This window comes from Medicago truncatula, chromosome 5 (assembly GCF_003473485.1).
Source record: "Medicago truncatula cultivar Jemalong A17 chromosome 5, MtrunA17r5.0-ANR, whole genome shotgun sequence".
Classification (NCBI taxonomy): Eukaryota; Viridiplantae; Streptophyta; class Magnoliopsida; order Fabales; family Fabaceae; genus Medicago; species Medicago truncatula.
Genome location: NC_053046.1, coordinates 18709743 through 18774982, shown reverse-complemented (window position 1 = coordinate 18774982; position 65240 = coordinate 18709743). Strand labels below are relative to the sequence as shown.

At 32.2% G+C, this 65240-nt stretch overlaps 2 protein-coding genes and 1 long non-coding RNA gene across 3 annotated transcripts; 1 reads left to right on the top strand and 2 right to left on the bottom strand.

Moving 5' to 3' along the window:
- The first annotated feature begins 9141 nt into the window (after nt 1-9141).
- LOC11416090 (probable protein S-acyltransferase 22) lies at nt 9142-15433 on the top strand. The gene is made up of 9 exons (XM_024784403.2): nt 9142-9538; nt 9640-9753; nt 11338-11742; nt 11912-11980; nt 12061-12132; nt 13065-13193; nt 13332-13412; nt 13918-14100; nt 14334-15433. Exons 1-9 carry the CDS (start codon nt 9497-9499, stop codon nt 15090-15092), a joined length of 1854 nt encoding a protein of 617 aa, XP_024640171.1. The 5' UTR covers nt 9142-9496; the 3' UTR covers nt 15093-15433.
- A 28876-nt stretch (nt 15434-44309) lies between these two features.
- Nucleotides 44310-51128, bottom strand: LOC120580485 (uncharacterized). Its single transcript, XR_005646186.1, has 4 exons — nt 50955-51128; nt 45644-45753; nt 45268-45362; nt 44310-44528 (listed from the first exon to the last, which is right to left on the bottom strand). It is a non-coding gene; the product is annotated as an uncharacterized lncRNA (long non-coding RNA).
- A 98-nt stretch (nt 51129-51226) lies between these two features.
- LOC120580633 (uncharacterized) lies at nt 51227-60976 on the bottom strand. The gene is made up of 11 exons (XM_039834662.1): nt 60937-60976; nt 59266-59321; nt 57153-57299; nt 56761-56849; nt 56373-56457; nt 54293-54356; nt 53119-53186; nt 52852-53007; nt 52378-52493; nt 52148-52242; nt 51227-51381 (listed from the first exon to the last, which is right to left on the bottom strand). The coding sequence occupies exons 1-11, from the start codon at nt 60974-60976 to the stop codon at nt 51227-51229; spliced, it is 1071 nt and encodes a 356-aa protein (XP_039690596.1).
- Between the last annotated feature and the right edge of the window lie 4264 nt (nt 60977-65240).

Genomic DNA, 65240 nt, shown 5'->3' with positions numbered 1-65240 from the left:
CTTTTTTTTTATAAAGATGTCTTTTAAGGATCATTTTACCATTAGCTGAACACTTTGAGTTAAAATAAAAATCACCATGCCAGAGTGTACTTTTTTACAAAAGAAAAAAACATATTATATCTCCTCCTTCAAAAGAAAACATATTATATCTTTAAACATTTTTTTAGGGAATATTGTATCTTTAAACATATTTTGTCATTCCTCTCAAAAAAACATATTTTGTTATTTATTATTATACATATTTTTTTAGGCAGCCGTCGGCATCCATACAATAAGAATTAAATTATTTTCTAAATAAACTAATTTGCATTATAATACCAAAATATACTAAGGATATAACAATTTTTTTATTATAAAATAAGATGGAGGATGTTTTTGAGGAAATTCTAAACTAAAGATATAAGTTTTTTTTTTAGGGGTAAACGAAAGATATAAGTTATTAACGTATTGAATTTTTTACCATAAGTAAAGGAAATGACTAATTATTCACTTTTATCAACAACAAAAAAGTCAATCATTCTTCACTATTAAATATAAAAGTTTATTTCTTAAAAAAAAAAAAATTATTCTAATTTAATTATTTATAATTCTAAGATATACAATGTAAATTGATATTTCATAACCAACACATTTATACTATATCTTATGTTCTTCTTGCAAAATCATATTCATAGAATTTTTGAACTCATAAATCTATGGTAGATAATGGACTTGTGTATGGATACACAAATTTAACCATTTGTGTACCCTAAAAGCCACCGACTTCAATAACATATCACAAGCAACTACCTTAAAATGCTTGAGATTTTTTAACTTAACCAATAAATTTGAAAAAAAATAGTAAAAAATTTATCACTCTTAATAATAAGTAAATCAGCCTAAGAAAATCTATCACTTATTTATTTTTCTAACAACTTTCACAAAGGATCCTCCAAAAGATGCTTCCACAAGTTACACATTAGAGGAAAAATATTACTATGAATCTTGCTACCATATATATGCTAAGATATGTAACCACCCCCACTATATTTTTTATCTTATACTTGGCCTCAATTGGTCCATTTTCACAGTTCAATGTCAATGATTTATATTATAGTGGACCCTCACTCTCTCTCCCTCCCTCCCCAATCAGAAACTTTATATCCCTTATTTTCATTTAATTCGAATCAGTGATGATAGCACAAATGGTGGCCAGCACATTTTGTTTCTTTTCTTTCATGAGTCCACATCTTTGCCCTCAAATGAAGCAAGTCTTTTGGGTTGTGAACTTTCGGTTTCTTGACACTTTTTGAAGGAATATACATTATATATAAATGTCAAAACTATATACTTGTGACAAAATTAACAAGTAATTTTTTATCAGAAATTTATTACATAAAGTTTTGAAAAAAATAAATTATAGTTCATATTTTGATAACTTATAATATATTTTTATTTTTTAGATATAAAATGATAAATTACACATATTTTTTAGATCAATTATTAAAATTTACATTAATTTAAACTAATATTTAAAATTTTGTAATTTTTTATATTTTTACATTTATTATATTTCAATTTTTAATGTTTTAAAATGTATATTTTTTAAAATATATTTTATAACGTAACTAAATAAGATCTTTTTAATCATATCATGTTGGATTCTAACTCAGTTTTTAAAGTATGTTTAGAATTTGACTAGAGCAATAGGATATGATAATATATTAATATGAGATGATTAATTGAGAAAGATACTTATCCCGTCAAAAACATATTATCATAAATTGTTCTATAAAAAAAAATTAAGCTTGTAATATGATATGATAAATTAAACAATTTAGGATAGGATAAGAATTTGTAACAAGTCCCGATCAAAAAGAATTTAAGCTTGTATTGAAGTTGGTTCATAACCTGCTCCAATGGCGGAGCCACTCATGGGCCAGGGAGGGCCACGGCTCACCCCAACCCTAATTTTTTTTTTTTTTAATATGTGTTTACAAAAATTATAATATGATTTTATATTATATATATTGTATCTTGCGGTAAAATACATATTTTTGTAGAATTTTCCAGCGGTTAGGCCAAGTTCTCTAATGTTTCATGATACCAGTTCAACTATAAGTCCATTAAGGGAATTTGAACTGGTGCATGCTTGTACACTAAATAAAATCGAAAATTATTGTTGACACATATGATAGGGCTGAAAAACACATGTAAAAGACGAAAATGCCCCTGCAGTAATTAACTACCGAAGTTTAAAACCGACTGCAGTTAACTACCGAAGTTCCTTCGACAGTTAACTGCCGACGAAAAAAGGAAAAAAAAAAACTCCTTCGGCACTTTACCGCCAATGAGCTCAAAACTACAATTTTTTTTTTTACTTTGATATGCATGAAGGGTGGTATTATATGTTATTACTTGATAAATAAAGTTTTACAAACAAAAATGATGAAACAAGAGTTAAACTACACACATATCATGGTCGGTTATAGAAACTTATTTAAAATAGAGCGCACTATAGTTTGACATAATATATTTATACCTCGTACTATCTCTTTTTTGTTATTGCTATTAATTAACCTATAGTATTTGGTAAAAAATAATAATTTATTATTTTGGTCATTAAAAGTTAAAAGTCTTACTGATTTTATTTTATTTTTTACATTTTCCTACATAATAAGTTGATTTAAATGTGCTACATAGACTTGGGGTTGGGTGTAGTAGATAATCTACATCTACATCCTTGTTTATTTATCTAAGTGCAAAATTGATTTGCACACCACGAATGAAGATTTTGTATGTTTGCTAAGTGTGTTAGTTTCATATAATACCACCCTTCATGCATATCAAGTAAAAAAAAATTGTAGTTTTTAGCTCTCGGCAGTAAAGTGCCGAATGAGTTTTTTTTTTTTTTTCCTTTTTTCTTAGGCAGGTAACTACTGGCCGGTTCTAAACTTCGGTAGTTAACTACCGAAGAGTATTTTCATCTTTTTACATGTATTTTCAACCCTATTATATTTGTCAACAACAATTTTCAATAAAATCCTTATCACCATGGTAACAACTTTTTATCTTTTAATTTTGCTTTTAGTTATATATCTAATGCTTTAGCTCTCATTAACAATTTGTGTGAATAAAGCACAATTCTTTTACGATTAAAAAGCATATGTGTGATATAATAAATATTATACAATATTTATGTTTTTTTAAGAAAAAATTATATAATATTTATGTTAAAATATCCTTAAAACATATAAATAACGTTTCATAAACAATAATAATTATCACTCGAATTAACCAATAAAAAATATAAATTTACACATTACAAAAATTGGTCCACCCCAAAAATTATTTCTAGCTCTGCCACTTAGCTGCTCAATTATATACATACAGTAAATTATTTTAAAAAATAATATTCATATAATCTTTAACATTGTATGCTTGTAAAACTGTTATTTTTTGAAAAACAAAAACTATCTTTTAAAAATATTTAAAAGTCCAAATATCTAAAAATAAAAATAAAAACGACAAAAAGAATTAATTTTTAAATTAAGAGATTTGAACCAACAAAATTAATCGAATTGTTTGTAAATTTGTATTGAATCGAGTTAAAGCTAAAAGAAAAACTCATATTAACTAGAGCCAAATTTTGTTCAGCTCAAATTTATCTAGTTTTTCTTTTTACTTTTTTTTTTGTCAAAAAAAAACTAGAACCAACTCAATATTTCCAACTCTGCGTGAAATCCACATGAGAAATATCAGCAGGGACGGGTCTCTTTGGGGACCTATGAAGGCTATGGTATCCCCAAGTTTGCTATATATTTCATTGCAGGGGCTACCAGTCTTAATTTTAATATTTCTTCTCTGTTTTAAATATTTTTTTCAAAAAAATGTTCCTATGAAGATTTTAATCAGCTCCCCCACATTGTGATCAAAAGAACCCAACCATTGGAACAGTTGATTACTCCCAAGTATATCTTGGAATGGTTTAATATATACTATATATATTTTTGGCACCCCCAACAAAATAATTGAAGATCCGCCATTGTGCATATGTCCAAGGGCGGACCTCAACAGGTCATGGTGTGTCAAGTGCCACACCTTGCCACACCACCCCCAAGTTGATTTTTTTTCCTCCCATAAACCCAAAAGTCTAAAACAATAGGGTGTTTAAAATCGAACCAATCTAATAGAAAAATCGTAAACTGAATCAATCGAAACTGCAAAAAGCTGTATTTAGTTTGGGTATGTATTCGTATCACTTTTTTACTCAACCATATGGTTTGGTTTAATTTACGGTTTTTATTTTACCAACCAAACAAAACCAAATCAAACCGCAACATAAGAAAAAACACTAATTAAATATGTCATCTACGCCAATACTTGTAAAAACCCAATGAAAACTTTCATAAATGACATATATTTTCTTTTGTTAAATTTCTTCTTTGCCTTTTATTTTAAAAATGTATTTATATGCAATTTGAACTTTTAAAGAATTATGAAATCTTAGTCTTTTACATTTCTTACAAAATAGAATTACTTTATGTCCACATTTTTAATTTGATCTATGTTGTTTAGTGAAAATGAAATTTTAATGTTGGATGAAATTAAAAACATTGTCGGAAACATTGCTAGAATTATGTTGTGTTTTGGCTTTTTAACTTGATTTTAATGTTGGAAACAAAAAATTGTATCGTCTGGTAAAAAAAATGCACCAACCGATCCAACCCAAACCGCAGTGGTTTGGTTTGGTTCAGATTTTATTTTAAAACTCAACTAATCATAACCAAACAACATGCTTTTTTTTTATCTTATGGTTCATATGACTTTTAGCTTTAAAACCAAGTCAAAATGCACCGCAAACACTCCAAAACACAAGTACACCGTAAACACTTTTCCCTCACTTCTCACTTCAGCAAGTTTTTTTAATTGTTCTTTCTCTTAGCAAGCACACATCACAAACAGAAGCAAGCACTTTTCATTCTTATTAAATTTAATTTAATTTATCTATTTGACAAAAAAATTGTGCCTTACCAATATTTTAAGTCCATATCCGCCCCTATATGCCCTTGGACATTCATTAACCAAACCAGTGATGAGGATGAATCACCCAACCATAGGGTAATAATTCGTGGAAACATGTATTTATAAGAGTCACGGGGATCCAATATCCATCACATGATTTAGAAATGCTTACAAATCAGTAGTAGTCAATGCAATGGAAAGAATAAGTCACGAATCAAATGTGCTTTTCTTGTCTTATACACTTTGTATTGGTAGCTTATAGTATTATTTTATCACATTAAACTATTACTAAGTTTTGGAATGCACGCACTTAATAATAGAATGAAACCAAATGGATAAGACAATCTATAACTGGTTGAGATCTTGCGTTAATCAAGGATTATTATTATTCATTGTGATGACTAAAACATTGATAATTTCACTTATATATGTCGGTCAACCTATGCTTTTTTGCTTGCTTCCAAGTTCAATATTTAACTTTCTATGTCTCATCTTTTCGTTCTCTTGCAGGTATGATATTCCTTTCCTTCTAAATTCTAACCATATACTCTAGTTACCAAAAAAAGAAATAACATAAAGTTACACTCTTAAATTCATTAGGGCTAACATAATTATATAGAATGCATATCTTTTTTTTGGCAAAATGAAAATCATATTAAATAAAAATAAAGAGACACAAAGCCTAAAGCCGGAAGATTAAACATGACTCAGATACAACTTAAACAGAAATACATCGTGATAAATCAAACCTAAGTGGATCGATCTTAATCTATCTAAACAAGAATTCGTTAATTATAGGTGCAACCCAACGAACTCATGTACATTACCATTAGAGGCACCATCAATATTACATTTAACCTAATTGAAAATAGGGGGTTGTCAAATAACTCCTTTAATTCTAGGAGCATTCCTATAAGTGATTTGAACTGAGAAAGCTTTTAAGATAACAAACTTTGTAATGGAAGAATTTCCAACAAGCTTAGAATGATTACCACATAGAGTAGTATTTGTGATGATAAGGTTGTTTGTTGATCTGTGATTGATCTTCTTATCAACAAACCTGACTTGATTTCTACAAAACTAAATAATGTTGAAACAGTTGATGACATCAGCCAAAATTACCAGCTTACACTTAGGAGACCAATTTTTCTTACATAAATCTAGTGCTTCAGAGATTGAAGAAAAATTACAAGGAGTACTTGGTAGGGAGCCTAACCATATTGTTACTAGGTTGTCAAAATCGGAACTTTACTTCAGGTCGAAAGGGAATAGCAAAATCGGGACTCGTAAAATCGCAATCAAAATCGGAGTATTTTACTCAAGGACTTTTGTAGAATCCATATAGGAAATTGTAAAATCGCAATCAAAATCGATGGATTTTACCCAAAAAAATTAATACTAAATATATGTTATAAATGGTATATAATCATAAATGACTTAGTTTATAAGAAATCGTATAATTGCAATCAAAATCGATGAATTTTGTCTATTTTGGGATTCTACAATGGATTTGAGTCGTTGAAGGTGAAGAAAGTCGCAAAATCCTGAATTATAGGATTTAAGTCGGAATTTTAACAACAACTTAACATAGCTGCAGTGGAGGAACAAATGGTTTGTTGTTTATGCAAATGAGTTACATAAGTTGCACATTAAGGGAATTTGACAACCTCTAAAAGATAAGTTACCATTAGTTGGTGACTTATTGTACAAGCTTCTCCATATTAATTTGACCCTTAGGCGCTCTTATATTTCGACACATTTTCGATTGGTAATGTGTTTTTCTTTTCCTTTTGAACCGATACTTGTTTGTAACTTTTTTAGAAACATCTTGATTTAGGAAAACAAATTTCCTATTGTCACAATAGAATGTTGTAAGGTATATGAGCCATCTGATCAAATACGAGCGGCTAAGATCAAACATGTGAAAACTAGCTAGTCAAATAAAGTTGAACGATTAAATCACTTTATTACGATTGAAATCGACCACTGCATAAAACTGTGTGAAACGATTACAACAAATGATCCAAATCCTCAAGCTCCACAACAAATTTACAATTTTGAGTAACACCTATTTACCAACCAGTGAGAAATTGAGGACAGTTGTTGCATGTAGGTTGTAGCCATCACCAGGTTCATTGATTGAAACTTACCCCACCCTCTTTTTGAAATTTCTTTCAGGTTTTACTCTCTACTAGTATTATAGTAGACTATTATAGATCATACTAGCATAGATATACCAGTATACATTTTTCTTTTTTTGATAGAAACTCTATATTATAGATATTCACTCTATTTTCTTTCATAAAGTAAAAATACAATACAGTATGCTATACAAAAAAAATCATTAAAAAGATTCTGTTTTGTACAACTTCACTAGTAAAAAAAAAAGTACTACTTATGATGCATATAGTAATTTAAGATTGATCTTGTTTAAACTAGACAAAGTTACCTCATTTTATATGAGCAAAACTCCAAGACAGTAACTTTCAAGTATTTATTCCACAATTGAAACAAAAAGAATCATATACAAAATAAAGTTAAGACAATGAGAGTCAATATCAGTAAAAAAATACTGAGTGGGTTGGTCCTTTCATTTGGTGCTTTGATTTGATTATGTTCCCTCCCACATAATTCATTCATGGTCACATACTCACATTCAAGGAAGAGAGAGAAAGAGTTTTTTTTCTTCTGAGCAAGCTTTTAAAGGGTTGTTGGCAATTAACAAAAAGCAGAACCAAACAACTGTCCTATGCAGTGGCTTGTGACACATGATTTTCCCTATGGAAAAAGGTAACGCTTGTAGCACCACACCACAAATGAGAGAACTTTGATATTTTTATACAAGATATCCACAGAATTTTTTTTCCTCAAATATAGATAATTAGATTTCCATAGATTTTTGTCGAGAAATGATATTTGAACATCCATTTAGTGATAACTTTTGCAACAACTTTCTCTCTCATACTCACATTATTTTTTACTTTATCTCTCTATTGCTATGGTTTTCGTGCCAATACCACTTTTTTCTTTGTAAAATATGGTTGTCACCAAATTGATTATTCAAATAACACTCCTCATTTTTGTCAATGACCAATCTTTTCTTTTAAAAAAATCTATGACTAATCTCTATCGAAAGTATGATGAACCATCTTTATTAGTAGCACATTTTCAACCACTTTTCTAATCCAGGAAGTCACAAATAAATATTTCCCCCGTCTTTTGATACAAGTAAAATTGATTTTTCAGATTCATTCATTTATTGATGTATGTGGTTCACATACATCATTAAATGAATGAATCTGAAAAGTCAATTTTGCTTATACCAAAAGACGGAGGGAGTATCAGACTATATAAAAAATTTGAATTCTATCTTTCCTTTTAAAAAATCTATGACTAATCTCTATAAAAAATGGGTTTGTCTAACATGTGCAACATTGCACATGTTAAAACAACTAATAGTAGTAACTTTTTTTTGGAAAACAACAATTATTTATTCAAAAGTTTTATATTTAATATTAAATGTACAAATTTCAATACAAAATTTCTATTTTAAACTTTTTAACATATGCAAATTTGCACACGATAAAAAAACCATAAAAAATATGATCACCAACCTTTATTTGTACCACACTTGCAACCACTTTTCTAATCCACAAATACGAGACTAATTAAAATAATAGTTATTTAATATCCGTGCAAAATTTTTAAAAAAATGATTAATTATATTGATTTAAATGGTAAAATTAATATCATTTAATAAAATACCGTTATTAATTGTAGTTAGTGAAATAATTAAATTGGGTGAAATTCAATAAATAAAAATATAAAGTGAAAAAATAATAATAAATATTACATTGATATTCTAAGGTGATAATTAATTGAATACGATAAGAAAAGTTAAAAAAACAATTATTTGAAATAGTTAATTTTGAACAAAAAATAAAGTTCACCATGTTAACCTTCATTTTATGCTAAAATCTTTTACAAACTCAAAAAAGAAAGGGAATTTTTTTTCTAGACATGCTCATAATAACCCCACAACATCATCATTCATCACCACAACATAGATCTAAATTCATTGCTAAAAAGTAAAATGCTTTGCAATTAACAAAAACAAAAACAAAAACAAGAAAAATAAAATAAAGTTCATCATTTATCTTTACATCTTCCATTACCTTAGCAATGTTTGTCTTTGAGTGAACCAGACAAATATTTCTTCACTCTCACTCTCTCTCTCTCTCTCCATCTCTTTCTGCCAACATGTCATTGCAAGTCAAGTTCTTTTCTTGGTCCCTAAAGTAAACATCAGTGATTTTTCACATTTTTCTTTCAAGGGTAAATTCTTCAAAGGAAGTAAACAAACAACTTTTGTTGTTTTCCATCAGCTACAGTTGTCTACATTTGTTTCTGTTTTTAGTATTTTTATTTATTTTTTGTATTTTTTTGTGCCATTTTTTGCTACCCTTTGGTTTTTGCATTTTCATTCTGAAAGATGAGGAAGAATGGATGGCAGTTACCTTACCACCCTCTTCAGGTGAGAGTGTAAAGTTTTCATTTTTATCATGAATTTCAATTGTTTGATTTGTTAGGTTGTTTTGTAACTATGAAAATTGTTGTTTTTTTGTTTGTTTGAAGGTGGTGGCTATTGCTGTTTTTTTAGCTCTTGGTTTTGCTTTCTATGTGTTCTTTGCTCCTTTTGTTGGGAAGAAGATTTATCAGTATATTGTTACTGGACTCTACACACCTTTGGTAAATCAATTTCTTACCTTTATCTTGTTTTTGATAATGAGATCTGTGATTGTTGCTTTTTGATTCATGATTTTGTTTTTTGTTTCTAAGCTGGATTAGTTTGTTGAATTGTTCAATCAATTGTGTTTTGGAACTTTCTCTATGTATCTGATGAAAGCATTGAAGTGACATGTTTTTTTTGCCTGTTATGCCCTTTTTTCAACCTTTTTTTTGAGTTGTAGCTATGTGAAACTGAAACTTGATACCAAGAATTTAAACTGTCCTGGTGTTAGAAATTCTGAAAATTAAGAGTCCGGATTTGCTTAATTTATCTAGCCTTCGTTCGCTGTTTATTTACGAGAGAGAGAGAGATAGACACATGTAACGGATTAATGGAACCCATTTTAATATGCGGACTCCACTAATGGGTCATACTAATTTTGAGTCTATTTCTCTCATAAATGAACAATAAATGGAAATTACTCAAATTAGATAAATGTAGCAAGTTCTGATTCCGAATTCAAACTAGTTTGAGTTTTTAACATCCAAGGGCATGTTTACTTCTGATGTTTATTTTTTCCATTTCCACTAATTAAATTTTAATGTTAGAGACAACATTATGGGAGTTTTTGATAATGCATTTTAAAAATAGTTTGAACATTTTTGAAAATTTTGAAAATTTCAAAACATTGTTTTCCGAGAATACATTCTTTCTAGTGAGCTTCCATCCAGTTTCGAGGGATATTGAATCATCAATACATGTAGAGTGAGCCTAATGTTTGAACCAGGGTACCTTGCCTTGAATGTGGCTACTTTGAGATGGTAGCATCAAATTTTGCAATGGCTTCATGATTATGCTCAAATGCAGTACCATTTAGTTTTCGAGTATCGGTGACAATTCAATACTAGGTTCACTTCCTTGCATCTTCGATGGTAGAGCTAGTTATGTTTGACTTCTAATCGTGCATCCTTGTCGGCAAAAAAAGTGCCATATGCTGGCTGTTACTCCAACTGTCACTAAATCATTAGCTTTGTGTTGACCTTTTCTGTTTCAAGATTTTACGAAAAGTACAGAATTAGAACTACGCAATAGTATATTATAATATATTTGATCATGTAGATCTTAGTTTGGTGATGTTTTGTTCATTTCATTGTGGCTTTAGAACTATGCAGAAATAGAAGCATCTTTTAAACCTGCTTCAGTTCCGAATGCTTCCTTATCCATAGAACTATATATTTCTTCCTGCTGCTTGTTTTTTTTTGGTTACACCTGCTTTATGTAGACTCATTATGGCTGCTATCACCAGTGTTGTCAAATAGCCTCATTTCATTGAGGATATAGCAGCACTATAGCGTAGTGATATTTGAACAAATAGCTATTGTTCCGTGATACAGTATTTACTATATATTGTTATCAAATACTAGCTATAACAGTGCTATAGGATAGCTGAATTTGAACAAATCTCTCTTTTTGGCGATCAATGATTGACAGCGCTGGTCTATGCAGATAATTATTTTTTTGTCTGGTTTTAAATGTGCTTGTTATATACATGTGTGAAGGCCATTATTGTGATTCATGTTTAGTGATGTGTCACCTCTTTCCAGATTACTTGTGTCTTTGGACTGTACATATGGTGTGCAGCAGCTGATCCAGCAGATCCAGGGGTTTTTAAGTCCAAAAAGTATCTTAAAATTCCAGACAGCAAAAAGCTTAGTGGATTTAAAGATTCTAAACTAGGAGGGGGATCAAATTCATCAGTGAATGATGGAAATGCTTCAACTATTGGACCAAAATCTATGGATAAGGAAGCATTCGGAACTGAAGCAAGTTTAAAAGATGCTTCTATTTCAATAGAGAAGAAGAGTGCATCACCACCTTCACCATCCTGTTTTCTATGGCTTTTCTCTCCTTGTGCTTATATATGTAGCTGCGCTAGTTCGCATGAGCACTCTTCTGATCTACAAGCAAGTGAAGATGGCATGTTCTACTGTAGTTTGTGTGAAGTTGAGGTTTGTGCATTCCATGATCTAATACTTCATGATATTACCAACTGTGTTATAAAATTGGGATTATCTTGAAATGATTTTATTCTTGTATTAGATGAATGCTTGAACATTTATTTCTTGCAATATTGATGATATAAGAAGGAAGTATCATATGAGAATGACGTTGATGCAGGTCTTCAAGTACAGCAAACACTGTAGAGTTTGTGACAAGTGTGTTGATCGCTTTGATCATCATTGCAGAGTATGTCAATTTGATATGTCTTTTCTTTACTTATCGGTTGATATATCATATATCCTGAACGATTTACTTGGATTTTGCAGTGGCTTAATAACTGTATTGGGAAAAAGAACTATCGGAATTTTTTCACCCTTATGGTTGCTGCTCTTCTCTTGGTAAGAAATTTTTTACACCTATGCATTCCTTATCATTTACACATTCAACCCTAGCAATATCATTTTATAAGCTCAACCGTATACAAATCAAATCCTACTATCTCTAGATCACCAGCACTGTGGGTACCTAATTTCTCAAAATACCATCTTCGCATTCTTTTCTAGTTACTTTTGTCCTCCATCACACTGTAATTTGAATAGGAAACAAGATCTTAAGTAAGTAGTGGTTTTATACTTTGAAAAACGTGGCATTGCGACAACATTTATATGTTGCAGCTATAGTAATGTCAATTTAACTTTCCTCGTGTTTTGGTTTACTTCTCAATCTATTTTAATTTCTTGAGAGCCATTATTGGTTAGTATTTTTCCTTTCAATTTGTTAGTATATACTGCTGAGGTGGCATAGTGGAGTTTGTTAGAATGTATTACCAGAGAGAATATTATTTCTGCTACAAATGACAATACCTCTTTGACTGAGGTGCCCCGGCTAACTTAATACCCCTCAATACATAAGAGAGAGAGAGATGATCAAACAACCTTCTATCGAACAACACTACCGATACCACCTCAGTAGAATATACTAATAAACTTCAAAGTTAAAATGGTGACCAAAAGAAGTTCTCAGCATATTTAAATAGTTTGCGAAATGAACCTAAACACGAGGAAAGGTAAACCAAACGATGTTTGACGTTTAGCAGAGTATAATTAATTTTGTGTTTGCTCTAGTTTCCTTGTCCAGTACTTGAACATTTCTCTTTATTGAGTGTCAAACGTCGAACCTTCCTAAGCCCAACTTACTACTTGTTGGAAGCAACATGTTAAAACCTAAAGAAACCCCCATAGTAGGCATTTTAAATTTCCTAGTCAATTTCATTTGATTAACTATTGACAGGTATGTACATGGTTTGTGCACATTGGGGTTGAGATTGCAGCTTATTCTTCAATGGTTGACTGGGATAGCTGTGCTTATCTGCTGTTTTCTCAAGAGGAAGGAATTTTCCGTGGACGTATCCTCCAAGTTGGGCAGCAGTTTCTCTCTGGTTCCTTTTGTTATTGTGGTGGTGAGCATGCTGCTGAAATTCTGTGTATATCATGTGTTTTTTGTACTGCTTTTGTTCATTTTAACACTCAATATTCATTCTTTTGTTATTTTTTTGATCATTCTTTAACTTCATGCACATGTTCCTTTCTTTTTACAGGCAGTATGCACAATTTTGGCTATGGTTGCTACCTTACCCCTTGTTCAGCTTTTTTTCTTTCATATTCTTCTCATTAAAAAGGTAAGCTTTCACAGCTGTTCAATACTAGAAAATGTACTTCCATACTTCTTTTCATTTGTATACTCTTAAACAATCATTTATACAAGAGAAAGTTATTTGAATTATTTTTTCTTCTCTTTAATCTCTATTTGACATTTCAAAAAGTTAAAGGAAAATGACATTCATATGGGAAATAATATGATGCTTATATATAATAAACATTTACCCTTTTTCCTACCAATGGCCTTTTATATTTTTCCTGGAGGAAAAATATGATTTCTTATTTTTGTAATAAAACCATGACGATGGTTGCTATGTAGCCCTTACACTCCAGATTGAAGACATGTCAGGTGTCTGACACGTGTCGGTGTTGCACACCGGCACATGTGGTTACATCCATCACATCTATTTTCTTACATTATTACCAACGTTTATGTGTCAGTGTTAGTGTCGTGTATGGTGCCCGTGTCTATGTGCTTCATAGGATTGCAGTGCTAAATATTATGGTTATTGTGGATTACCTCAGGGAATCAGCACATATGATTACATCATAGCTTTGAGGGAGCAGGATCAGCAAGGAGTTGGAGGTCAGCAGAGCCCCCAAATGTCGCCTGTTAGCTCAATTACTGGACTAAGCAGTGCAAGCTCCTTTTCTACTTTCCGTCGTGGTCAATGGTGCACACCCCCACGCATGTTCGTGGATGATCAGGTAACTTTTTTATCAATTCAATCCTGTTTCATTTGTTAATATTTTATATCTTTATATTTAAGTACGGCATCTTACTGAAATACCATTTGACGAATAATCGTTATCAAGAAAGCAAGCAAAATTCCTTCGATGATTTATGAAAAACATTTACTGAGAATACTATGGCGTATTAAGTAGCAACTTCAGAAATATCTTATCTTTCCTGATTGTATGTGATGGTTTGCATATTGCAGTTTGATGTAGTGCCGCCAGAAACAGCTTCCGTAAGTTCGCTCGGAAAGAAGACTATAAGAGAAGAACCAGTCAAAAAAAAGAATACAGGAGCAGTCAAAATTAGTCCTTGGACATTAGCGCGGTTAAATGCAGAAGAGGTTTCAAGAGCCGCTGCAGAAGCAAGAAAAAAATCGAAAATTCTGCAGCCTGTAGTGAGACACAACAACGAGCCATTCAGGCTAGAAGCTGATCATAACTCTGGAAGCAGTGGACGACGAATGGCCCCTAGGAGGCCAGGTAAACGGATTCGCTTGCCTGCTGACTTACCTATGGAAGCCTTAACAAACTATTCTTCTGGAAATATCGACAAAGGCTTCAATGGAATGTCTAGTTTAGCCTCTCTCCAGCTTGAAGCACGGAGAAGTCAAGTTGTGTCAAGCTCGGGCGGCATTGTTGCATCTTCTCCAGAAAGCAGTTTAGATTCACCTGATATCCACCCTTTTTGTGTGCCTCCGGCGGAAGGCGAATCCACAAGACGGGTTGCTGCAGGTCTTTCTGTTGCTGGTCCCGCGACTCTGAAAGAATTTCCGTTGTCGAGGTCAACTAGTGATGGGTATGATGCATCTGGTGGGGAAGACAGTGACAGGGTTCCTACTAGGATTGTGAATGTTCATAGATCAGCAACAAATTGGAGTAATCTTCTCTTCAATGCTGATCATGATGAGAGAGGTTATGAACCAAAATCATCATCTAGCCTTGCTCATAATAGAAAGTTGTGACCAAATCGGGGTGATAATTTGACAACAACTATCCATCTTTAAGATTCTATTGCTGAGAATTGTTCATTCTTTGATTTGTGAGTCCAAAGGAGTTACTTCCATGTCCCTAAAAAATTTCTTCTTGTTTTGGAGGTAGGCTGGCTCAGTGAGAACCAATGTACAAAGTTTTAGGTCACAGTAACTAATGAAATGAGCTTGAGCTTCCTAATATGTTGTTGTTTTGCGCACCCTATTTTTTTCATCAAATTTTAACCAGAGACCTTGTGTTATGAATGGTTTATGCTGATTTTTTTATATAGTTAAAGAAAAGCACAGGTAACTATGAAAATGCTATTATTCTCTATCTTCTCCCCTTAGAGATATCATAGTCTTAGTCTTGGTCTTGGTGCATGTTTGGATTCTTAGTGAGATTGTCAAAATCTTGGTGAGTCACCGTGGCAAAAGCTACCATTTGGAGCTTCAATATCACGATGCTGTGATTTTGCCAAGCTAACTGCCAATCCAAACAGACACCTAATTTTCTTCGGAACTCCAAGAACAAGGTGTGTTAAGGTTTTGTGGTGGTATTAGCTGCTGAGGTTTTTTCGACTATGACAGTTTGAAGAGGAAGAATGGAAGAGGTTGGGATGCCGAAGGAGTTGCGCCTAGAGAGAGGAGTTTGAATGTAATTGAAAAAAAATCAAGAGTAGAAATAGTATTTTTATGTTATAAAGAGACTAATTGGTGCTAAGTTCAAGTTGATGCAAGCTTCAAATCTTGTGATTATCACCCTTTTTTGAAGTTGAAATATTCATTTTCTATGAAATAACAAAACAAACTGCTGCAATTTTCTGATCAAAATATAATCAAATTAAGAACCTAAGGAAGCCAGCCAAAAAAGAAAAGATACATTTGCCCTACTCCAACAGTCTTTAGTTTTTGGAGACTTATGGTTACTGCCATAACTCAATCCAAAGATTTCAAAATCATGGAAATGGATGAACCGATTGGAACACTAAGAGCTCATGAAGTTCTGCTCATTGAAGACAAACCAATCATGAAAGGCAAGATGATTGCTTTCAAGATTTAAGTTCATAAAGAGGCAACTGATGAATTTGAACTCATGAAGAATCCTAAAGATCAACTTGTGACGAAGATGATGAGGATGAGATAAGTCTCATTTCGAAGAAGATTGGAGAATGTTGAGAAGGAAAGATCAATTCAAGAAGTGATTTCCCTTCAGAAGAGATGGATCCAAAGCTGATAAGAGTCAAGTTATATGCTATGAATGCAACAAGCCAGGAATGAATGTTTATGGTAAACTTGACTAGTGCACCAAACCGTTCCAAATAATACAGTAGCAAGTCTCTACGGTATTGTTTGGCAAGGCCATGAAACGAGCTTATAGCAGATAAAGCGTGTATGAAAAGTTGACTAAAATTAACAGACTGTTACTAATTTTTGGAGAGCTTTAACAATTTGTATCTGCTTCTACTTTCGTCCCCTTCCTTGATATTTAGACTTCTATGGGCTAAGTTATATTGTTTACATAACTTCATCAGCATATTGCAACATCATTGTTGGTTGGATTGCTGCTTCGGGGCACTAAAGTTGCTATGATCCGAGATCAAGTCGCACTTTAACTACGGGGACACCACCTATGTAACCTAACTCGTTCTGGATCTCTGCACTCGAACATGCCTGCACTAGAGAAATATGAAAATCAGTGTTTTTATCGATCCGTTCCATTCACTAAGCACAAAAGTCCTTGCTCACTGAACCAACACACATAAGATTTTTCTTCTTCTCTATTTGAGGTGATTCGCTAAGTACACAAGTCTTGCGTAGCGAATATAGCAGAAAACAAAATTATTTTAAAATCCATTTCATGTTTTCATTCAAAGCTTTGTCATACCAAAAGTTAGTTAAGTTATACTACTAAAATGTAATATTCATCAATATAAAAGTAAGGACTAGGAAATTGGGTTGCCTTCCAACAAGCGCTTCTTTTACATCACTGGCTTAACACATTTTTCATTAGGGTGGCCAAAATGAAATAGACAACACATTTTTGTTTTATTTTTGTATTCATTTGTTTTGGGAGGAATTGCATAAAATTTGACATAGAGTCCATATCCTCCCTAATTTTTTCTTGTTGAACAAGGCACATATTTCCTCTATTACTCGATCAATTCCCGCCTTGTTCTCTTTCACCCCCTTTTGCTCATATGATTGTTCCATATTAAGCAATCCTTCTCTTTTCTCTGCAACCATCATCACTTGTTCATTCTCAATTGTTTTGGCCTCTTCAATATGTGACCATTCTTGAGGAAGTTATACTTTGTGTGGCGTCTCTATTTCTTCCTCTCCTTCAAACATTATATCTCAATTTTCTCAACGCCTTCTTCAACAAAATATCTGAATTTCCCATCTTTTGTAGGAATCTTTTCTTGTTCTCCATGAGTGTATTGATTGTTGGTTTGAATATCCATGATTATTGGTGCAAAAGCTAGTTGTTCCTTCATCATCTCCAACTAACATGGCAAGTTCTTCAATCTTTGTTCAATATTCTGCATGTTTATCATGGACATTTTCATGAACGTGTTCAAAGCATCTTGAATTTCTGACAATCGAGCATATATGGAAGGATGTTGTTGATATTGTTGAATGAATACTCATATGGAGTGTAGAAGTTATAACCACGATTAGCCACGGTTTCGTTTATGATGGAGAACTTGAAATGGATGTAACTAATAGATTTTTTTTTCTTTGTCTAGCAAAGAGGGGTTAGTGCGAACAAAAAACTATAAAATAAAAAGAAAACAAAACAAAAAATATTCACAAACTCTGATTAATTCTCTAAGCACAATAGTTATGCTTAGCAAATTGATCATAAAAAGAAACCTATATATATGATAGGTCATCTTACATTATTTTTAGCATGTTTTTCAGTCTTTTTCAATAGGTTTTACCAACAAAACAGAGGAGTATTAGAGCAATTGTCTATGATTTCGGGACATTTGTAATGTTTTCTATATTTGAGTATGTAATCAGAGTTTTCCCAAAAAAAAGCAAATATAGGGTGTTCTTGATGTAATTCACGAAGAAATCATGCAAATCGGCAAAGCAATACATCCGAAGATTTATGTCGTCCTTGGGAAGACGAAGATTGAAGATTCAAGAGGCCTCAGAAGACGTTACGGAGGGAGGAATTATGTTATCAAGTTCCAAGACATCTTACATTGAAGAAAACACCAAAACGGGCGAAGAAAACAGGCATTTCAATACTGAATTTACACTGAAGCGCCTGTGCGCTTTTAAAAAGTGCCTAGGCGCATTAAGGAAGTTTAAAAAGCGCTTGGCAGATGGAAAAAGCACCTGGATCATGGTTACTTTAGCCTAATGCGCCCTAGCGCATGGAAAAGGGCCCCGCGCTTTTTGACTTGCGAAAAAAGTCACCTTTTGTGACCTTTTCACCCCTAGAAAACCGATACTTTTAGCCCAAGTCAGGTGGAAACTTTCCTTATAAATACCGTCTTCCTCATTCAAAATTTTTCGTTTAGATCTTGAGCAGTTCAAGAGGAAGGCGATTCTAGGAGCCAAGGAGGAGTTCTATCTTCTCCTATCTTTTCTAGGGTATGTTTTTATCTTTTTGTATCTTGTCTTTAGTTACGATGTGTAACTAAATAGTTATAGGTTAGAGTTCTAAGATGAACTCTTGTTTATTTTGTTGGATAATTATTTAATTACATGTCGTTTATTTAGTTATTTTTTGTTCGCTATTTAGTTTTATTAGTCTAGATTTATTTCTGTAGTAGACGCAACCCTAGATTAGATACTTAAGTTGTGACAGGGCCTAACACTATTATTACTATCTGGATGCTTATATCTTGATATATATATGTCCTTATACTGATAACTATCTGTCTAGGAAGTAATTAGTTCATAACTAGCGAAAGATACCGAAAGCGAGTTGAACCTAGTAGTAAGTACTTAGGAAGTGACATTACTAAGACCGAGTAAAATCTGCTGAGCCTAGGAGGTAACTAGTTAGAGATTAAGGAAACAAGAGGTTTCTTGAAGGAAATAAGTTGAACCTAACTAGTTAGAGATTAAGGAAGTCACAAGTTTTTAGAAATGGATATCATGCAAGCTTTCACTATGGGGTTGAAGCTAGAAACACAGATGTTGCTGGATGCTTCTGCTGGAGCAACCATGAAAATCAAGACAACTGATGAAGTGACAGAGCTCATTGACAACATGTCTCTGAATGAATATCGCGCACAAACTGATGATGAATCTGCCCCAAAGAAGAAAAACATGATGGATCTTAACACTTAGAGTGCTTTACTTGCTGATAACAAACTTCTCAGCATTCAATGAGAAGCAATAGCAAAAAGGTTGGAAGCTAGAGATGTTACTTAAGTGTTTGCAAGGAGTACATGTGATTTTTCTGAGCAAGCTCATGAAAGTGGTACATGTTTACCTTCAAGTTTGGGGTTATTAGAAGAGCAGGTCAAGTATATGGGAAATTTTTCTAGGCAACAAAGGAATCCATACTCCAACACTTACAATCTAGGTTGGGTAGAACACCCTAACTTCTCTTACTGAAGTAACAATTTTCTACAACAACCGCAAACAAATCGCCAACCCTAGGGAACTTAACAGTAACAACCTAGGCTAAACTTAGAAGAGTTGGTAGCCGAGGGCATGAAGAATACCCATGATCAGGAAGAAACTCAGAAGAGAACTGATGTTGCTATTAAGAACTTGAAAGTGCAGATGGGATAACTGCCTACTGAAATTTTGAATCTTACAAGAAAATGATTTTCTGGAACAACTCTAGATAACTGTATGAATAAGAGTGGCAAAATGATGGAAGTGGAAAAAGATGAAGAGAAGGAGATTGATCCTCTAAAAACTGACAGCAAGATTTTAGAAGAATGGAAACAAATGGTGAAGTAACTAACCACTCTCAAGGTTATATTACAAACCAGGAGAGTGATCAGAAACCAATCCTACAATAACCTTCTAGAGTACTTATTCTCACCAACCATTAAACCACTTTGTGACAAGGTGGTAGTTGTTACCCAAGACACTAGCAAGAAGTATGAAGACACCTCTACTAAAATAAAAGGAAGACCCTAGTTGTTTCAGTGTGCTAGTTATAGTCAAGGGATTCTATGTTGGCGAAGTGATGCGTGACCTCGAATCTTGCACAAATATGATGTCACTATCACTTTTCAACAAAATTGAAGGAATGAAGTTGAAATCTTGTGAAGTAAGAATAAGACTTGCTGATGGATCTCTTAAGCAAGCTAAAGGCAAAATAGAGACTATGAATATCAACATTGGTGGATTCACTTTCGCTATAGAGGTAGTGGTTATGGAAATGAAGGTGTTAGATAGAGCTTAAATGATCTTCGGGAGACATTTTCTCGCTACCGCCCGGGCTATAAAAAATGTGGATCAAGGGGAAATTATCATAAGATCAGGAGAAGACTACATCACCTATGAAATTTTTGGACAATACCGTTGCCTAAAGCAAAAAGGAGTGCTGAAAGAAGAAACCAACCTGAAGGTTGATGATCAGGAGGAAATCAAGGAGCCTGAAGGTCAGGGGCTCCCAAGCACAAGTTAGACATATACGTCAGGCTCAGGACGCTAAACACGCGCTGAATAGGAAACAACCTATTTTGTCAAGTGTTCTCATATATATAAATATTAGGACCAATATTTATATTGGATTGACCCACCATGAGAATGATACATAGAAAGTTATGTAAGTTCCATAAGTTATTCTCATAATGATAAGTGGTGTATTCCATCATTTGACCTAAAACCACTATGTACACTGATGTGAGAGTCGTGTACTTTGTTGTCGTACAAATGTCATCTATAAAATGATGACTATAAAGTTGGTTATTGATGGGTACTCCATGGATCATGTTGAGGGACATGAGGGAACTATATGGAATTCGCCCCACTACATAACAAGAGAAATGTATAAGGGCCCAGTATTGAATTCGACAAGGGTGGTATGTTATGCCTTGTGTTTAATATAAACATTGGGGCAAAAAAGTAATAATACAAATCATCGTTATCACATATAGGTTTTGTCAGATCATATCAAAATTCCCCTCACTTAGGTAGTAGTGATGTATTTCTAGATGCTGGTCACTATTTACAATATTAAATATAATATAATATAATATTTTATTTTATTGCCAACGTGACAAGAACCAACATGGCTGCACATAAAAAGACAATTAGGTTGAAGGTGCCTTTCGTGTTAGGTTTGTTTTGTTTTGATGATGTTTGATTAGGCTAGGTTCTAGTTATTTTTTATGATATTTTTTTTATTTGGTTATAGTGATTAGATTAACATATGTACGTTAAAGCATCTAGCGATCTTTGTTTTTGGTTCCTATACATTGTGTCATGTGTGTCAACTGTCAAGTTAGTGTCAAGCTTTATTTGAAAAATCTTTTCAAGCCATATGATGTAATGAATGGTATCTATGTAATGAACCAATGGTAATGAATCAAGATATTTTCATGTTTTCAAATTTGTTTTTTGTCACTTAAATCCCTAGACCCACATCATTCATCCTTGCTAGCCCAAAAAAATTATCACCTCAGTTGCTAACGACCATTTCAAACGTTAAGGACTAAACTTTCAACAAAGGTACACATCTAGAGACTATTTTAATTTTATTTTGAGTCAGGGACCTTTGCAACAGTGAAGTACAAAGCTCAGGACCAAAGTGGTTGTTTCCCCTTACAAAATAGTTGGGAGTGGAGAACGTTCCACCGTAAAGAAGTAGAACATTGAAAGTCATATTTTTCTTAACTTTAAATGTTCTTGACACGACTCCCTTGATATTTTTTTTTGAGCAAACTCCCTTGATAACTTAAAGAAGGTCTAACTTGGTCATTTTTACCCACTAGATTTTTATTAATATATATCAAATATATAAAAAAGCTGATTATAAAAAAAAAACAATGAACCAATATTTAAATCAATTCAAGTATTATATTCACTTTAAAGGAATTAAAAAACATCGACAAGTTTAAAAAACTTGTAAATTTGGAAATGTACCAAAATAAAGGAAAGTAGCATAAATTAAAGTTAAAGATGGCGCAAAATAGTTTGAAAATATCATGAAATAGTTTCAGGTTCTTGAGCTTTTGTCAAACTGATCATTCTCCCATTGCTGTGTAATTTCCTCCATATTTTTTTACCTAAAACATACACCACAAAATATATTGTCAAACAAGAGTTTTTGCAAGTCTGTAAGATATTTTTTTTCATGTCGATCAATAAATCATACACTTAGAAGTTATGCTAAATGTATTTACACATTATTTTTCTGTAAAAGTTCTAAATATAAATTTTTTTAAAAACTGAATTAGATATTTAACCAATAAGATCTATTTATCGCATTAACAATTTTTCTACTAGCTATTAGAAACTTTTATACACAAGAAAAAAACTGAAGGATCTTTCTACTTACCAGAAGATGCATCTAAGATGCTGATGCAGTTCATTTCTTTGATGAAGTTGATTCTTCTCCTTTTTCAGCATTTTTTTTTACCAGTTTTTCTCTTTGAACCATTCCTTTAATAGTACGTAGTACATTCAAGGAAAACAAGATCAACTATATTGTTAGCACTCAATGAATAGATAAGAATATATCATATGTAAACCTAAAAATTCATCTATTTTCTTGTCAATATTACTACTAAAAAAAGTCGAATTACCCAAAAAAAAGTGAAAACAAAAATTAAAAGATCTACAATTCAAATCGACCATTAAACATAAAAACAACAAAATTAGAGACTAACTCACTCGTCTTTGATTTTTATCGATAATTTGAGTTTTTATTATAACGTATTTTGTTAAAAATTTATAAATACCTTGCATTTGGTGTTCGTTGAACTGTCGAGAAGTCCTCACTCTTTGCCATAGCATACAAAGCCTCAATTTGGGTCAAATATTCTATCCTACCATCAACTTTGTACTCAACCTTCATCCAAATAATAGTCAATTAATTACATAGATAGTTGTATATATATGTGGAGAGTATAATCAACATTTGAAATAGATTTATAAGCTATATATAGAAGTTTTAACAAATAGCGATTTATCAAAATATTAAAAAGAATTTTTCAGAGTAATTAGTATAATAAAAATATTAGTGATTTTGAATACTCTATGGACAAAAAACAAGTGTAAATGAATACACACATTAACTTGTCGTGCATTAAATTGACACTTCATCTATGTCATTATAAGTCCTTAAAAAAAAACTACGTGTAATTATCATTGTCACATTTAAAATATTGTTTATCTCAAATTATTTATATTTTTGGAATATCAAGAAAACATATTCATTAGTTTTTTTCCCAAGAATATCCTTATATTAATAAATAGTCTATTGTATTTTGACAATAAAAAATAGCCGACTTTTTTACTTGTATGGATAAATGAAATGAAAATAACCATCGTAAAATCACATACATAAGGAGAGGAATTGGGTTTGAACCCCGGTGATGATATCCAACCTAAACTTTTTGGCATTGTTGCCAATTAAGCTAGGATTTGTGAACATAATTAAATTAAAGAAAACAAACATTGTAAAAGTGATAATTATAATGAGACTAACTGTATAAGCTGGATAAATTAAAGAAAACCATACTCTGAGCTTATTATTCATTTCAGGATTATAGCCTTGAATCGTTCCCAAGCATCTAACTCCATTATATTCCTTGCAGATAAAGAGTCCCACAAACTAATAAGGTTCAGTTTTAGTCGCATTTACTTTCTTTGAATACCACGGTTTGCCCACTATTTTCACTTCTGTTTTTGTCTGAAAATATATAACAAATTTCATCAAAATAAAAATGTATTACTTTTTATGTTAAAACAAATATTAAAATTAAAATGTACAACTATCATTATTTAACATATATTATAGTGATTAATTTCAATAAAAATGACTCAAGTACATACATATGTTTGAACAAAATTTGAATTTTCTTTATTCATTCCCTCCTCTGGTGGAGTTACTTCAGTTTGTTCAATGTTCATGCCGACTATACTTGAATAAGCACCAACTTCAAAAAAAAATAAAAAATGAACCACTTTAGAAATTAGTATAATCAAATTTACATGCTTTAAATGCAGAGTTTCATGGAGATACGATATTGGTATAAATAGTTTAAAACTGAAATTCAATAAGAACTGATCATATAGGCACACAAACCTATATTGTGATATTAGTTTAAAAATAACCGCAATTGATTTGATTCATATTGAACATCATTATAAAAATAGTTTACAATGACATTACATCTTTCGTTTTCTCAAATACATGTATGTGTATATATCGTGACACACACACACACACACACACATTCATACACATATGAATGTATACATATATACGTTAACTATACACCTATAAAAGCTTGACATCTGTGATATTATGATCTTTAAGCTAATTGATGTATAATTTTAGAAAAATAACATTTCCATGTATGTCATAATCATAACTTATGTAGTTTTTGATTATTTGATAAAACATTGTATGATTTATACATAGTATAAACCATACCATATGGAGACTTCAATGCGAATAATACAAGGAAAACATATTTCCATACCAAAAGAATTTACGAAGTATTCATAAAAAAAAAACTAGTTCATTTTTTTTATATCTATCTAAATGTGTATTTATGGACAAAACACTATTTCTATTCATATGTGCATTTTTGAAATCATATATGATTTATTAGAAATGTGTAAAGTCTCTTTAAGTCAGTTGCATCAAATTCATTGTCCTATAAAATATTAATGTTCATAATCAACCAAAAAATTTTCTTACTTGAAATATTTCCCCTCCTCCTTTTAGAAGTGGATGTCTCTCCTGCTACAACAGTCTTTTTCATTTTATTTTCAGTAGCCATATATGTATTATTGCTGCATTCATACACATTTAATCACAGAATAATATAGATAAAAGATAAAAAAAAGGGGAAATGATTAATTAATACTATAATAGATATATTGATAGACATTCAACATTAAGATAAGTATTTTCATATATTATTTTATTATACCTTGGTGGTAGTGGTGATACTTGTTGGCCCCTACATATATCTTCCTTGTTTGCCATATTTTTAAAAATTTCATGAAGGGTCAAATACTCCATTCGGTTATCATTCTTGTACAGAACCTAAATATCCAAGTAACTAATGTTAATTAACATACAAGTGAATTAATAATGAGTTTAAATTAAAATCAACCATTTGTCAAAATTTTGAAAGAACAAGTTTTTTAATATCATTCATAGTAGCTAGTATAATATAAAGAATTAAACTTACATATCAATTTTTTTAAATTCAATAATTTTTAATAAACTGACTATTATGATTGATTGTCCATGTAAAAAATCTTTTCACTACTACTACAATTTATATGAACTCAATCCTAATAAGAATGTCAAATTTGATTATGTTAACAAATCTGTGAATAACTATAAATTAACTTAAAGGAAAGTGTATCATAATGAGTTCATATGTCACAATTAATCAATTATATATAAATAAAGGAATCCATACTTCAAACAGATTCGCCGAGGGCATGTAGTTATTAACAGTCCCACGAACTTTAACCCCTTTGAATTCCTTATAGATGTCATAACCTATTATTTTTTTAAGTTCTGGCACACTCTTATCGTTTTCAGGGTTGTTACTTGGTTGAACTCTATTTGCATCCTGTTCACAAATGTGAATAAAAATATAAAATATTGAATAAGAGAACTTATAGTGTTTAGATTTCATCAAAAGTATGCAAGTACATTAAATTTGTGTATAGTTTAGCCTAACCTCTGTTTTTTCACAAGTTTCGACAGTAATCTTGTTGACAGCTCCAGCTACAGATGAACCAACTTCAACTACAAATGATTTTTTTATTTATTTATAGAAATTAGTAGAGTGAAGTTTAAGTAGTATAAATACATGTCTATATGTAATAGACCACATGTATATTCCAAACAAGTAGATACATATAATCATTGAGTGCACACTTATGATGTACCAACAATAACATTAATAGATGTACTTCCAAGGAGATAATAGTTTCTTGTTTTCAATGAAGTTATTTCATTCTAGTTCCAGCAATAAAAGAATGCTTATTCTAGTTCAAACAAACACACACATAAAAGATGCATACATACATACATACATACATACATACATATAATCATTAAGAAAAACTAATGATATTTTGTTATCTGTCTTTAGATCATTGTATTGGAAAAATTACTCTATTGAAATGAAGTAATTTTATACTATTAATATAATTGTATTTATGTTTTGAAAATCAAACCTGAAACCAAATCATTAAAACCTCCCTGGCCATGGATAAGTCGTTCAACCAAGATTGAACTAAATGAAAAAAATGTAGAAAAGTAAAAGATAATTCAACAACAATAATAATAAACATGAAAAAATAAATCAAAGCCAGTTGATCCACAAAAAGCTGGTTGAACCACAAAAAGATTATATAGATTAGTGCATTTTATGCTCAATAATGACTCGAATATGATTAACTCTAATATATTGAAAATCACAACGAACTCTTATCCATATGGTCAACCTAAAGAGAAAACAAAACATTGATAATTTATACATAATTAAGTACTTGTGAGATTGCATGAGTTGTACACCCCTAGTCTTTCAATTACCTTGGAGCAACTCTTCCTTTCGACAAACTAACTTGAATCTAAGTTCAATTTTTTTATTTATTTTAATATCACACACACACACACACACATACACAATTTAATATTACATTTTATATCTCTAATCCCAAGATAAAACCAAATGAAATGAAAAGAATATCATTTTCTTATACAAATACTAACGACTTAATCGTAAACAAGAGAAAGAACACAATTCATAAATTCAATCCAAATTATATAAAATTAAATAGATAACGAATAATTTACCTTTATCAACAAAGCATTTATCATTATCTTTGCTATCCATTTTGATGTGAAGATCTTCAAAATCCTAAACAATTCAATCCAAGAATCACAAAAATCAAATTTGATTACTTTGATAGTTAGAAAATCAAGAACCTATCCAAACATACAATCTAGAAAATTTAAACAAGCAACACCTGTTCACACCTTAAAGTATTGAGAATTTTTTTTTACTACCCCAAAGTACATCTCTGATCAGAAATATTTGTAACTTGGTTTACAGTAATTTATATAAGTGTGGTTGACTTCATTAGATATATTATCTCTCTAAAATGATTCTCAAATGAAATTTTAATTTTAGAAATCTTTTACCTCAATAACATATTTTCATATGTAGATTTATTGGAAAAATTATAAATTTATTAACTTTATATTAAAAGAAAATAAAATAATAGTACATATGGAAATGAATAATTTTTTATTTATTTTGTTTTTTCAGTCAAACAATTAATTAACATGTAGTGTTATTTTATTTGGTTTAATTTTTCTTCTTCTTCTTCTAAATTAAGAGTGTAATAATATAAAAAAAAAGTTGTAAGACATCCCAATCAGGTTGGCACCCTTAAAACCTCTAATCCAATGACAAGCACTCATATATTATTAAAAAATGGGAAAAGAATGAATTTTCTTAATCTATATGATTTCCCGATATATATCACTTCCTTATTTGTTTTTCATAAAGATGACTATTAGAGCCAAAATTAATAGGTTTTATTAAGTTACCTTGCAATGAGTTTAGTTTGTAATCTATTAAGGACACGTTTGATAGTCGAGATATGATAGTAAGAGATAGGATAAAAGACATGAATATTGATATGATAAAATATAGATAAGGTAAACTCTTTTACCATATTGTGTTTTATTTGAATAAGATAGTAAAAACAAAAACATTATAGTATCATATAATGCATTTGCGATAAAATAATAATAAAATAATATGTAACTAATATTTTTATTGTCGTCAAACCTAATATATAGCTGGTGGTGGAGGAAAGCAACTGTTGCGGTGGTTAGAACATATCTTTCACTAGTACATGGGCGTATACCTACAAAGTCGTAAGTCTACAATGCTCCTATCAAAGAGGTTCAAGAAGCTTTGAGGAAATTTCTCAGAATGAGAGTGTGTACCTGTTTTCCGGTGTGCCATTCCTTATTTTTAGGCCTAGTGCATGGATATGCCAATTTTAGCATTTAGTCATAATGGCCAGGAGATATTTGGATCAAGCAAAGGACTCAGGGGTGCTCTAAGTATATGATTCTATGTGACAATACTCTTAACTAATGTATGTAGATTGTAGTGACATGTTAATGCCTTTTTGGGCCTTTATGGAAATCTTTTAACACCTTCACGAAATCTTTTATTTTGTTGTGAGCCTCTTCGATTTGCTGACTCAATGTCCATTGCCTCAAACCCAGTAAAGGCTTGAGGCGGAGATAAACCCTCAACATAATATTACCGATGCAACTATCTTTGTTTCCTACTTGATTATGACCTGGAAAGAGTCTTGACTTTCCGTCTAGGCCTTTGGGATTCGTTGTTGTATCATATCTTACCTTTTGACCCAATAAAAACCTAGGGAAGAGGTGGACCCTCGACATGATGTTGATGTTAACTGTTGCAGCTTTCACTGTTTCCAACCTAGTTAAGACTCGATCGGAGTCTTGAATTTTTCATTGGCCTTTAATATTTATTAATGCAATGTACATTATTTTCCTACCCTGTGGAAACATTAGGAATAGATGGACCCTCAAGATAATATTGATGTTGTGTTCTACTTTTATTTCTTTGAGCCTCTAAGGAAAGGCATTTAGCCAAGAGGTTTCATCTACATTCCTAACTAGCCATGTAAAACCCTGGGATGGAGGTTGACAATAGGGATGTTGCCCACGTCGACTCGGTGGCTAGCCGAGTAAGGGGTTTTGCCAAAGAAGGCGTTTTTTGACTCCATTATGAGTGTGAGGGGTAATGGCCTTGTCAGTGTTGTAACCAAATGTGTTATGAAAAATGCCTCTGAAGTTTTGATGACAATAAAGTATGAAAGAACAATTTTATATACTAATATGTGTTCAAGTGTGCATGATCTAAATAGTATAGTTTGTCTTCTTCTGACCACATGTAGAAAATAACAAGAAAAGTCAAGGAAAATAATGTTTGGTTTGGTTTGCTTCATGAACCATGCAGACCCCTAAACCCAATATTGTTTATACGTGGTAATTTATCTTTAAGTGAGAAGTGTATCAAACGACAAAGAATTCGAATGTGGTGGGTCTTTTTAAGATGCAGCTGTAAATTTATTTGCACTATACAATAAGGAAGTGGACTTTTATAGTCCTTTTCCATTAGCCTTCCCCAAAGGTCACCTTAAATGCATGTATCCCCACAACTTGGTAGTAGCTTCATTGAAGATATAGTGAGAGGTTCCTGCTTGAAAACTAATTTCGACATACATAATGGCACAAGAACTGTCTTGGTATACCTAGACCCTTCTATCCTCTGAATCGGCCACACATAATTTCATCAAGAGTGGTACTTTATAGTTTGGGAATCCACAAGACAATACTTTATCATAGAATGCCAGTGGAAGATGTCAGATTTTGAGTCTTTCTTTTCTTTATATCTTATGTTTTCTTGATAGCCAGCATCATTCCATTTCAATGTGAATCTCTTCAACTTTATTCCTTGGATAAGGGCCTCAATTGTATGTTTAACGTGAATGTAATCGACTTTATGGGGCATTGGTGGAAGCAACAATGCTTGAATGTAGCTACATTGGGTACATCCCATAATGGATGATGGAAATCAAGTCGTTGGTCCATGAACTTCACATTCAAACATTTAAGTAATATACTCTATAAAGAAGCGTTAAGGTAGTATACTTAAGGTCATGCCATGAGTTTATGGAATGTCGGGGATACTCTTTGTAACGCCATAGTCATTATTTTATTTATTTATGATTTATTTAGAGTCTTTTATATGATTTTAAATAATTATTGTTGATTATGTGGTGTGTTATATTTTATTATATGGTTTATTGTAGTATTAATTAGAATAAGTGGGAATTATTATTATTTTGGAGTTTTGGGGATTTAATTAGAATTAATAGAATTAAGAGGGAGTTAAATGAAATAAATAGGAGTTAAGTGTTGGGAGTTAGGAAAAGAGAAGTCAGAACTGCTTTTACGTACAGACAAATTTTGGGAGCCAAGAACAAGGGAGAAGAGCCAAGAGAACCAGATTCTGTAGAGATTTTTCATCTGAATTAAGGTAAGGGTGAGGTTTGCTTCAATGGTGTAGATTGTAATTCTGAATTTGGTTTAACATGTTTCTGGTAGAAATTGGGAAATTGGGTTAGATTTTGATTCATTGGTTTTTGGGTGAATTGAGTGTAGGAATCACTGTTTTAGTGTTAGAAATAGGTTCTGGTTGCATACAACATTTCATTACACATCTATAAACTAATTTGGTGAGTGAAATTGAGAAAATTGAGATTTTTGGGAAAAACCTGCATTCTGCCCGTACAGACATTCATCGCTCGCCCCAGCGAGTAGCCTGTCTCGCCTCGCGAGCAGAACCACTCGCCATGGCGAGTAAGTGAGTGAGAAATCATGATTTTTAAATTGTTGTTATAAGGTGTAATTTAGTTAGTTTTGAGTGCCTGGATGTTTTTAGAGAGGACCGAGACAATTTTTAGATTAAAAAGATGAATAGGGAGCTTAAAAATGAGGATTTAGTGAGAAAAATGTCAAAACTCCCGAGAGCACCCTTTTTCGAGTTCGCCTCGTACTCGCCACGACGAGTAACGATTTTCCTGAGTTCGCCATAGCGAGCAGATGAGCTTGCGAGGCGAGTTGCCCAGTACCTGGAGCTGTTTGTTCTTTAATTGTATAGAAATGAATGAACTCGGTGTAGGAGCATGATTATGACTAATTTTGTATTTTCTGGAATTGTTGGATTAATTATGATGACTTGTTGATGACTGTGATGTATGTTTATATCTAATTAAATCATACATGTTGATAAATTGTTTGGTTGTAAGTCATATTATATATATGCATTGTTGAGTTGTATGTAGATATACACAAGTGGAGTCCATTGCATAAACATAAAGCGGTGGGGGCTCATGCCCTGGAACGCCTTGTCGTTCAAAGCGGGAGGGCTCATGCCTTGGAACACTTTGTTGTTCAAATTGGTGAGGGCTTATGCCTTGAGAATGCTTTAACCATTCAAAATTCGGTGAGGGCTTCTGCCCTGTAAAATGGTACCACATGCATGTGCATAGTCGCATTGTTGAGGAGTTTTAGTGGTGTTGTCATGTAGTTGCATGAGTCGTTGTTGTTGGTTAAATTGCCATATATTGATGATGTTGTTAATTATGAAATATATATGTATATTGAATAATTATTGTTATTTTAGGGTGTTAGATTCAATTGATGAATTATATATCTATTATTATTGTTGTGAATCTCACCCCTTCTGCTTGGAAATGTTGCCCTTCCTATGGGTAACTTGCAGGTGATCCTGAGTAGTAGATGGTGGCTCAAGTGTCTAGGGCTCTGATATGTAACGGGATGAGAATTAGTTGTTTATTTTCATTCCTTATGTATCATATTTTAGAACATGCTGATGTAGCCATTTTATTGCTGTTGAACAATTTTGATGAATATTTATGTCGAGGCCTTGTGCCAGGATTTTGTTGGATGTTGATGTTAGATATTTTAAAAAATATTCCGCCGCAAATTATTGATGTTTTATAAAGGATGATGTTTATTAAATAGTTTTATATTCTATTTAAGAAATTTTGAAAAGTAATCTGACATGCCCGTTTGGTAAACCACACCATGGGGTATCTACATTCTTCAAATGGTCATCTAAATCAATTAACCCCCTGTCCATGTCGATGAATGGAGGCTTTCTAAACGTATATGGTAACAATTTTAGTGTGAAACTTCCAAGGAATGGTCCATTTGCAAACAATTTTTCTTCGCGGTTAGAATACTCTAAGGATATTGAGGTGTGTTGACCTCATTTCCCGGGAGATGAGTGTCAATACATTTTACTTCCCGAGTCATGTGGCAATGAGTTTTTCTTATGTCCTCCACCCCTCTGTCACGTCGAGGAGGTGAATTATTATTTATTCCTCCTCCGCTTTGTTTGGAGTCATGACGGGGAAAATGCATGCACTTTTGTGGTTTCATTAATATCCTTTATTTGAGTGTTCATTTTTTATTCGAAATATATGTTTCTATGATGGCAGTCATCACATCAAGATTGACTAGCTAGCATGCCATTGTAGCATGGAGAAGATTTAACTATGAACATATTTCTTTAGTTGAGGGATATTTGTCGATGGTTGAAGTGCCATAATGATCAATTGTGGTTGCACCTTCTCCACCCTAGAAAAATTAAATTGAAAGCGCAACAAATGCAACATATTCAACATCCACACTATCTTTAATCATAATGACGACAACCACAACCGTGATTTTACCTTGATTTTTGTGTTAAAATATTGGCTTAATTGCACTTTTCACCCCTATCTTTTGCCAATTGTGCGATTTTGCACCCCATGTTTTTAAACGAGCGATTTTGCACCCCATCTTTTTCCCCCTTTCTGATTTGGAGACCCCCCATGTGTTTTAGCGATGATGTGTCTGATTTTGATGACGTGTCTTCATTTAATGTTTGCCACGTGTGTAAATGTAATTTTTAAAAAACAAAAATTGATTTTGGAAATTAAAAGAAAATGCAGATCTTGTTAAATTAAAATTAAATAAAATACAAATAAAAACCAATTAAAAAAATAAAATTAAAATAAAATTAAAATTAAAACAAAAATCAATTAAAAAAACCTAATTATTTATTTTAATTTTTTTCCATTTGGATTTTATTCATAGAATTATTTTTAAACAAAAAATATCGATTACCGGTTTTGTTCATGGCAGAGCTGTCAATTTTTTTCCCTTTTTTTTTGGTCACCAAATTTTTTTTTCCGTTTCTTTTAATTTCCAAAATCAATTTTTTGTTTTTTGAAAATTACATTTACACACGTGGCAAACATTAAATGAAGACACGTCATCAAAATCAGACACATCATCACTAAAATACGTGGGGGGCCTCCAAATCAGAAAGGGGGAAAAAGATGGGATGCAAAATCGCTCGTTTAAAAACATGGGGTGCAAAATCGCACAATTGGCAAAAGATAGGGGTGAAAAATGCAATTAAGCCTAAAATATTTATTGGTTCTAACAAATAAAAGAGTGAGTGGTAGAAAAAATGTTGAAAAGTTTGCTAGCATTCCTCTTATCAACAAATTATAGTCGATTATATGTGTGACATTATGGTTAGTTATAATTAAAGTAAAAAATCATCTAAAAAAGCCAAATATTTTTACTAATCCAAGCTATGTAAAGATTATCTTAAAGAAAAAGTATAACCGTTGGTGCATGTATCACACAATTGAAGTACATACCTTGCAGATATTACGGACTATTGATGTTTTAGGCTCCATGGGTGCATCCTTCTCTTGTTCAGCAGTCTTCTCCGAAATATTGCTACAATCATCCACATTTTATAAAAAATTAAAAATAATAAAGGTAAAAATTATTAGGATTTAATTTATTCATATCTACAGTGTAATTTTTTATTTTTTTTACCTTGTCAATCAATCATAATTGTTGAATCATTGATAACATTTGATTTTAAACACACCTTCCTTAAAATTCATACAAATGGTAATTTGTGATTGATTAACTGTGTAAAAAGTTTTACACTAACAGTACAACAAAATCAATTTTAAATTATTAGTATACCGATGGATGAATTTGGAGACATCCATCATCAAGAGTGTTATGTGCTTGTATATTTTACTATACCTTAGCAATGGTATTTGTTGAACCATATTGTCCAAAATTACACCGAGCCCAATATGCTCCTCAGGGTAATCATCATCTTTGTATCGAACCTAAATATCCAAATTAATTCATATTAATGTTCAACTTTATTAATAACGAGTTTATAGAAAAATCAACATTTTATAAAAATTTTAAAAGAGCAATTAGCTAAATATCATATCAATTAATAAAGTCAAGAAATATTTTCTAAGCAACATAGCTGCAAAACTAACACACATCAAGCCCTAACATAAAAATACTTACATAAAGAATAAAACTTGTTATTATCAAGGCTACAGAGCATGATTCATAGTGCGTGTACCATTGATTAATTTTAATTATTTTTATATAAATCAAAGAACTCTTACTTTAAACAGATTCAGTGAGGGTTCATAGGAAATAACAGTTCCAAGTGCTTTAACTCCTTGAATTTCCATGTAGAGATTACTTCCGATGATTTTATTATAATCTATCACAATCTGCTCCTGTTGAAGATTGTTATCTACATTTGTGTCCTGTTCATAATAGAAATCAATAAAATATAAAATTCTCACAAGTAATCTTAATTAATTTTTTTAATCCACATAATTAATATCTTTGACCTTAAAAAGACATCACAATATATCTCTACAATCAAAGCCTTTGAAGTTTCTATGAGAATAATCTTCGAGTCAGTTGTGACTAAAAAAAAAAAAATGACTACTCAACTTTATTTTGTATGGAGTTAGATTGTCTCCCTAATGCGTGACTAAAAAAATCATACTCAATATCATTTTATAAGGAGAGTCATACTATCAACTATCCCGATATCTTTTTATTTTATTTTTAAAGAAGTGACTTTACACAGAGATTCCAAAAAGAAATGGAAGAATCAGTTCTCGAACCCCGGCGCCTGCATATAATATGCAATATCCTTACCAACTGAGCTAAGCTCACGGGGATTCTCCAATCTCTTCCCGTGGCCAAAAGATTCAATGATTTGTATACCCAACGTGTTACAATTGTTTCCCAACCATAGCTAATAAACAAAAAGGAACCAACCATTAGCCTTTGATTTCATAAGGATCCCCTCTTTTCGTAAACCCTAGTGTTTCCTCACTTTCACCTCTCATGTGTTTCCCACGTGTTTCCACCCCGTGAATCCAAAAGGCACGAACCATGAGAGTCCCCTATTTCGGTTCTTCAAGATTCACATCTTTCTACACACTCTTAATTGAACTGAAAACTAACGCCTTGTATATATAGGCATAACTGAGTTTGTCTGCACTTCAAGAAACAACCTTGTGGACATCAAGACTTGTCAAGCAATTAGGTAAAAAAGTGAAGCAACATCCTTGCTTGTCTTGCACCTCATGAAATATCCTTGCAACTCAAATGTTTTGCCAAGCAAGAAAACCTCCGTATATTTATGCTTTCTAGATTAAAAAAAAAAGGGAATGGCATTGTGGAGGCAAGTTCTTTTTTTCCCTCTGTTGTAGCTAGTGTTAACTTTACAAGTATATAAACAGCAGTGTTTAATTTCTCATTTCATGCAAGTAATCAATGGTGTGTATCTTCACTCTCTCTATGAATCAACACTTCACTCTGATAAAAGAACATTCTTGTATGATTGTATCGTGTATGATGCTACAATTTGCATGTTTGTCCATTGCCCATGAGAATAGTGAATTTTTAATAATATTTTTATACAAAAGTATTGAATGATATATATTATAAGAATAAAAATTTATAGATGAGCACAAGCAAACATGATGTGCCGTTATGCTTACGTTGTTACTTCTCTATTTAATATAATTCCTTTTGGAAAAATACAAAATTAACATGTACAAAGTATAAATAAGATATTCTGACATGTAAAACCTTGTACTGTATTTTGAAATTTACCTAGCTAGATTAATTACTGTGATTTAGAACTGTTTTTCATATATTAACATGTTTCAAGCAGTTAGGTTACCTCGCACAGCCTGTCCAAATTACTTGTGGTTGCAAGTTACTCAATTCCCAACCATGCCCATGAAGTCTAACCAAAAAGCAAGATTGAGTATTTGATGCAAAGTTAAGACGCAGCTTCATTGAAACGTGTGATTTAATGCCAAATTGCCATCTCAAAAGCATGCAAGACCTTTGAAAAAAAATAAAAAAATTCAGAGCCAAATCATTGGTATTATTACTTAGTTCTCCTTCTTTTCTTGTCCTTCATTAGATTTGGAGTTGCAGTTTCAAGTTTTTCAAGTCCACTAGCTTTCTATCTTGATGTGTAAGGGGTTCATAGAAGATAGAAATCTTCATTCAATGAAAATAAAATAGAGTCATGAAGCCTAATAGTGGTAGTAGTAAAGAGAATTCTCCATTTTCAATGAAACCCTTGCACATCAAGAAAGCTAGGTAGACTTGAATAACATGAAACTGCAACTCCGAATCTAATGAAGGAAAAGAAAAGAAAAGAAGGATAACTAGGTAATAATGCTAATGATTTGGCTCCGAAATTTTTTTTTTTTTTTTTCCAAAGGTTTTGCATGCATTTAAGGTGGCATTTTGACGTTAAATCACATGTTTCGTCGAATTTGCGTCTTAAGTTTGCATCAAAAACTCAATCTTACTTTTTGGTTAGACTTTCATGGGCATGGTTGGGAAATAAGTAATTTGCAACCACAAGTAATTTGGACGGGCTGTGCGAGGGAACCTAACTGCTTGAAACATGTTATTATATGAAAATGAGTTCTAGATTACAATAACTAATTTAGCTAGATAAATTTCAAAATACAGTAGGTGGTTTTACTTACATATCAGAAAGTCTTTTGTAGTTTGTACTTTGTACATGTTAATTTGGTTTTTGCCAAAAGGAAGTATATTAAATAGAGAAGTGAGAACGTAGCATATTGGCACAAGAATGTCTCTCTTATGCTCATATTAATTCCAACATATTCTTCATAGAGTTAAACCAAAGAGTTGGCAAAATTGCAGCTAATGTTAAATTAGCAGACGCCATAAATAATTTGAGAAAATCACACAATTGTTTAATTACATGCGTTGGTGTCGTGTTGGTCTCGGACACGGCACACATCCGACATTGGGATATGCCTAATCCAAAGAGTGATCGTGCTTCATACTAGTCATTGCTTATACGCGGATGACATACACATCTTCGGCAAAGGTTTGAAAGCTAATGTGCAGTGTATTATGACACTTTTCAAACTGTATCGAGTGTTTAGGTCAACTAATCAATAAGCATAAAACTAAATTCTGTTCTAGACACATTTCTTTTACTTTAATAAAATTGTTTCTTTCATCTAAAAAATGACTATTTTTTCTCTGTTCCATATGAGATTTGAACCCCATAAATAAACCCTTAAAGTTATAAAATTAAATTATTCTCAATGAGCTATACTTCATAGAAACTTGTAACAAACAATTCTATCAATGACCTAATAATAGTACTTAATGTATATTAAAAGCATATGCAAGTACGTAATATTTGTGGATAGCTTTAGGTCTAACCTCTATTATTTCATAATTCCTTAAAGTGTTGACAGCTCCCTTTGAAGAAGAACCACCTTCAACAATAAATAAAATCAAGTCTAGGAATTAGTAGAATAATAAATCATAACAAGTTGAGAAATAAAAAAATTTCAACATGACATAATGCATTATAACTAGACTTTTTAACAATATAAGTAGTAGCACTTTGTAATTAAAAAAAAAAGCAATTAAAATTGATCATCACAAAAAAGAAAATTGATAAGTGTTTCTTTTTATGAATTTATGTTTTTCACAAGGTTAACATATGTTTGTGGGTACAACAAACACACTGTTGGAAGATAGGGGTGTACAAAATCCGGTTCTGTCTTACGACCCATTCCGACCCGGATGTAATGGGTCGGGCATGACTCAATCAAAATAAAAACACAGAGAAAAAAATATGGGACATGACATGGACAAAACAAAAATAGGGACTAGGTTCGGGTTATCTATTCATACCAATTTAATTTGAGGACAATTTTTTTTTTAATATTAGTTTAAATACCCTCTGAGACTCGGTGGTCTCTCATGATGACTCTTTCACTTCCACAATACTCACTTTTTATTTCGACCTCAACCTAAAGTTCACTTCAGACGACATCCGTGCTCACCTTTTCTCATTCACTCTCATGTTGTCACTTCTCCAATTCAACCTCATATCGTCACAAACCCCTGTTTTTGAGTGACGATTGTACTCTTTAATTTATACCCCGTTTATTTTGGTCATATAGAATATAAATTATATTATGAATCTCTATCAGTATTCGTCCAAGGCCTAGGAAATGAGGTCAAACAAATCATTGCTTATATATTATTGTGGGTTTGCTAAGTTTGCATTTCATAAAATCTTATTCAAAGGGTCAACTTAAGCATAAGCTCAAAAAAACCATTCCTTTATACACAATCCATATTTTCCTCAATTTTATACTTGTTGCATAATTTCACATATCAGGGTCTTACTCATGTGTTTTACACTCTGATACATCATCTTACTTTGAGATGGCTATGCTTATCATCCCTAAATCAATGTAATTTAGGTTTGCTTAAAGGAAAATAAAAATTAGTTCATTATAAGATATATGTATTTTTAATGGTCTCAAAAGATTATTTCCCAAAATTCTAATTTGATTAACTAAGTAAGAAAATCATCTCCAAAACACTAACTAAATTTTCTTTATCGTGATTACTAATTTATTTGTTTCACTTTTGATGTAGGTCTCTATCACACACACTATTCCTTTTTATTTTTTAAAAAAAAAATAAAAAATTATCATATAATTTTTTTCTTTCAATAATATGATGTTCTCGTACAATAAATCAATATCGATATTACATTTATTTTTTCTAGGGTTAATGGTGATTTACCCCCCTGTAATATAGGTCATTTTTGACTTTCCCTCCTGTAAATTTTTTTTTTTTATTTACCCCCTTATAAATTTTTTTTGTTGGAATACCCCCCTAATAGGTCATAAAAAAACGACTTTATTTTTTTTTTTTGCAGAATTTTTTCGTTTTTTTATGACCTATTAGGGGGGTATTCCAAAAAAAAAAAAAATTTACAGGGGTAAATCAAAAAAAATATTTTACAGGGGGAAAACAAAAAATGACCTATATTATAGGGGGGTAAAACACCATTAACCCTTTTTTCTACTTTGCACATTATTTTCATAGTTTAGGCGAACACAAGAATCAACTCATATATGAAAATTGTAAACAAAAAAAATAATATCTAGAGAAAGTAATTCATAAAATATATCAAAATTGAATAAAATTGTACAAATCGAGAATAAATATCATGTATTAAGGGATAAAAAATTATTACCTCCAATCATAGCATTGTGAATAATCATTGTCGCCCATTGAATATTAGAGCTCTTCAAACCCTAAATAAATTTCATCTAAGAATCACAAAAATCAAATTTAATTACCTTTATTGTTAGAATATCCAAAATATAGACAAATAGGAAATTTATAAAAATGAATAACGAGAATCATGCATAAATATTATAAAATTGGATTTTTTTTTTTGTTTGTATTTCACAAAACATCTTGCAAGTAATTAAAAATTCAATTAATAAAAAGAAATCAACCCACAACCCAGTGACTTTAGGTATACTTCCTTTATGCAAATTCGATTTGATTAGGTATCAGAATGTGTTCAATTAACCATGGCAGTGAACAAGCGTCACAAATAACATGATTAATGTCATAACATAGTTCAAGCAATACTAGCTAAGCGCCATAACATGTATCAATTTTTATTTGAACTAAATTAAACAGCCAATAAAGAATAATCTCAATTGCAAAAACTGAAATAAATTGAATAAGCATCAATATAATCGATTTTATGCACACAAATAAAGATACATAGAATTAATAAAGAAAGAAATAGATATGTAATCGAAGTATTATTAAAGTTCAAACCTAAGAATCAATTAACGATGAACACTGGCACCTATGGATCGATCTAGGTTTGCACAAAATATGTATTATGAAAACGGCGGAATGAAAGATGGATTTTGGATCCAACAATTATCCTTATTTATACGGATAAACGGAAAACCTAATATCATTTGCGTCTAGATAGATTGGGCATGAGTTGGGATTTAGAGATCAGCCCACAATATTATTGGCCCTAACTTGTAAGACTATTACTTTTCCCACCCTATGCATTTCCTCGCGCGCCCTGTTTTTTTTTCTTCCAATTTTGCCCCTGGTTCGGATTTCGTTTTCCAGATGGTATTGTTCAGATGATATTGTTAGAATTTTGCAGATGTTTCCGGATTTGAAAATCAGGAATAATGTTTTACCAGAACGTACTTTTGCAATTTTAATCTTCAAAATTCGTAAAATAAAATGCAAATAAAATAAAAATCATAAATAAAAAGACACAAACATAAAAACAACTCATTTTATTAATATATGAACAATACATTACAATAATTTTCAAGTTTTTTAAGCTTATTACATAAGATCCTAAATCTATTTCTAATCTCCTATGAGTCTAATTCTAATCTCCTAAGAGCCTAACCACTGGTATGTGATTGGACATACCAATAGTTTGCCTATTGGAGGAAAACCGGAGGAGGAGGGAAGAGGAGGGCGGGAAGAAGAGAACAATTCCCCTGAGTGAGGTGATGGGTGCTCAAACTTACGCCCAGGCAGACCAAGCTAAGAACCACACTGACCCACATGACCCTCAGATGAACCGTGCTTCGTTGCAGCGCAGTTCCATCCTCATTGACCGTTCATACAAACCCTGAAAGTTTTCAACGAGGCCCTTATCTATGAAAGGCCAATGATGGAAAACCATGATTGTAGAAGGAAAAAGAGGAGTAGAGGGTGGGAGAGGATGGTGGGCTTTGGAAGGCTATTTATAGGGAGGGGTGGGTCAAAAACGGTTGGGAGGCCATAAATGCAGTCAAAAGATGCGTTTTACAACGTTTTTTTAACTTGACCACCGACAAAAACGTGTGATGCAGACCACCGACCATGACTGATGCATTCCGGAATATAAAATCTGGAATGCACATCTGTTTTCCAGAATATATTTTCCGGATTAATGCGATAATGGTGAACAAGAGAAAAGTTGACACTTCCTGTAGGGCTAAAGGCGATCTGGAATGTAAAATCCGAAAAGATTCAGAGCCATTAATGTAGGTTTGGACGGTTACAACAACCACTAACACGTTTTCATTGACTGTATTAATGACCTATGACTTGTTTTAGGCTATAAATAGTCTTCCATCTTCAACAAATACCTTCATTCTTCACTTCACCTCTTTTCTTACATTTTCTTCAAATGTTTTTTTTAGTTTTTTAGGGGTGTCGATGGTGTCATGGTCATTGTTGACCGTACATAGGAACCTTGCAATTGCAATGCATTGCAGCTTGTGTGGGGTTCATATAACGGTCAACAGAGACCCTTGACATCAAAGAAAGACACAGGAAATTACATAACATCTGGTCCGAATTTCTATTTCCAGAAATCACTAACAATCTGATCCGGATTATGTAATCTGGACCAAGGGTATTTTAGTAAATTTTGCAGGGCGCGTGAGGAGGCAGCATGGTGGGAAAAGTAATAGTCAATTTGTAATCAACTTTTGGGCTTCAGAGATGCACATTGTTTTACATGTCTGACTTCTAGAACGGGCTATGGGTCAAACATAAAATGTGTAGCTCTATTCCTTTCATTTCCAACGCTTATTTGAACATCTCAATCAGACACACGCAACAAAATTAATGGTTTACATCGTGAATAGGGGTCAGAACATATTAAATATGATTGCTTGTTTTCCTTAAGAAATAGACAGAAAAACGATCAAGTCATCTTACATTACTTTCAGCATAATTTTGAGTTATTTTAGAAGTTATTTAACTCAATTAAGGCAAGTTTTAGATAAGTTGTTTATGGTTTAAAGAAAATTTTGTAATCTTTTCATAGTGAGTAATGTAATTCTAGTTTTTCCTTAAACCAAGCAATACTCGGGTGTTTTGTGAGTATTCTTTTGAAATACCATGCAATTCTACAAAGCAAGACACCTTATGAAGAATTGTAAAGACATATAATGACGATTCATGAGGCCTCTGAGGACATTACAAATTGGATAAATTCCATCCCAATTTCTAAGACATGTTTGGACAAAGAAAACACTAAAAAGGACACAAAAAAAGGCAAAAATGCACTACAAGTAGAAGTCATGTTCCTCGGGTGTGTTTCCATGTGCCCTAGGTGTGTGAAACAGTGCTAAAAAAACTTTTTTTTTTTTTCGGATGCACACGTGAGGCAGGCCAACCCACACACGGGGAACATGCATTTATGAGAAAATACATTTTTCAGTTGTGTTTTCTCTGTGGGTTTGGGGTAAAACCTATTTTTTTTCGTCGCAAACCCAGATGGGAACTTGGCTATAACTACAAGATTTCTCATTCACAATTATTAATTCAGAACTTTACAATTCAAGAGGAGGGAAAGCACTAAGAGCATCAAGGGAGGAGTCTCTCCTCAACCTTTGTTCTTACAATATGTTTTATTTCTTTTTTAATTTGTTTATAGGTACCATGATTACCTAAATCATCATTTTTTAGGGTTCTAAGATGAACCTCTATTGTTTGTTGGATCAAATTAATTTAAGTCTTTTATTCAGTTATGTTTTGAGATCTTTATAATTTTTATATGCAAATGTCTTAATGTTAAACCAAAATGGGTTTTGAACATGGCTCTGAAATTTTGATGATAACAAAATATCAAAAAACAATTGGATATGCTAAGGTGTGTTCAAGTGTGAAGGATCATAAAATTAAATTCTAACTCTTAAGTCAAGTTATGGTTTTCTAACATCAAGGCTACGAAGACATAGATAACATCTGAAGCAAAAGAGAAGCCATTAAGATTTGGAACATGAACTGAAGAAAGGTCAATCGGAAAGTCAACATCCTAATTAGAAGAGAATTTTCGTTCAGAAGCATCTTAAGGAAAGAAGGCTCTTAAGGATACATGCATCTGAACACTCTGACCTGTTTTGTCGTCTTCTGAAGGAAGGTCGCTTTCAAACTTTGAGTAGTATAGTTTGTCTTCTTATGATCAATTTAATGGAACATTAAGTGTGACTTAATCGTGAGACACCATTAAAATAATGGACATTATTCTTAAAGTATCTATAGTCAAGCGTTATTGTGAAGTAAGATAACAATAAAGCATAGAGACTATTATGCGGGTAGACTGATGATCACATTTCATATATCATGGATAAAGAGTTATCAAGTCTTCACATAGATATAAATATTAGAAGTAATGTTTATATTGGATTGATCCACCATGAGAATGATACATAGAAAGTTTTGTAACTGTCATAAGTTATTCTCATAGTGATAAGTGATGTATTCCACCCTTCAACCTGAAACCACTATGTACACTAGATATGAGAGTCGTGTACTTTGTTGTCGTACAAATGTCATCCATAAATTAGAAGTAATGTTTATATTGGATTGATCCACCATGAGAATGATACATAGAAAGTTTTGTAACTGTCATAAGTTATTCTCATAGTGATAAGTGATGTATTCCACCCTTCAACCTGAAACCACTATGTACACTAGATATGAGAGTCGTGTACTTTGTTGTCGTACAAATGTCATCCATAAATTAGAAGTAATGTTTATATTGGATTGATCCACCATGAGAATGATACATAGAAAGTTTTGTAACTGTCATAAGTTATTCTCATAGTGATAAGTGATGTATTCCACCCTTCAACCTGAAACCACTATGTACACTAGATATGAGAGTCGTGTACTTTGTTGTCGTACAAATGTCATCCATAAAGGGATGATTATAAAGTCGGTTGATTGTACTCTACGAATCATGATGAGGAACATAATGGAACTAATGGAATTTACCCATCCTATATAACAAGAGAAAATTGACAATGGTCTAATATTGAATTCGACAAGGGTTGGCATGCTATGCCTTGTGTTTATTATAGACATTAGGGAGGAAAATAGGTAATAATACAAAACATTGTTATCACATAAAGGTTTCATCAAATCATATGAAATTCCTCTCATTTGGGTAGTAGTGATGTGTTCTTAGATATTGTTCACTTTAATTTCACTTTAATCTAGATATTTTCATATCAAATTTTCATATTTTCATCCCATGCTAACTTAAAGAAGGCCTAACTTGGTCGTTTTCATCCACTAGATTTTATTAATATATATCAAATATAGAGAAAACTGATTATAAAAAAACCATGAACCAATATTTAAAGCAATCCAAGTTTTATATTCATTTCAAAGGATTTAAAGAACATCGACAAGTTTAACAGACTTGTAAATTGGGAAATGTACCAAAATAAATGAAAGTAACATAAATTAAAGTTAAAGATTACACAAAATAGTTTGAAAATATCACGAAATAGTTTTAGGTTCAAGATCTTGTGCCAAACTAATCATTCTCCATTGTTGTAAACTTTTCCTCCATATTTTTTGACCTAAAATATACACCACAAAAAATATTGTCAAACAAGAGTTGTTGCAAGACTATAAGATATTTTTTTCGTGTCGGTCAATAAATCATAAACTTAGAAGTTATGCTAATTGTATTTACATATTTCTTAAAATGTAATTAAAAATATTTTTAAAATTGAATTAGATATTTAAACGATGAGACCTCAGAGTTATGGTTCAATTGATTAAAATTAACCTTTTGAATCAGAGAGAAACTCCAATCAAACTACTCAAGTAGTCGGAACCATATAGAATATTGATTGATAACTCAACTGATTCAACTTCTGATTCGATTTAGTTCATTTAAGGGTTAATAGTAATTTTTACCCCTGTAATATATGTCATTTCTGGTTTTCGTCCCTATAAAATTTTCGGTTTGATTTGCACCCTCGTAAAATTTTTATTTTCCAGAAAACACCCTTAATAGGCCATTCAAAAACCAAATTTTTTTGAAAAAAAATTCTGAAAATGGCCTATTAGGGGTGTTTTCCGGAAAATAAAAAATTTACGAGGATGCAAATCAAACCGAAAATTTTATAGGGACGAAAACCAGAAATGACATATATTACAGGATGAAAAACACTATTAACCCTTCATTTAATACTAGCATTTACATCATAAAGATATATCATGGGCATCTATTTATCACATTAATAATTTGTCTACTAGCTATTAGAAGCTTTTGTATAGACAAGAAAAAAACTGAAGGATCTTTCTACTTACCAGAAGATGCAGATGCAATTCATTTATTCTTTGATGAAGTTGATCCTTCTCCTATGTCAGCCTTTTTCTTACCGGTTTTCTTCTTTGAACCATTCCTTTAATTGTAGGTAGTACATAGAAGGAAAACAAGACAACTATATTGTTAGTACTATAATGGATAGATGAGAATATATCATAAGTAAACTTAGAAATTCATCTATTTTCTTGTCAATATTACTACTTAAAAAGGTCGAATTAACCAAAAAAAGTGCATACAAAAAATAAATCTTCAATTCAACATAAAAACAACAAAATTAGAGACTAACTCATTCGTCTTTGATTTTTATCAACAATTCAACTTTTTTTATAGCGGATTTTGTTAATAAATTATAAATACCTTGCATTTGGTGTTCGTTTAGCTGTCAAAAAGTCATCACTCTTTGCCATAGCATACAAAGCCTCAATTTGGGTCAAATATTCTATACTACCATCAACTTTGTACTCAACCTACAACCAAATAATAGTCAATTAATTACATAGCTAGTTGTATTTATATGTGAAGAGTATAATTAACATTTTAATTAGATTTATAAGCAATGTATATAAGTTTTAGAAAATAGAGATTTATCAATATCAAAGAGAAATTTTCAGAGTAATTAGTGTCATAAAAATATTAGTGATTTTGAATACTCTATGGAAAAAAAACAAGTGTAAATGAATACACACATTAACTTGTCGTGCACTAATTTGACAATTCATCATTGTCATATTTAAAATATTTTTTATCTCAAATTATTTATCTTTTTGAAATATCAAGAAAAAGTGTTTTGGACCACTAACTCGGCTGCATGTGTACAATATTATGCCTCCTCAAGGCTTCACACTCAAGGGAGCACGCCAACTCGCCCGTGCCGTGCCACACTGGAGCACGCCTCCTTGTCAGGATCACGTTACATGTGTCCACTCCCGCTCCTAATCACACGTCGTATAACTCAGAGATGAATCTGCCACAAACACGCCTATATACGGGTGAAATTGCTTCACCCTCAAGGTACACAACAATTTTCACAACTCTCATGAGAATTTTCTCTCAATTCCATTACTGAATTAATCGTTGGAGTGCTAACGTGTCTTCAGGCACCTTTCGTTCCACCACAGAAGACGCTTAGCCGCCGCACTGGAAGCAGTTACCGATCATCGGATCATTCTCTACAACCGTTGCAACTTAACCATTCTCACCGGACAAATCATTTGGTGTTGGAAGGAGGGGGAGCGGGCGTCATCCTCGAGAGCACGGAAGGATTGACGGTCGAGTTATCCCTCTGGTTTGGATTCTCAGCAACCAACAATAAGGCAGAGTACGAAGCTGTAATAGCTTGACTCGATCTTGCCCGAGACCTAGGTGCCAGAGAAGTTCAAGTGAAAACGGATTCTCATATGGTAGTCTCAGAAGTGAGGGGCGACACTCAGGTGAATGATGCCCTCCTCCAAAAATATTTGGCCACGATAAAGAAAAGGGTCAACAACTTTGACTCAGTGGAAATATCGCACGTCCCTAGAGAACAAAACACAAGGGCGGATGTACTATCGAAACTGGCAAGAACGAGGGTAAGCGGAATAAACCACTACTTCGTACAGGAAACCTTAGCGAAGCCCAGTTACGGAATGAGCGCAATGGTGGCCATAGTCAAACCCATTCCTGGACGATCCTGCGGAAGCAAAAATGATAAAGAAAAGAGCTTGTAGGCACACAATCATAGAAGTACGACTATTCAAGAGAGGATTCTCCACCCCACTTTTGAAGTTCCTTGACTCGGGCGAAGCGGCATACGCGCTGGAGGAAGTGCATGAAGGCATCGATGGCCAGCACTTGGGAGTGTGAGCCTTGGACAGAAAGCTACTAAGAGCAGGATACTATTAACCCACGATGAAAAACGACGCTATGGAATACATAAAAAGATACGACAAGTGCCAGAGATACGAGGATATGTTCAACACACCATCATCTAAACATGTCGCCCTCACCATGTCCCGACCTTTCGCCAAGTGGGGCATTGACCTCCTAGGACCATTCCATAAGGGATCTGGCTAGTGAAATTCCTAATCGTGGCGGTAGATCACTTCACCAAATGGATCGAAGAAGATCCACTGGCCAAGATAATGACAGCAAATGCAGTCAAGTTCTTCAAAAAGAATATCCTATCCAGATTTGGCGTCCTACAAGAGGTGATTACCGATAACGGGACACAATTCACAGACAAAGGAATGAGAGAACTCATGAATGATTTGAACATCAAGCAACATTTCACTTCGGTAGAACACCCTTAGATGAACGGGTAGGTGGAGTCCGCCAATAGGGTCATATTAAAAGGTTTGAAGATAAGATTAGAGGAGGCAAAGGGAAGCTGACCCGAGGTACTTCCACACGTCTTGTGGGCATACCGCACCACACCGCATTCAACTAATGAGGAAACACATTTTTGCCTCACCTTCAAGACAGAGGCGATGATCCCAATCGAAGTAAAAGAATTGAGTTAGAGGACGGAACACCCGCTCAACCATAACACCAACGTCGAATCCACTCTGGAAGAGCTGGACTACATCGACAAATCAAAGAACTTTTCCTCCCTAACTGAGGCCGCCATCAAACAGGCCACGACCACCCGATACAACAGGAGAGTAAGACCCAGAGACTTCGACCTTGTCCTCCGTCGGGCAGACATGGGTAACAAGAACGCCCGAGAAGGGAAGCTAGTTGCTAGTTGGGAAGGACCGTATAGAGTCACCGCTAGCACAGGGATCGGCGCCTATATCCTCGAATCATTGGGCGGCCTCCCAATCCCAAGAACATGGAATGCAGACAAAATCAAACACTACTATAGTTGAATGCCGGTAGTCTCAATTCATCTTCTAAATACACCTTAATCCTGTTAATATTAGTCATTGTCAATCTGTATTATCAGCGCAAATAAACGGGAGTCTCTCCCAAAAGGAAACATGTTAGTTGCAAGTTTGCTCTTTGTTTTGTGATTTTCAGGACTCAATTCCGCAAGCGAGAGTAGCAACCTCCGGAGGGTGGAAGCCAAGGTCTCTACTCTCAAGTAGAACAAAAAGGCCTTACACCCGTCGCGGGACCCGTCTCAGGGGCTAGCCACCCCAAGGTAGAGTGTCTCACCCCTAAATTCGCTAAAGGGGGAACTAAGCCTTGGCTAGACGTGTTCCCCTAGACGACCAATTAAACACAAAGCAAAGAAAGTTCCGCCGCATGAAACAAAATGCATCGATGCGAACCAAAAGAGTCGTCTGCTGCATGAAAAAAAAATGTATCAATGTGAACTAAAAGAGCCATCCGCCGTGTGAAATAAAATGGATCAGTGTGGTCCAAAGGGAACCAGTCGCCGCATGAAACAAAATGCATCAACGCGATAAGGCGCTAGGAAATCACACTTGCCAGTGCATGAAACAAAATGCATTGGAGTGGACTACACGAGCTGGGCACTGCAAGAAATAAAATGCATCAGTGCGTCCCGGACAAGATGCCTGGGAAATCCTTTCCAACGTATCATGAAACAAAATGTATACACTCCAAAACATGGCATGAAATAAAATGCGCGAACAATCCAAAATGTGGCATGAAATAAATTGTGCGAACAATCCAAAACGTGGCATAAAATAAAATGCATGGATACAAAGGGAAAGGAAAAGCTTGGGTGGCACAACAACAACGACAACGAAGGAAAGAAAAAGGCTCTCATGCTTCTTCTCATTCAAACATTCAAATCACTTACAAGAGGAGCCGCAATAGTGGAAACTACATCAAAAAGAAAAGTAAAACAGAATTCCTAACCTAAACAATCACTAAGGGGCCGTCGAAGAAATGAACAACGCTCGGTTGCTAATATTAAAGTCAAAATCAGGCCACAACCAGACGACAGACTCACACCCAGGAGAAGACTCAAATCGGTGCTTTGACGAGCTTGGTGAAGGGAAAGCCTAGTTCCATCAAATTCAAGTATGCATGGTCCTAGGCATGAACCTTGCCAAATCTCTGTCCTTAAAGCCACGACCGAAAATCCTCCCGGAGGCTTTCAAACCGACCCGAATAACGGAATGGAACAAGGCGGGGCCGCCATCTTAACGGGGCGAAACAAAGCCAATTCTTCATCTCAGCTGCAACATCTGTTACGACAACCAAAATTATTCGCAATAAAAGAGGAGTCACCAACGAAATCGTCTGTTCCAATTTAGGAACAAAGAACCCTTCAAAGATTTTGACCTCTTCTCCATTTCCACAAATCATCACGAAAAACATGAGATTTCCCTCTATGACCCACACAAAAAGGGTTCATCATTTTCTCAGAATCGAAACAAAAATGGAGAAAACACTCAAAGGTGGAAACGAAAAAGAAGATAAAAGGGGGAAAGAAGAAAAGCCCTTCTCAACAAAAAAAATGCCTAAAAGGAAGAAAGGGCTGCATAGAAAAACAAGGGGAAGATTCTCTTTAAATAGCCCCAAAACCTTTTACATCAACGAATCATATTGAGCAACAACAAAGAGCGATGATCTGAAGGTTGGCAGTGGTCTTGGGAAAAAGTAACGCGGTCAAAGCTACACGCGAGTATAACGTGTTTCTGGGAGCGTGTACAACACACGAACAAAACACATGGAAAGATTAACTTAATTGCCATCACATCGCCAACGTTCCATCTGAAGCATTTAAGTGCCAATTACTCCCACTAACTCATAGTACGGGCGGAATCAAAGCTTACCAACAAACACTTCAAGGGCCGTCCGACTTAGCTCATCAATGGACACCACACTCTTTGCGGGCGGGCTTCAGTTCTTGACACAACGCATCGAGGGCCGCCGGACTAAGTCGTTGACGAGCGCCTTTGATCAAGTACCTCCTTCTTTGCTAAATCCATTGAGTCATAAAGACATCAATGGCTTGGGGGGAAACTGTTATGGACCACTCACATGGCTGCACGTGTACAATATTACGCCACCTCAAGGCTTCACACTTAAAAGAGCACGCCAACTCGCCTGCGTCATGCCACATTGGAGCATGCTTCCCTGTCAAGATTATGCTACATGTGTTCACTCTCGCTCCTAATCACACGCCACATAACCCAGAGACGGTTATGCCTCGAGCGCGCCTATATAAGGGTGAACTTGCTTCATCATCAAGGTACACAACACTTTTCACAACTCTCCTAGAACTTTTCTCTCAGTTCCATTACTGACTTGATCGTCGGAGTGCTAACGTGACTGCAGGAATCTTTCGTTCCACCGCATAAGAAGCTTTGCCGCCGCACCGAAAATAGTTATCAATCATCAAAGCATTCTTTACAACTGTTGCAACTCAACCGTTCTCACCGGAGAGATCAAAAACTATTCATTAAATTTTTTTCCAATAATGTTCTGGTATTAATAAATAGTCTATTTTTCTTTTGACAAAATAATAAATAGACTTTTTTTACTTGTATGGATAAACGAAATGAGAATAACCATTGCAAACTCACATATGCAAGGAGAGTAATCGGGGTTTGAACCCCGATGATGACGTACAACCAAGAAATTTTGGTGTTGTTTCCAGTTGTGCTAGGATTCTCGAACATAATTAAATTACAGAAAAAAAAAACATTGTAAAAGCGACAATTATAATGAGACTAACTGAGTAAGTTGTATAAATTAAAGAAAACCATACTCTGAGCTTATTATTCATTTCAGGATTATAGCCTTGAATCGTTCCCAGACATCTAACTCCATTATGTTCTTTGCAGATAAAGAGTCCGACAAACTGATAAGGCTCATAAGGTTCAGTTTTAGTCGCATTTTCTTTCTTCGAGTACCACGGTTTGCCCTCTATTTTCCCTTCTGTTTTTGTCTGCAAATATATAACAAATTTCATCAAAATAAAAATGTATTACTTTTTGTGTTAAACCAAATATTAAAATTAAAATGTTTAACTATCACCATTTAACATATATTACAGTGATTAATTTCAATAAAAATGACTAAAGTACATACATATGTTTGAGCAGAATTTGATTTTTCTTTATTCATGTCCTCCTCTAGTGGATTTACTTCAGGTTGTTCAATGTCCATGCCAACTCTACTTGAATAAGCACCAACTTCAACAACAAAAAAATGAAATTACTTTAGAAATTAGTAGAATCAAATTTACATCGTTTAAATGTAGAGTTTAATGGAGATAAGATGTTGGTATAAATAGTTTTAAACTGACATTCAATCAGAACTGATCATATAGGCACATTAACCTTATTTTGATATCAGTTTTAAAATAACTGCAATTGATTTGATTCATATTGAACATCATTATAAAAATAGTTTACACTAATATTACATCTTTCGTTTTCTCAAATACATGTATGTGTATATATCATGACATACACACACATTCATACGTGTGCATGTATACATATATAAATTAACTATACACCTATAAAAGCTTGGCATCTTTGATATTATGATCTCTGAGCTAATTGATGTACAATTTCAAGAAAATAACAATCCCATGCATGTCAAGATCATAACTTAAGTAACTTTTAAAAATTTGAAAAAACATTGTATGATTTATAATAGTGTACCAATTAGTAAAGTACTATATGAAGACTTCAAAATCATTAAAACAAGGAAAACATATTTCCATCCCAAAAGATTTTATCAAAAAATAAAATAAAAACTAGTTCAACTTTTTTTTATATCTATCTAAATGTGTCTTTATGGACAAAAACACAATATTTTTCTATTCATATATACATATTTGGAATCATGTATGATTTATTAGAACTGTGTAAAATCTCATTAAGGCAATTGCATCAAATTCATTGTTCTATAAAATAGTGAGGTTCATAATCAACCAAAATTTCTTCTTACTTGAAAAATTTCCCTTCCTCCTTTTTGAAGTGGATGTCTCTCCAGCTACAACAATCTTTTTCATTTGAGTTTCCGTAGCCATATATGCAGTATTGCTGCATTTATATACATTAAATCATAGAGTAATATATATAAAAGATAAAAAAGGGGAAAATTATTAATAGTACAATAGATAAATTGAAAGGCATTCAACATTAAGATAAATATTTTCTTATATTATTTTATTATACCTTGGTGGCGGTGCTGATACTTGTTGGACCCTCCATATATCTTCCTTGTTTGCCATATTTTTTAAAATTTCATCAAGGGTTAAATATTCCATTCGATTATCATTCTTGTACAGAACCTAAATATCCAAATAACTAATGTTAACATACAAGAGAATTAATAATGAGTTTAAACTAAAATCAACAATCTGTTGAAATTTTGAAAACACACTATTTTCTTAGCATTATTCAAAGTAGCAGGTATAATAGCAAGAATTAAACACACATGTTAATTTTTTAAAGTCGATTGTCCATTTAAAAAATCCTTTCACTATTACTACCACTAAAATTTCTATGAACTGTATCCTAATAAGAATGAGAAAATTGATTGTGTTAACATATTTGTAAATAATATATAAATTAACTTAAAGGAGAATGTATAATAACTAGTTCATATGTCACAGTTAATCAATTATATATAGATGAAAGAATCCGTACTTCAAACAGATTCGCTGAGGGCATGAAGTTAATAACAGTCCCAAGAACTTTAACCCCTTTAAATTCCTTGTAGATGTCACAACCTATTATTTTTCTAGGTTCTGGCACACTCTTATCTTTTTCAGGGTTGTCACTTGGTTGAACTCTATTTGCATCCTGTTCACAAATTTGAATAAAAATATAAAACATTGAATAAGATAACTTATAGTGTTTAGTTTTTAGCAAAAGCATGCAAGCACATTAAATTTATGTATAGTTTATCCTGACCTCTTTCTCTCCACAAGTTTCGACAGTAATCTTGTTGATAGCTCCAGCTAAAGATGAACCAACTTCAACTACAAATGATTTTTTTTATAGAAATTAGTAGAGTGAAGTTTACGAAGTATAAATACATGTGTATATGTAATACAACATGTATATTACAAGCAAGAGATGCTTATAATCATTGAGTGTACACTCATGATGTACCAACAATAACCCTAATAAATGTACTTTCAAGGAGATAATAGTTTTCTTGTTTTCAATGAAGTGATTTTATTCTAGTAGCAAAAGAATGCTTATTCAAGTTCAAACAAACACACACACGCGCGCGGCGCGCGCGCACACAAATGCATACATACATACATATAATCATTAAGAAAAACTAATGATCTTTTGTTATCTGTCTTTAGATCATTGTATTGGAAAAATTATTTCTTTTGAAATGAAATGATTTTATACTATTAATATAATTCAATTTATGTTTTGAAAATCAAACCTAAGATCAAATTATTAAAAACTCACATGTCATGGTTAAGTTGTTCAACCAAGATTGAACTAAATGAAGAACAAAAAATATAGAAAAGTAAAAGATAATTCAACAATAATAAAAATAAAAATGTTTAAACAAATGAAAGCTGGTTGAACCACAAAAAAGATTATATATATTAATGCATTTTGTGCTCAACAATGACTCGAATATGATTAACTTTAATATATTGAAAATCACAGCAAACTCTTATTAACATGGTCAACCTAAGAATAAGACCAAACAAAACATTGGTAATTTATACATAGTTAAGTACTTGTGAGATTGCATGAGTTGTACACTCCTAGGCCTTCCATTACCTTGGAACGACTCTTCCTTTCAACAAACTAACTTGAATTTCAGTTCAATAAAAATTATTAGTTTATTAATAATCTATATTTGTCTCCCTTTTGACCTCTCTATCTCTCTCTGACTCACACATGCAAGCACGCGCGATGACACACACACAGACACACTTTTTTTTTTCACTTTCTGTTTGAAATTATCCAATTTTCTTTTTTAAATTTGACTAATTTGAATGATATGATAATTTATTATACAAATATTCACAATTTAATCGAAAACAAGAGAAAGAATGTAATTCATAAATTATATCCAAATTAAATAAAATTAAATAGATCACGAATAATTTACCTCCGTTAACAAAGTATTTATCATTATCATTGCCATCCATTTTGATGTGAAGATCTTCAAAATCCTAAACCAATTCAATCCACGAATCACAAAAATCAAATTTGATTACTTTGATATTTAGAAGATCAAGAACCTATCAAAACATACGATCTAAAAAAATTAAACACGAAAATGATTAATCTATCAAAACATACGCCTCTTCACACCCTCAAGTATTGAGAAAGAAAATTTACTAACACAAAGTAAATCTCTGAACAGAAATATTTGTAACTTGGTTAACAATAATTTATATAAGTGTGGTTGACTTCATTAAATACATTATCTCTCTAAAATGACCCTCAAATGAAATTTGAATTTCATAAATGTTTTACCCCAATAATATATTTTCATATGTAGATTTATTGGAAAAATATATAAATTCATTAACTTTATATTAAAAGAAAATAAAAAAATAGTACATATGGAAATGAATAATTTTTTATTTATTTTGTTTTTCCAGTTAAACAATTAATAATTAATTACCATATATAGTGTTATTTTATTTGGTTTAAATATAATTTTTTTTTGTTGAATTAAGAGTTTAATAACATCAAAAAGACTGTAAGACATCTCAATCAGGTTGACACCCCTTAAAACCTCTAATCCAATGACAAACACTCGTATATATTCAAAAGTGGGGAAAAGAATAAATTTTCTAAATATATATCACTTCCTTATTTGTTTTTCATAAAGATGACTATTAGAGCCAAAATTAATAGATTCCTATTAATTTACTTTGCAATGAGTTTAGTTTGTAATCTATTAAGGAAACATTTGATAGTCGAGATATGATAGTAAAAGATAGGATAAACGACATGAATATAGATATGATAAAATATAAATAAGATAAAATATTTTCCCATATTGTGTTTTAGTTTAATAAGATAGTAAAAAAAAAAAACATTATAGTCTCATAGAAAGCAATTGTGATAAAATAATAATATAATACTACCTCCGTTCCTTTTTAATTTTCACACTTTGACATTTTACACAAATCAAGACAATCAACAATTGATCATACTTTTGATGTAATAAGCTATACTTTTACTATAATGACCTTATTCATTTAATATCTTATTTCATATATTTCTCTCTCCACAATAAATAACTAAGGACAATATTGGTAAAACAACATTTAATGTTGCATTGAACTTTGAAAGTGACAGTTAAATAGAAACAAAAAATTTCTCCAAAAGTGACACTTAAAAAGGAATGGAGGGAGTATATATAACTAATATAGTTATTGTCATCAAATGTAATATATAGCTAGTGGTCGAGCAAAGCAATCGTTGCGGTGTTAGAACATATCCTTCACTGGTGCAGGGGAGTATACCTACAAAGTCGTAAGTCTACAATGCTCCTAGCAAAGAGGTTCAAGAATCTTTGACGAAATTTCTTAGAATAAGAGTGTGTACTTGTTTTCCGGTATGCCATTCCTTATTTTTAGGCCTAGGGCATGTATATGGCAATTTTAGCAATTAGGAACAATGGTTAGAAGATATTTGGATCAAGGAAAGGGCTCAGGGGTGCTCTAACTGTATGATTCTTTGTGACATGACTCTTAACTAGTGTATGTAGATTGCAGTGATATGTTAATGCCTTTTTGGGCCTCAATGGAAATAGTAATCTCTAGGTCCAAAGGTTTGGGCCTTGGCCGAGACCTTGATAGTAGCTCCCTAAGTCATTGGCTCATCGCTTGAGACAAGGACTTTGGAATATTTGAATATCAGAGTGCCCTTTATGTAGATATCCATTGTTAAGATATGGTGGTGATTCTTTGATCCAAGGGATATTTGTCTTAGGGTCTTCTAGTTGTAGCTTCTAAGTTAACGCATGATGTAACCCTTCATTTCAGTAATACATTGAATTATGCGCATAATGATTGTGATTTTTGGTTCATGCTCTTTGAGTTGTCTTCTAGTGAACATGTGTGAACCTTTTTGGTTAGTGCATGTATCACAATTGATAGATTACGTAAATGAAAGAGCTCATTACTTATAACAATTTCAGTGAAGGCATGCTTGAAGTAACCTTGACATACCTTGCAGATATTATGGCCTATTGATGCATCCTTTTCTTGTTCGCCCTCTAGCATTTTACTCTCACCACTCTTCTCCGAAATATTGCTAAAGTCATCCACATTTTATAGAAAATTAAAAAGAAAAATTCATAAAGGGTAAAAATTATTAGGATTTAATTGTTTCTTACCTACAGTGTAATATATATTTTTACCTTGTCAATCAATCACAATTGTTGAATCATTGGTAGTATTTGATTTTCAACACACCAACCTTAAAATTCATACTAATGGTAATTTGTGATTGATTAATCGTGTAAAAAGTTTTACACTGACAGCACAATAAAATCAATTTTAAATTACTGTCATACCTACGGTAAGAGAGTTATGTGCTTTATATATTTTACTATACCTTGGTTCTGGTATTTGTTGAACCATATTGTCCAAAATTACACCGAGCCCAATATGCTCCTCTGGGTAATCATCATCTTTGTATCGAACCTAAATATCCAAATTAATTCATATTAATGTTCAACTTTATTAATAACAAGTTTATAGAAAAATCAGCATTTTATAGAAATTTTAAAAGAGCAATTAGCTAAATATCATATCAATGACTAAAGTCAAGAAATTTATTTTAAGCAACATTGTTGTAAAACCAACACACATCAAGTCTTAACAAAAAAAATGCTTACATTACAACTAACAATTGTCATTCAAAAACACTTGTTATTATCTGGAATTAGCTTACAGATATAAAGAATCATATTTTAATTAATTTTATATAAATCAAAGTACTCTTACTTTAAACAGATTCAGTGAGGGTTCATAAGAAATAACAGTTCCAAGAACTTTAACTCCTTGAAGTTCCATGTTGACATTAGTTCCGATGATTTTATTATACTCTATCACAACCTGCTCTTGCTGGGGGTTGTTATTTGCATTTGTGTCCTGTACAAAGAAATCATATAAAATATATAATTCTTACATATAATTTTAATTAAATTTTTTTAATCCAACATAATTAAGATCTTTGACCCTAAAATGACGCCACAATATATCTCTACAATTAAAGTCTTTGCATTTTCTGTGAGAATAATCTTCGAGTCAGTTGTGGCACCTCCATTTCTTTTATTTTATATGGAGTTAGATTGTCTCCCTAATGCGTGACTCAAAAAATCATCATCCACTTCATTTTATGAGGAGAGTCATACTATCACTATCCTAATATCTTTTAAATTATTTTGTAAGTTTTAAAGAGTGTAACATTGTAATGCACACCCATTTTAATCCATTTTAACATATGAAATGTAAACATATAACAATCAATTATTGAACTAATATCACTTAGTTTCCATCAAAAACATGCAAGCATGTAATATTTGTGGATAATTTTAAGCTTAACCTCAAACCGACCCTTAGCCTTTGATCCTAAGGATCCCCTCTTTTCGAAAACCCTAGTGTATTCTCATTTTCACCTCTCATGTGTTTCCCATGTGTTTCCACCCCGTTAATCTCTATCCAAAAGGAACCAATCCTTTCTCAAGAGTCCTCTATTTCAGTTACTCAAGATTCATATCTTTCCACACACTCTTGTTTAAACTGAAAACTAACGCCTTGTATATATAGGCGTAACTCAGCTTGTCTAACACTTCAAGAAACAACCTTGTGTACATCAAGACTTGTCAAGCATTTGGGTAAAAAAAAGTGAAGCAACATGCTTGCTTGTCTGGCACCTCAGGAAATATCCTTGCAGCTCATATGTCTTCCCAAGCAAGAAAACCTCCGTATATTTATGCTTTTTTGATTAAAAAAAAAGGGAATGGCATTGTGGAGGTAATTTCTTTTTTCCCTGTTTTGTAGCTACTGTTAACTCTACAAGTATATAAACAACAGTGTTTAATTTCTCATATTTTGCAAGTAGTCAATGGCGTGTATCGTCACTCTCTCTCTATGAAATCAACACTTCACTATGATATCTTCACTCAGAAAAATACAAAATTAACATGTACAAAGTATAAACTACATAAGATATTCTGACATGTAAAACCACTCACTGTATTTGGAAATTTACCTAGCTAGATTAATTATTGTGATTTAGAACTGTTTTTCATATAATAACATTTTTAAGCAGTTAGGTTCCCCTAGAAAGCCTGTCCAAATTATTTGTCGTTGCAAATCACTCAATTCCCAACCAAGTCCATGAAAGTATTTTCATGGGTATGGTAGGGAATTGAGTGAGTTGCAACCACAGGTAATTTGGACAGGTTGTGCGAGGTAACCTAACTGCTTGAAACATGTTATTATATGAAAGAGTTCTAGATTACAATAATTAATCTAGCTAGGTAAATTTCAAAATACAGTAGGTGGTTTTACTTACATATCATAAAGTCTTTTGTAGTTTGTACTTTGTACATGTTAATTTGGTTTATTCCAAAAGGAAGTATATTAAATAGTATAATGAGAATGTAGCATATTGGCACATCTTGTTTGCTTGTGCTCGTTTATAATTTCTTATTTTTTTAATAGGAATTTCTTATTCTTATTGTTATTATATATATCAATTCCATATTTTCGTAAAAAAAACATTTAATACTCTTATTGCAAGGGACAAACAAGCATATTGTGCATCATACATGATACAAGAATGTCTCTTATCCATAGATTTTTAATAAGGAAAATTTTTATGCTAGGAAACAAATATATTAAACAAAATAACATGTGTTCAGAACTATTGACAAACAAAGATGAACATGCAATGGTTGGTTGGAACTTCAAAATGTTTAAACTAATTTTGGTTGCCCCTGGATTTTTATTGGTGACTTTAATGTTGTTCTATCAATGACCTAATAATAGCAGTTAATTTATATTAAAAGCACGCAAGCACGTAATATTTGTGGATAGCTTTAGGCCTAACCTCTATTATTTCACAATTCCTTGTAGAGTTGAAAGCTCCCTTTGAAGAAGACCCACCTTCAACAATAAATAAAACAAAGTCTAGGAATTAGTAGAATAATAACTCATAACAAGTTGAGAAATAAAAAAAAAATTCAACACATAATGCATTATAACTAGACTTTTCAACAATATAAGTAGTAGCACTTTGTCAAAAAAATAATAATTAAAATTGATTATCACAAAAAAAAAAAAAAAATTGAGAAGTGTTTCTTTTTATAAATTTATGTTTTTCACAAGGTATGTTTGTGGGTACAACAAACACATTGTTGGAAGATAGGGGTGTACAAAACTCGATTCTGTCTTACGTCCCGTTCCGACCCGATGTAATAGGTCGGGTATGACTCGGTCAAAAGAAAACACAAACAAAAAATATGGGACATCACATGGACAAAACAAAAACATGGACTAGGTTTGGGTTATCTGTTCGTCTCAATTTAATTTGAGGAAAAAGTTTTTTTTAAATACTCTCACATATTTTTTAAATACTCTCTTGAATCGGTGGTCTCTCACAAACTACTCTTTCACTTCCACAATACTCATTTTCTATTTCGAACCTCAACCTAGAGTTCACTTTAGACGTCATTCCTCCTCACCTTCTCTGATTCACTCTCATGTTGTCACTTCTTCAACTTAGCCTCACATCCTCACAAACCCTTGTTTTTTAGTGACGATTGTACTCTTTAATTTATGTCATGTTTACTTCAGACGCAATCCCTCCTCACCCTCTCTGATTCACTCTCATGTTGTCACTTCTCCAATTCAACCTCACATCATCACAAACCCTTGTGTTTGTGTGACGATTGTACTTTTTAATTTATGCCCCATTTATTTTGGTCATATAAAATATAAATTATATTATAAATCTCTATCAATATTTGTCCAAAGCCTAAGAAATGAGGTCGAACAAATCATTGCTTATATATTATTGTGGGTTTGCTAAGTTTGCATTTCATAAAATCTTATTCAAAGGGTCAGCTTAAGCATAAGCTCAAACAAAGCATTCATTTATACACAATCCGTATTTTCCTCAATTCTATATATGTGGCACAATTTCACATATGAGGGTCTTAGTCATGTTTTTTTACACTCAATACATCATCTCACTTTGAGATGGCTATGCTTATCCATAAATCAATGTACATTTTAGTTCGCATCTTAAAAAAAAAAAATTTAGTTCATTATAAAATATAAGTATTTTTAATGGTCTCAAAGGAATATTTCCCAAGATTCTAATTTGATTAATTAAGTAAGAAAATTGTCCCCAAAACACTAACTGAATTTTCTTTATTGTGATTTCTAATTTATTTGTCTAACTTTTGATCTAGGTCTCTATCACACACACTATTCCTTTTTTAAAAAAATTATCATATAATTTTTTTTCTTTCGATAAAAAATTTCAATAATATGAAAATTGTAAGCAAAATAATAATTTTTGTGAATAAATTTTTGTTCTCGTACAATAAATCGATATCAAAGGAAAGAAATTAATTTGTTTTCTGGCACAAATATTCATAGTTTACTCGAACACAAGAATCAACTCAATAAATGAAAATTGTAAACAAAATAATAAATCAAGAGAATGTAATTCATAAAATATGTCAAAATTGAATAAGGGATAAAAAATTATTACCTCCAAAATCATAACATTGTGAATAATCATTGTCGCCCATTGCGAATTAGAGCTCTTCAAACCCTAAACAAATTCCATCCAAGAATCACAAAAATCGAATTTGATTACCTTGATTGTTAGAATATCCAAAATATAGACAAATAGAAAATTTATAAAAATGAATCACGAGAAACATGCATAAATATTATAAAATTGGATTTCTTTTGCTTGTTTCACAAAACATCTTGCAAGTAATTAAAAAATCAATTTTTCTTTGTGGTGGCTGGGGTTTGAACCCCGAACCTTGCATATTTTATGCATTGTCTCTACCAACTGAGCTAATATCACGAGGACAATTAAAAAATCAATTAATAAAAAGCTATCAACCCACTACCCAATGAATTTAAGTATACTTCGTTTATGCGAATTCGATTTGATTAGGCATTAGAATGTGTTCGATTAATCATGGCAATGAACAAACATCACAAATAACACGATTAATGTCATAACATAGTTCAAGCAATACTAGTTGTGCCCCATAACATGTATCAATTTTTATTTGAACTAAATTAAACAAGCAATAAATCAATTCGAATCATCTCAATGGCAAAACCTGAAATAAATTGAATAAGTATCAATAAAATCGATTTTATGCACACAAATAAAGATACACAAACTTGATAAAGAAAGAAATAGATATGTAATCGAAGTATTGTTAAAATCCAAACCTCAAGAATCGATAAACATACAGTACTTACAACTATGGATCGATCTATGGTTTTAAGAATCCGTCACAATAAGTTTGCACAAAATATGTATTATGAAAACGGCGGAATGAAAGATGGATTTTGGATCCAACAATTGTCCTTATTTATATGGATAAACAGGAAACCTAATATCGTTTGGGTCTAAATAGATTCGGCATGAGTTGGGCTTTTAGATATCAGCCCACAATATTATTGTCCAAAATTTGTAATCAACTTTAGGTCTTTAGAGATGCGCATTTTTTTTACATTTATGACTTTCAAAACGGGCTTTGGGTCAAACATGAAACATGTAGATCTATGCCTTTCATTTCCAATGCTTATTTGAACACCTCAATCAGATAAATGCATCGAAGTTTATGGTTTAAATGGTGAATAGGGGTCATAACATATTAAATATGCTAAAAATATGATATTAAGCATAAAAAACTTGAAAAAGGTAAGAATGCAAGGCTATAAAAATGAGCAATAATGCACAGATGAAATTCTATTAAGGACGATGTTTATGGTTTGGCTTTGAAAATCACTAAGTAGTTCCATATGGTCGTATTGGCCAATAGGTATGTGCCACAAAATCAAACATAGGTTAAGTTTATTTAACTACACACTAAAGGAATGGATTCATTGACATCACCCTTAAGGGTCAAGTGTTGGTGTTTCCAAAAACATTGAGTATTTATGGGTGGAATAACTGAGTGCAAGTAAACACATTCTAAGTTATAGTATAGAAAGATATCGATCCCGCATGGACTGTGGTGCTATAGCTTCCTCTAGCTTTCTATAAAATAAATTATTTGCAAGAAAATAAAATAAATCATATTTGTAACAACAATAAAATAAAGATAACAGGTTGGGAAAACAGTTAAAAAGACTTGGAAGTTCTCAAATATGAAAATGTGGTTAAAACAATGAGTTAGTTATGGAAGAGCTTCACTACGATCTACATAGCTATAAATTGCTATCGATTCATAGCAACCTAGTGGCCTTTGAGGTATGTCGACTCAGCCATCATATTAAGCATGGGAATACACACCTTCACCGGGGTACAATAACAGTACTTAACATGCAACATTAGTAGGTTAGGTCACCAGTAGCTCTCCAACAATCGAAGAGGTTGAGTCGGACCTATGACAAGAGTCATAGTTAGATCTCAACGCTTCTCATGGCTCCTCCAAGATCTAATTGACATTCAAGTAGTCTCTCTTGTTCTCGCCACCTTAACCGATATTAAATGAAAGAGATGTTGAATATCTCCATATTACGAGACTTATTTTGGATAAAATAAGTGTTGTAAAAATGTTACATGTCTTTTTCATTGGATTATACTGCACATATAATAGTGCAATCGAAGTACATATTATTGTAAACCAAAAGTTTATAAAATTAAGCTTTTTGTTAGTGATTGGTTGGGTCATCTTGAATATATTATGATGCAAAGAAAAAAAATAGTTAATGTTATTTTTATGGATATGTTTTAAAGAGGTGGAAAGTTTCTTCAAATCTAATAACTTTTTTGAATTACTAATTTCCAAAGAAAGTTGATAATTTGAGGAAATGAGTCTCTAACTTCGTGATACTCGTGAATCAATACACACATAATGATAATGTGGACCAAGTAGATATTTTATAACTTCAATTGATGCATCAATTATGGTCACATGTATGTTTATTGTTAAATCACAACCAGAAATTTGTGAAATTATTTGACTAATATCTCATTTTCCTCATTTGATAAGTATTAAGCGTATACTAAAATTGATATTGAAATCGGGTTAGATATGTTCATCTTTAAAAATGGGCTTGAAGATCCATTCATTCTAATGATAAATGTACGATTAATACTTATCATATAAGATTTTTCAACTTTGTACTTGGGAATATAAAATCTGTGTTTTGAGCATTGATTCGCATACATGCCATCCCTTAATTTACAATTTGATTTTTGGTTTATAGGCTAATATTTCTCATATATGCATTTTTTGGATGTGTTGTATATGATTCAATTGCTCCAATACAATGCAATTAGAGCAATTCTAAAAGAATATTGGAAAAATATATTTGAAATGAATCTCCATTTTTTTGTTACTTACGAATCTCCATCTATTATAAAGTATATTTAGTCAATAATTGGAGGCTTGTTTACACCCAAGTAGGATGGTTGTCAATTGATGAATTAATTTTTATTATTAGGAGGAGAAAATAAGTAGTTGAATATTTGAACCAGAAGTTCAAATGAATCATTTAAAATAAATTAGGTTTAAATATGGAAATGGTCCCTGCAAATATCTGGCGTTTTGGTTTTAGTCCCTGTAAAAATATTTTTTTGGTTTTAGTCCTGCAAATATAGAATATTTGGTTTTGGTCCTTGGTATTTTGTTTTAATCCTTGTAAAATCATTTCATATTAAAATTGGTCCCTATAATATTCATTTTAGTCCTCATTTTGAGGGACTAAAATCAAATATTCGACATATTACAAGGACCAAATCCAATATGAATCAATTTTACAAGGACTAAAACAAAATACCAAGGACCAAAACCAAATATTCTATATTTGCAAGGACTAAAACCAAAAAAATATTTTTATAGGGACTAAAACCAAAATGCCAATATTTGCAGGAACCATTTCCTTATTTAAACCAATAAATTATTATCATCTCATCTTAATCCTCGTATAAATTAGTGTGAACTAGAAGTTCAAAATATCATTTCATCTACAAAAAGACACATTTGATGTGAAATTAAACTAGCTTTGCAAAACGAATGGTTTTTGTACCAATAACCCATGCATATGAAGATGCAAAAAAATAAAATGATAATCATAAAATATTTATATAAAGTTTGACTTATTGTTCAAGAGAATTGGTGAAAATTTACTATTAATTTTGAAGAGACATATACACCAGAAGTTAACTAGAGTACATTATCATACTTAATTAACGCTATCACCGCATTAAAGATCCAATATTTCTATGAAGGAAGTCTTTCATGACTAACTTGTTCTTTTTATATAAAATGCACCGAAGGTTTTAACTTTATCAAAGCATACAATTCAGATTTTTTAATATATTGTTTAATCAAATAAAATTTTAGAAACATGATGTATAATATTCTTAAAGAATATTTTCAAAAAGAGATATTTACAAATGATATCATTTTTCCACTTGAAAATAAATCTGAGAACTCCTGAAAAGATTTTTGATAACTAATTTTTTAAAAATAAGAAACTGAGATGAAATATGTAGGAAGGAAAAGTATTTATTTAAGATTATAAGTTGAGTATTTGAAGAATATCAGTATTGTTTATCATGAAGTTTATATGTCAAGTTGCTAAAATCATATTTGTAACGTCCACTTTCGTTTAATTATTTATTTAATCGAATTTAGGCGATTATATTATATTTTTATAATATATGTGTGAGTTTTGTTGATTTAAGTTGATTTGGATGATTTGATGTGTTTTGATGATTTGATAAGATTATGAAACTTATTTTATTGTTAAATAAAATAAGATTGGATAAGAAAATAAAAATATTTAGTTGAGGGCTGTTTTGAGATTTTA

What these genes read in the sequence shown, in the direction of transcription:
- LOC11416090 (XM_024784403.2), top strand. Translation starts at nt 9,497, where the DNA reads ATGAGGAAGAATGGATGGCAGTTACCTTACCACCCTCTTCAG. An exon ending in TGGTTGCTGCTCTTCTCTTG is followed by an intron (nt 12,133 to 13,064) that starts GTAAGAAATTTT and finishes TTGAGATTGCAG; the next exon opens with CTTATTCTTCAATGGTTGAC. An exon ending in TTCCTTTTGTTATTGTGGTG is followed by an intron (nt 13,194 to 13,331) that starts GTGAGCATGCTG and finishes TTCTTTTTACAG; the next exon opens with GCAGTATGCACAATTTTGGC.
- LOC120580633 (XM_039834662.1), bottom strand. Translation starts at nt 60,976, where the DNA reads ATGGGCGACAATGATTATTCACAATGTTATGATTTTGGAG. An exon ending in TAGGCCATAATATCTGCAAG is followed by an intron (nt 54,357 to 56,372) that starts GTATGTCAAGGT and finishes GAATTGGTTTAG; the next exon opens with GATTTTGAAGATCTTCACAT. An exon ending in AAACTTGTGGAGAGAAAGAG is followed by an intron (nt 53,008 to 53,118) that starts GTCAGGATAAAC and finishes ATTTGTGAACAG; the next exon opens with GATGCAAATAGAGTTCAACC.